The 72,089-nt window shown below is 45.5% G+C and overlaps 1 protein-coding gene across 1 annotated transcript; it reads left to right on the plus strand.

The window, feature by feature from the left end:
- Positions 1 to 7,084: 7,084 nt before the first annotated feature.
- LOC144125356 (uncharacterized) lies at positions 7,085 to 34,798 on the plus strand. The gene is made up of 4 exons (XM_077658669.1): positions 7,085 to 7,994; positions 8,309 to 9,306; positions 31,973 to 32,058; positions 34,774 to 34,798. Exons 1-4 carry the CDS (start codon positions 7,085 to 7,087, stop codon positions 34,796 to 34,798), a joined length of 2,019 nt encoding a protein of 672 aa, XP_077514795.1.
- Positions 34,799 to 72,089: the final 37,291 nt, after the last annotated feature.

Consider the following 72,089-nt stretch of genomic DNA (forward strand, 5'->3'; position numbering starts at 1 on the left):
CGTAATCGACATGCACTAAGCTGATCGGTCTGTAATTAAATATGTTTTCGACAGCCCATTTCACAAAGATTAAGACAATAGTGTTCTTCGGCCATAATATGCAGCAATGTAGTATCGCTCATTCCTTGCCAAACAGCACATGAGCACGGGCACGGCATGATGTATCCTGCACTTTCTTCATGACACCACAAACAACCATTACGACGATCCCTCACTGCTGGACTACAGAATATCGCACAAAATGAACTGTCAGATGCCAACTACATTGCTGCTTTACGTTAAACGGTTGAACACAAATGAGATGATGCTATAAACCCCAAGCAGAAACGAAATAGCAGTCCCTGAGAAAGAAAGCTGTTAAGAAAATACAATCTTGCCAATGACAGCATATATACATGAACACGACAGTCCTTGACATTTTGACTCAAAATACGTGCTTAATGATGCGCACATATACATCGAGCATGAATGCGTCGCCTGTTCTGCAGATAGCAACACTTTGTCAGGTGCAACAACTGACAGAAAACACAGCTTCAGTCAAGGAACAGACGCACCGATGCATCTATCCATATGTTTCCTGCCATTAAAACTGCAAAGGAAGTAACAACACATGAAGGAAAGAAATTTAGGTCCCTAGAAAAATTTTGTAACACTAGTTGCCCATAATAATCGCCATGTTATCAAGTAACTAATGTACAAGTTACTCATCATGATACAACATATGTGCCGCCTATATCTAGCACTTCTTTTCACAAAGGTTTTGCTTCTTGTCAGAAATGTGGACAATTGCAGCTAAGATTGCCCTATACTCCTTTTCAAACATCATGTGCAACACTATATAATGTACGAAAGTAGTCCGCGTGGAAAACAAACGGAGGTGTTTTACTCCGCGCTTATTAAGTGGCAGAGTGGTCTACGTTAGGAGAAAGCGGCAACGTGTTATCAATAAGAGAACGTTCAATGAAGCTCAGGGCAAATAGATCATGTAATTTGTAGCATTCCTTGTGTTCTGATCACCAGAATGAACGCATTACTTTTTGGTCACAGGTTAGGAACCGCAAACAGCGCTAGCCTTGGCTAGGTTGCGCCAGATGTATGAAACAAAGTACAGGCACGTACCACAAAGAATTAAAGCTAATCTCCAGAGCATCGGGCACATTTATAATTAGCAATTGAAGATTCACGAGAATGCAGCACATCCGCATCATTTCACTCATGTGGGGAATCAGGTCAATTGACACTATTGTTTTCACAATACTATACAACTTAACGCTTTGGATTTCTCTTTCAACATGAACACACATTTGTGCAATATGATGTCTCCTGAAGTTCTTCTAGGTGAACTGTACATTTCTCTTTGAGAAGGGAGGCAGAACCACAAGGCCACTTTGATTTTATGTCAGTGCCCTTGGGCCAGGAAATATTTTATCCGCCAATACATCTCCAGGCTCTATCCTATCCAGGAATCTTGAGTCTATGGTAATGTGAGTGTCTGAGGCACGACCTCCATAGGCTTTCGATAAAAATTCAACAGTTCCATTTGACAACATACTAATAAAAAAAATTTAAAGTATAGCCGCCTTTAAATTGAAAAAAAGGCTGTGGATGGCTCTTCTGTCTTGAGTTCAATACAATCAATTATGTACCAGCAGCGTGGGTAGTGAATCCTAAAACAAGCAGGCATTGTGGCCTGGACAATTTCAAGAGGTTGGCATGGTATCCACTCATGCATCACACTTAACGGGTTGCTTAAAATAAAAACAAATGTTCGGCTAACTGTACAACAATGAAGCCCAAAAAGGACTGCAGTGCTGGCAAAAGTGAGTCCAAGTTTCATTTTCATTAAAGATATTACAAGCCTTAGTGAAATTGGCTCATAAACCTCTCTCACAACCATGGGTAACAGCACATACATTAACGAAGCAAAAAGATTTGTGTTCACCCCGCACATTCCTCTAAAGGCATCCTGTCTTTTGACAAAGGAGTGGTACCCAAGAAATGTGTGTGTTCACTCCTCTGGTACAGTGGCAGCTGACTTTTTGCACATCTCAGCTTGTATGCCACAGTCGGCAGTGTTACTGTGGGAGACCTGTAGTGATGCCGAGCCCTGTGATGTCACAGAGGGAAATAATGTGCAGGGGCCTCTGAAGAATCTTCATCAGTACGTTTCATCTGGAAATATATGTAGAAGGCTACCGTTAGTGACACTGTGCATTCACATATGGGTTCTGACTAGTATCCACCAATGAAAAAAAAAAACAGGTGATAAAAACAAGACCTCTCTTGATAATGTAAAATACACAATTTTCTTGGGTCCTAACTGATAAGATGCAAAGTCACCTTAATAAAAGTTGTGCATGAAATTGAAAATAAATTGCCCAACCGCAGATGCTGAAAAGTCCACTTTTGCCGCAGGCTCATCTGCACAATTGGGCGGATACCTTCCTGGAGAAACTTGCAGTGCACTACCTTCTGCACCTTGGTCAGGTGTCGATGCAATCGACTGATTTCGCCGCTGAGCTCTTCAAATATTTTGATGGGAAAGTTGACTACACAGTTGCCAACACAACCAACGTAAACTTCAAGAGCCGCACATAACCAAAGCAAAATTAGCAGCATAAGCGCAAACAAAACGGATATTTGTGTCGCATGAGGTTAAACGGTTCACCACTAGCCCTTCTCTACTGCTCACCAGTCGAATCTTTCTAGAGTGACTGCAGTGATATCGCGTCAGATTAACGTTCTAAGTTTGTGAACTGCACAGGAGAACGAAAAGCAGGGAACACGAAAACAACAGCAACAGTTGAAAAAATAAATAATAAGAAAGGCGGATGAGAAGAGCCGACAGTGACAAGACTGGTGGAGGAAAAGAAAGGCTAAGGTTCTGCTTTACCGGCATTGGGATCTGCGCACGCGAGAAGTCATGGAAGCCTATTTTATTAAAAGAAAAAGGTATATCTGTTACCAAACCATCCATCATGTTGTATGACGAAGAGATGGCCTTTATAGATAATTTGTAACATTACTAGTGGCAGTGACCGCAAATCCCTACAATCTGACCTGAACGCGGTAAGCTTGCGATGCTCATCCTGGTTAATGACATTAAACGTTTCAAAAACAACACAGGTACCTTTAACTGGTCGTATAGCTAGCATTCCAAGCACTTGTATTCTTAACGACAATACTGTAGAACTAACAACAACATACAAGTACCTTAGCATGCACCTTCAGTTTGACCTGACATAGCATCACCATATCGACCTCACCCTAGCGATTGCTAACCGCTCACTTGGTTTTCTTAAACGTAACCTCCGACACGCCCCTATACACGTTAAAAAACTGGCTTGCATAACTGTAATTCGCCCTAAAATCGAATATGCTGTGGCCAATTGGGATACTGAAGAAGCCTACGTTATGAATAACATCGACTCCTTGTAGAACCGTGCTGTTCGGTTTATATTTTCAGAGTATTCACCCTTCAAAAGTTTTACAGCATTAAAAAAACGTGCCAAACTAGACGTGTCAAATCGCAGTAAACTTGCTCGTTTAACACTTCTTCAAAAGCTTTATCACCACCCATCCCTTCGAAGTGATTTGTTTCAGTCACCTCATAAAACTTTCCACGCCGTGAACATTTTTTTTCAAAAGTAAACGCGCAGTGTGCCATTCATCGTCTTACGCGAATTCATTCCTTCCCCGTACTATCATTGAATGGAATAATTTACTATCAGTCGTTGCCACAGAAACCGACATCAAAAAATTCCAAGAGTTTCTTTGCTGCGACGGAAATGTGTAAAATTTGCTGTTTTTCTTTGTGTTCAGTTTTCCTTGTTTTGTTATTCCCGTTATGTTTATTCTGAAATTTATTTCTCTTGTCCCCCTATCAGTGCTTTCGCATTGTTTTTTTCTTGTTTTCTTCTAATTTTTCTTTCCAATTTCCTTCTTGTTCTTCCTGTATTATCGTGTTATCATTTCCTCTCTCCGGATGGTGCAGTCTTTTACTGTCCCTTGCCTTTAATATTCTTCATTCTGCAAGCATATGAACATACAGGCATATTTTAGCTCAATATTTTTGTTTGATGTTTTCTTTGTTTTCTCAATGTTCATTGATTTATAATCGCTCAGGTCTCCTTTGGGTTTTCTTCTCAGCATCGCATTTACTTTTTCTCTTTCTGTTTCTCACGCCATGTCTTCTGCATCCTGCTATTCATGCTCTTTTCGTCTGAATTTTGGCGACGATATCTGCACTTCTACTTTTTCCTCCTTATTTTTATTTCTTTTACAAGATTGCAGTAGATAGGTTTGCTCTGCACCTAAGGATGGTTTATTTCTGAATTCTCTTCTTGGTTATTTATTTTTTTAGCATTGCGCTGAATTTATTTGTAATCCCCTTTAAGCGCGGCATTCGGTGCTGGCCTAGATTTTTTCATTTCTATTTTTTTTTGAGAGGGTTATAACTAGAGCGTCGCCCTGTTATTATGACACGGTGGTCAACCGTCTTTACCTGGTAGCGCGCAAAATTAAGTACTAATGACTCCCCTTTATTTAGCAATTTTGGAAGTGTTCACTGAAACACTGTATTTTACGCGGAAAAAAATATGGTTGTTCGTCTCCGGTTTCATCTTCAGTCAGTGCTCGTGGCAGTTCCTGGAAAAATTTCATCATGAAACTCCACGCAGTCTAGACATATTCGGCCCAGATGGCAATGCAATTGGGTATACCTTTAAGCACCGCAAGTTGCAGTAAAGTGCAGTATTATTCTAGTACAGTCGAACCTCGTTATAACGAAGTAGCATCGGGACCGTGAATTAGTTCGTTTTAGCAGATATGTCATCCAGGCCTCTTTGTTAGACAAGCACGCAACCTGCAAATTACGGAACCCTTTCTGGCACCTGGGACGTGCAGACTTGCCGATTACGGTGAGTCGTCTTTTTTTCTGAGCCATCCATGTTCACGGCAACAACAACCGTCACCTGGTCTTTGTTCTTTTTCCTTCATTACAGGTTTCGTTCTTTACTGCCAGTGACCGCTCTGGCCACAACTTGAAAAACACGCCGGTTTCGACAACGTTGTACACGTTGCGCTCGTCGTATTCCTGGAGCCGAGGCCGAAAGTTCTCTAGCCACTTTTCACATGTCTCCACGTCGACAGCAGCCCCTTCGCCAGGCAATGTGTGGCACGCGGTCTAGTGTACGTCTTTAAAACGTAGCAGCCAACCGCTGCTTGCAAGGAAATCGCCATGCCCTAGTGCACAGGCTAGGCTTTCGGCCTTCGTTTGAAGAAGTGCTCCCGATACTGGCAAGTTTCGTGCCCTCACGTCTTAAAACCATGAAAGCAAAGCCGCTTCCAAGTCCGGGTGATGGCAAGGCCTAACTCGCTTACGGTACAGTGTTCTAGAAGGTTGTAGTAGCAAGAGCGCGGTCGGCCGCTCGGGGCGCTGCCGTCGAATACTGGAGGAGAAAAACGAGCCACCTGCTTCGCCGCGTCGCTGTATTGAGCGGGTTTGAGCGTTGCCGTTGGAAAAAAGTGGCGATTTCGGCTGCTTGGAGTAGTTGGGGTAAGAACAGCAGATAAGAATATTCCTTGAGGGACGCAAAAATGTACAAAAAGACAACAAAACTCGGAGAGCGCCCCTCAGACATGTGGCCCCGCTCCATTAAAAGCCACCTGCGAACACGCACGCTGAACGAGACACCCTGAGGAAACATTGCTGGCCAAAGGAACAGAGAGTGAAAAAGCGTATGGGAAAGAGAAAGTGCAGTGCATAGTAAGCTCGGCGGCCAACGAATGCAAAAGTTGACAAACAAAAGTAAGGGGTAGCAGAGGGGCGAAGGGGAAGATGGGTGGAATGAAGCGGGGGAGGGGTTGCGAAATCACATAGGAACAGCGAAAAAGCGGCGGTAGAACAAGAAAGAAACGGCGTGAAGAAGAGGAAAAAGAATGAACTGAGAAGTGGAAAAGGGACAAGAGAATGAGGCGTGAATAGGAATGCAGCAGGGAGATATCCCCTACTTCAGTGCTTTTGCCCCTCGAATTTTTTATCAGCTTTCAAATTGTTCTGAGTTCGTCTTGTTTGTACAATCTTTTTTTTTCTAGCCTTCCCCGTTCCTCTTGCTTGACTACTTGGAAATAAATGCTCAGTTGAAAAACCAGCATTCGTCAGTGTGTCCGTGTTGTGTCTCTCCCGTGCTGTCTTCTCATTGCTGGAACAAGGCGTGTTTTGCATCGCGTGTTCTGTGGAATAGTGGGCTTCTCCTTGTTCTTTATTCGGCCACGCTAGTGCTTTGTAATAACTCAGGCACATTTTCAACCAAAAACTAATTTTAAAACCCAACGTTGCGGAGCCAGCTGGGCTCCTTCTTCAGGGGTGAATGGGGGCAGTAGTTAGCGTCTTTAAGTATGCATGGATGGGAGCATCAGGAGGCCGAAAAAAGAAAAGCGGTGATGCGAAAGAAGCGGGCAGGGTGGGGGTTATGGCTGCGATTCACATTACGGTGTGTAGAACAATGGTACGTTGTCGGAGTGACGCGGTCAAATACTGTCAATGGCGACTTGTCTCCTTTGAGCTGCAGAGCGAATTAAACTCCCTGCGCATATACTGCGGGCAGGTTTCCTTTTGTGCGCTCGATGTCCCAGGAATGTGCCAGGATTCTGGGAATAGCCGTTTGTGAGATTTTTTTTTTGGTTTAGAAGATGGCACGCACGTGCGAGGTTTCGTCGAAGTTGATTCTGTGGTTTGAGTCTTCGGAATGTACGGGTACACAGGACTGCGCTCTCTTGCGAAGTTGCGGACGTCGCTTTTATGTTGCCGAATTCTTTCTTTCAGTTTTTTTTTCAACGATGTAGCTTATGTCGCAGTCGCCGCAAGGCTCTTTCCCTCGTGACCGGTCTTTGGGAACATGTAGGCAAAGCGCAACAGTGTTTGTGGGCATGTGCGTAACCTGGAGACCCCTTTTCTCAGGATTCGGGCGGTTGTTTCGCTGGCATCTCGGTCATAAGGCAGAGTGACGTACTTTGGTGGTAGCGTTGGTTGCTGTTCGTGCACGTGCATCGGTGGTAGTGCTTCGGTTTTGCGTTTTCTGCGATGGAAAAAAGGAAAAAAGCAGATACTCACTGTTTTTCACCGGGTTGCAAAACTGGATATCCCGGGCATCGAGTGGAAAACGGACGGAAGCTTTCTGTATTTGCAGCACCCAAAGATGCGGAACGTCGAAAGGTTTGGGAGCGAAATTTGAAGCGCGACGACAAGCCTCTTGCTGAAACGTCTGCGATCTGCGAGAGACACTTTGAAGAGCATTTCATCCTTCGGGATTACATACATGTGATTGACGGCAAAGAAATCCGGCTTCCTCGAGGCAAGCCTGCCCTAGCTCCAGATGCGGTGCCGACACTGGTACCCGGTCTGCCTAAATACCTCTCGAAGCCTTCTTCTAAACCGAGGGCAGAAAGAACGCGCCGCGAGGTCGCTGCAGCAGGACCCAGAAAGAAATCTCGGCTGTCTCGTTGTGATGAGCACGAAAACGAAAACTCGGACCGGAGCTCCAACTCGATCGGTGACTTCAAACAAGCTCAGAAAGTCGTGCAAACAGGCGATCTTCATTTCATCGCTGAGAATGTAACAGTACCGAAGTTGTGGACGAGGCTGAACACACCGGATCTTGATACTCTGCTATATGCAACAACACACGCCACCAAGACACCGTTTACTGTATTCCATGAAAAAGTGGTGTGGTTCAGCTCGGATGGGGCAAGTGGAATTGTGGCCAAATGCTATATCAATGGAAAAGAAAAAGAATGCAGAGAGAACAACTACCTTCATGAGGCAGGAGATATTCTAAAAGAAGCTGACTGTGCACGGATTTGCGCAGGTGCTATGAGTGCAGAGACGTATCACGAACTGAATGAGATGCTGACCTTCAAGATGAAAAACACGCTGAATCTTCTCAACAGCAAAGACTTTAGCAAGTTCTGCCTTGGTGCAGTCACAGCTGAAGGTAAGTGCTTCTTGTATCATAAAGCGCGCGTTTCAGTTATTTTTTTTAGCAGATCGAAGACGTGCTATGTCGTCGTATTATTTAATGACTTTCATTCCATTTTTCAATTTCCCGCCCTTCGCCACTGGCTGAAGCGATGCCCCGCATCCGCATTTCGTTATTGGCTCAATAACGCCGCTTCAAGCAATGATGAGGAGCGGAAAATTCAAAACTGGAATGAAATCTGGAAAGACTCGTTATATATACCGACCCTGTTTTCATATTTAGTACAAGAATCAGCAACCAACTTTGTGTATTTTGCTTTTGTTTTGCAGGCGGGTTCTGTGTTAGCTGCAGATACCTAAGAAAAGCACTTGTCACCAGAAAATCAAAGTTAAATACCAAGACCGTGAAAACGAATTTGTCCCAGCGACTGAGAATTACCAGTCAGAAAACAAAACGGCTCAGTCTACGTTTGAGGAACCTTGCAAGTAAGATAACTACAATGAAAGAAGAGAACTCCAAAACAAGCGAAGCGACATTCCAGCGTAGAATTGAATCGCTAACCACAAAGCAGCAAGAAGCAGCTTTGCACATGTTTAAAGCATCGAAAAGAAAAAGCAGGAGAGGGATGATGTACTCCAAAGTGTGGATCCTTGAATGCATTATTATGCGAATGAAAGGTCCGCGGCTCTATGAGCACATGCGCAGGCAAAACATCCTCACTTTGCCAAGCAAAGTGACATTGCGGAGGTATCTCAAGTCATACAGGATAGGATTTGGCTTTAACGAAAATGTCCTGAACATTCTGAAGCAAAAGACTTCCACCATGGATATCTGCAAGAGACATGGTGGACTCATTGTGGAGGAAATGAAATTATCAGAAAATCTTTGCGTCTCCTCTTCAGGACATATTCAAGGCTTTGTGGACATGTTAATATTTACCCCAAGAAGTGAAATGCACAATGTGGCTGACCACGGGATGGTTATAATGTTTGTGCCATTTGCTGGCAAGTGGACACAGATACTTGCATGTTTTGCTACTAGGGGAAACATGAAAGGAGATTTTTTGACAAAAGTCATGCTGGAAGCAGTAACACTGGCAGAAAATGCTGGCCTGTTTGTTGACTTCATTACCTCTCATGGAGCAACTTGGAATCGCAAGATGTGGACAGTAATGGGCATTCAGGCAACTGCATCGAGCACAAAATGCAAAGCACAACATCCCGTTGATGGAAAGGGGTTTCTTCATTTCGACTCTAACTTTCCGCATGTGGTAAAATGCGTAAGAAATGGACTTCTGCACTCAGGCTTCAATACACCAGCCGGACATGTAAGTGCTCAAGCATATTCAATCATTCCACTAAGAAAATATTTATTGCTTAGAGAAAATTGGATACTTTCGTTGTCGGTGAAAGAACGTGCGTGCTATTTAACTGTTTAAAATGCTGCACGTTGTCTGTTGCAATGCCACATCGGATTCTTGCTCGCTTTGTTTATCTCAATACAGTATAGCGAGCAGAATTTTGTTGTTATCTTATTTTTTTCCGGTGTCTATCTATCCAGTTCGAGAAGCCTTAAAACTAGATGGCTCCAACGTGACGCTCCAGGCCATGCCAGGCATCACTGCACGCCACACACAGCCGAACAACTTCGAAAAATTGAGAGTAACATATGCGTTTCAGCTCTTTGGTGACAGCATTCTTAATGGCCTCCAGCTGTACAAGAGCGAGATTGAGCACCACTGTGGAAGCATTCAGCCTGTCCTGACTTTTTTTGGGTAAGAAAAAAGTACGACTGCGGGTACTATTCTCCCTAAGTATGTTCCGCGTCATTTTCTAATATTATGCTTTGCCTCTTCCAGAATGATGAGGGACCTTATTGAAATTATGACGTATCGATATCCCGCTGAAGCTCTGCGTCCGGATTCCCCGTCTGAGGACAAGTTGCTCTCATTTTTGGCTTACATTTGCGAGTGGGAAGTTCACGCCCGCGAGCGTGGTGGTTTCTTGTCCAACTGTACAGCAGTTCGACTTAGGGTCACTATCGGCAGCACACTGTCCTTGATGGACTACCTGTCAAGTAGCGTTGGGTATAAATTCATTATGACGTCAAGACTCAGCCAGGATCCAGTGGAGAACTGGTTTGGCATCACCAGGCAGTCGTCAGGTTGCAACACGCACCCAACCCCAGAGCAGTTTTTAATAACTGTGTCGTGCCTAAGCTTTTATAACCTTGCCAAGTCAGTTTCTCATGGCAACGCAGAGCCAGGTGTTTTGGATTCTTTACTTAGTGCTGATGCTGTTCTAGGGGCAAAAAACACCAAGCAATCACTCATTGATAAATTGATTGCTGATGGTGATCTGTGCAGTGCTGAGCTTGCTGTAAAAGAACTGAAAGATCCAGCTTCCGACCACATAGCATGTGTATCCGCAAGGAGTAATCAGCGTCTTATTTTTTATATTGCTGGATATGTAGCACGAAAGTTCTTGGCTAAATCACCATGTGATGCATGCAGAAAGCTCCTGCTTGCTGACGAAACTGACATACGAAACCTTCGCGCATCACATTTTACACGCCTAAAGGACAAAGGAGGCCTTTTATATCCATCCGGTTTTCTTTTTATGTTTCTGAAAAAGCTGGAGAATCTTTTCACCAGCTGTTTCAGCACGCATGAGCTTCACCACGAACGTGTGATGGATATTATCGCACTTTTTCGTTGCAAGCACAAAGAGAATATTGGCTGTCCTGATCACTCTGAATTACTGAGTGCTGAGATGATGGCATTTTATGTGACAACAAGGTTGCACTTTTTTGTGAAGTCGCTGAACCCTGCCAGGGTGCAGAAGCGCGAAGGCGCGAAATATCTTAAACTTAGTCGCACCACGTAAGTCGCACTTTCCACATTTTTATTTCGTTTCCTATATATTTTTCATATGAACGTCATTATTTTCAAAGTGTGTTTACTTCTATGTTGTCAAGTATGTAACTATTTAACAGGTATAGGACTGTATATATAATACATCTGTTCGTGCTTTTGTAATACGATTTCTCATGCGTGCTTTTGCATTGTATTTAAGATTCGATTATTTAATGTTGCTGTAAATATACATGTCTGTGTAATCTTTTATTGCGGAAAGGTATGCTGTTTTCATGATTTATTTTCTCGTGCTTGTTCAAGTTTTGTAGTGAGCACATTGCTTTCACGTCTGAATATATGTAGGCATTCCTTTGCGTTTGGAGTGCAGTTCTGATGCACAGAAAGCAGCAACTGCATAGATTTGCAAAATCGTCGTGTCTGATCGAGAAGCGTTTAGTTGTACATTTTACATAAATTCATTTTCGTCTTTCTCAACTAGCTGCAATCAACTTGTTCAGTGCTGTGATGTCATGCAAATGTATTATATCCGGCTATTAATTGTTCTTGTTCCGCCACTGTAAAAAACCAGGCTCAGTACGCCTGTGAATTTATATTGCACAGAAACAAATAAAAGAAGAATACGGACAAATTAATGTTGCGATGTGTTGTTATCATAACGAGTGCCGTGAAGTGAAACCGTCGAGGTCATCTCCGGACCCATAGCAATTACTATCCCATTTCGTCGGGAACACATTCAGCCTGACCTTCCTGAAAATAAGAAAAAGGAAACCTTCAAAAAACAGAGGTACGCAGTTGGCCTTTTTTCCCGAAATTAAACGCGCTTGCAACTCCCTGATTTCCTTCTAAAAGCCTCAGTCATCTCTTTTGTGCCTTTACATCGGCAGCCAAGCTGTGAGGCATAAAAAAAGGGGATACTTACGCTATAATGCCACAACCATAGAGCTACTACTACCAACACTAGAGCGAAAGCGGCGGCAGCACTCCCATGTAAACCCTCTCCACTTTTTTTATAACCGTGGACGACAGCCATCTTGTTATTCAGATCATGGTTCCCTGTATAGTCCGGGCGACCTAGACCAAGTTTAACGATTTAACGGCAGTTTGCAGCGTACTAACCTGGCAACCTCACAACTTCCCCCAGCATGGCCGCGCGCTTCGTAGTGCGCGTCAAAAGTACGAGGAATGGTGCTGCGGCTTGCTTACTCACTGTGTTGAATTCCTTTCTAGCTCATGCGCAAAATGTTCGCGATGGTGCGCGCACGAAGATACTTCCAGGTGGTGGTGAACTTTGTGCCGCTCATTCTAGGTTGTCACAGTATGTAACTATCAACGAGGATGGTTGGCGAGGTTCAGCAAGGTTTGTTTTGATGTACGGGGTATTATAAAACATGCATGCCCCATGCCTTTTGGCGTAACCTGGAGTCCCTTTAGTAAAGTGTACACCATCGCCACCTCCTGTTTTCTCCGGCGGTCAGATCTCGGTGTCATATACAGAAGACGAGGCAGAAGGGAGACTACACTCGCGCAGAGTGCAGCGCATGCCTTCTGTACCGCTGCCTGTTAAGATGCGAATTCTGTTTGAATACACCGGAAGATCTGTAACAGACTCCGTTCCGAAAAGTTTATACTGCTTGCAACGATGCACCAAAGCGTACATACATGGAAGAACTTTTATGCAAGAGACATGTGGGATAAGTCGCACTCGGAGAGCATTAACAGAGTATTGTGCAAGGTGATGATAGTAAAGAGAAACGTTGGAATGCGGTTTGCTTGCGTACAGCTTTGGAAATATTAAAAATTCAGGCCATATTCTGTAAAACAAAAATTGACAATCAGTGTATCTTGCACAATTACAAGCATGTGAGATTATTATGCAACCTGCCACTGCAAAGTTACAGCTGGTTTCATAGTTGACAGTCATTTAACATCAACAGTTATGTTTGTGAATGCCTGCTTTTTTATTTCTGCAATAAATTCACTGATTTTACTGTTGTACACACTAGACAAATAAAAGTATCATAGCTTGTAAATAATGTCTCAGTCATACACAATGTAGCATTCAATATTTTGCACATGTTTTCACACACTCAAAGAATGCACATGAAAAAAAATAAAAACAGTACCAAGACCTCTGCTCTCATTTGTTGAACACCTAATAGGACAGCCTTGATGCAGTACTAAGGGAACTTGGAAAAAAACACATGTTCAACATAGTATCAATACAGTGATTTTGCATGAACAATGTTCGAATAAATGTTTGATGTCACTCTTCATCATACTTGTTATCTATAGCAGGACTGTGCATCTGTGCAGATCCCTTCAGAAATAGCATCCTCATAGCCTGTGCTACTCTGGGATGTTAAACCCTACAAAACCAAGAAAAATAGAACCTTCAGAAATGCACATGAGCGTCTGTGTAAAAGCTGAAATGTGCACTGCTTTGCATTTAGATTTCTTTAACGCAAATAAATGTTCGAGTACTTGCCGAACACTTCAGTGATCTTAGCTTAGGAAACATTTTCTGCACTGAACATTGTACTGGTGAAGAGTTTGTTGCATTACACATATAAGTGTGTGTTTAAGGAACTTCAACAAAAGGATTCTTATTTCTTCTACTACAATCAACATACCTATTTACTTGCGTGTCATGCATCATTGCCATTTATCTGACATAAGGCGCGACACGAGATCTTTGCAAGTTAATGGAACGCAGTCCTGAATTTTACACTGCGATACTACTTTATAAACATGCACATTGGCCAGGTCATTCCTACAATGCACTGTGAAGCTACCCCACTACTGTCACTGTATCAACAGTTGTTGAACGCCAACTTTTGATAATGTAAAATCAGGGTATTTAAGAGAATATGCAATGCGGCTAGTTGGAACAGCTGGTACTCTGTATTTTGCAATAAATTTTCGGCGTGTGTAAGGCCCCCAGGTATCAAAATTATTGAATAATCCTCTTCTACAGCGTGCTGCATAACCCAAGTGCAACTTTGGCTTGTAAAAATTTATTATTGTTAGCTTATTCCTGTTTCCTTCATTCCTTGCTTTGCACTAAATAATTGTCATTAATTTGCGGTGCAGACAAAGAGAGATAATCCAGGGGCTCATTATGACATATACACTGACTGTTCATTAACTTTGGATTCCTTCATGTATGTGTCGTTAAGTTGATTAGTGCAATTGGAAATGGTTGTTATTGATGCTTAGACAAGATTTGCTTTGTAAGCAGTGCTCTAACGTATGCCCTTCTTGCTTTCTCTGTTATCCTTCTAGCCTCCTCTCTCAGTCTGAGTGTCACATATTTCTTCAAAACGAACTTGATCACTCCAATTACATGTGCTGGGCTCTGTTTGTAATGTTCTACTTCCTTCAAGCTCTGCTCGTGTCGTTGGCAGAACTGCTGGAAGGACTGTATGGCCAAGCGGTCAATGTTTTTGTCCCTTTGCTTATCGCTGCAGCGGAAAATCTCTAAGAAAAGAACACGAGACAGTGCCGTTATGAATTTTTAAGAGAAGAACAGTACTCACACATGAAGCACGATGGTGGCATTCTGCTGAAACTCTGTGCACAAGCGAGACAAAGCGGTAGATCGCGACGCGCGGAGCCACAGCGCGCTGCGTGCTTACGGCATCTACTGAGAAACTGACAGGCGAGCGTGTATAAGCGGACGGTTCTTTTCTCTGTACTATCTCGTTTGTTATCTGTGTTCTTATGCTTTTGAGCGAAGGCGGACTTATTCGCCCGACTGACTGCTAAGGAAGCTTCGGGTGTCGCTCTGAACGCTGCCGACGGGTCCAGAGTCCAGATTCTTGTGTGCAATCAATCGACCGCTGTGCGCGCAAGAGATACGATCGGCCAGCGTGCGCACGGGAAACCACTTGCGTGTGCAGCGCTTTCCTGGCACCGAATAAGGCATCCAAAACCAAAACCAGCAGAGAAGGCGACGTTCGTGCGAAAGACAGCGAACCGAGCGGCGGGAGTGAATGAGTCCAAAGTGCGAAGAGTGGCTAGAACGCACGGTCGAAAAAGAGGGAGACCGCTCTCAGTGGACTGTGCAAGGGAGTGCCTTGAGCAGACACATGGGGTGGAGAGGTGTGTAATGCAGAGCGTATTGGGCGTATGAAACTGCCGTATCTTAATTCTGCCCTGCAGTTTACGCCATAAGTAGTAATAAACTAGCATACGTCGGTGACCTACTGCTGCTAGAGCAGACGAAACGAAAACGAAACTTTCCCAAGTTTTCTTGTACACTTTTACATATTTCAAATTTTTAAACAACAAAAAGAGTTTGGTGTAATGCTCAAACATCTTGGATGTTTAAAGCTTTAGAGGTCTATTTTTAATGTGTTCTGCGTAGCTATATTGAAAATATTCGCTTATTTTTCAGTAGCGCAAACAACTAAGTACCGGCAACTATGGGAGTAGCAAGATGGCGCTGCCCGAGCGTATGACAACCTCCTCACCGCGCTTTACCCCCCTGGCCACAACAAACACAAGCGTTTGCGGGTCGGTAGGCTGGAAACGCTGATTGGTCCGAAAAATTGACGTCAGGCCTGTAACGTCATGGTCACGTGACGTTTATTGACGTCATGTCCGGTTGGGGACAGACGCATTTTTCCTAGAGTTTTCTCGGAATTCCCCACATTTGTGACAGCGTGCGCGGGATAAAAAAGCGCATCTTTACCTCCACCTCACCCAGTTCGACCACTTTGCCGAGCGGGGTACAGTTGAAGAACCCTTGCCTAAATGCTCCCGCCATTCACTTTTACCCCCCCCCCCCTCCCCACGACACTTTCCCGAACTCGGATGTTTTGTCGCCTTTTTTATTTTTATTTTGTGTGTTTGTGTTTGCATGCACAGTGCACGTGTGTCTACTTAAGCTAACTGCGCCGCTGATTCCGCATTCGCATTGACTATTCCTGCCGAAAAGGCTCCAGGGAAGTGTCCTGCCATGTCTGCGCTTTATTCTGTTTTTTTTTTACTCGTTTTGGCCAGCGGCACGCGAGTACACGCATCTCCGCGAATCCGCCACCGTCTGTTTCTGTACTCGCCGCCGCACTGCCTTGAGGGGCGACCATTCTCCCTTCCGCTCCTCGTTTTCCTTTTTTTCTTTCTCTTTTTTTTCTGCACGCTCCCAGCGGCTTCTCGGTGGACACGGTGCGACAGCGCGTTTTTCTTTTTCTATTTATTACTCTTCCTCCCTTTTCTAGTATTTTTCTTTTGTGTCGATCTTCTTTCCAGCACCCGATTGCTTGTTGCTATTTTCATGTGGCGGACATGTGTGCCAATTACAACTCCTCAAGAACGGGAGGAAGATCGCTGTAACTTCAGTCTTGAGAATGGACAGGAACTGTTCGAAACGTCGACTCAAAATAAATCTGTCTAAATGAAGCGTCTCTCAACTTTGCATATATATATTTAGTTACTCTTCATGTAGTGTCTCTGTACACCAACATACCGCATGATGATGGCATCCGAGCTCTGGTCGCATCCTATGGAAAACACAAAAACGCTGATGCTCCTAGCCAAAGTACCATCGCTGCACTTACTGATCTGGTCCTCAAGCTCCACTTTTTTTAATTCAACTCCTTTTACCTACAAACGAGTGGTACCGCTATGGGAACGAAAATGGCGCCAAACTATGCCAACATATATATGCATAGCATTGAATCGGAGTTTATCCGCTCATACCCAACCAAAAAGGCTTTTTACAAACGCTTCCTAGACAACATATTCATGGTATGGACGAAAACTGAGGACCAATTCATCCAGTTTATTTCAGCATTTAACAACGTACATCCAAACATCTGTTTCACACACCCTTACTCTAAAAGTCAAATTAATTTCTTGGACGTCTCAATTCGAATGGAGAAGGGTACCTTAATCACCAGTGTCTATAGAAAGCCCACGGATAGGCAACAGTACCTTCATTACAAGAGTTGCCACCCACGCCACTGCAAAACTTCAATTCCATATTCCCAAACCATCAGATTCAAACGGATCTGCTCACGACCAGAAGACTTCGAAGAAAATTCTAGCCGTATGCGGGAAGTTCTGAGGAAACCAATGCTATCCGGCCTCTATTATTGATGATGCCGTTACGAAAGCGGAAGCAACAGATCATAATGAAATGTTTGGGGATCCCCCATCAACAACCGCAAATGAACACCGCTCTAATCTCGTCTTAACCTTCGCAAACAACCTTCATAATGTCAACAAAACTCTAAAAAAAACTTTTCAACATAATCGAACAAAACGATCGACTGTCAAAAATGTTTCCAACAGTTCTACGGGTTACCTACAGACTACCAAAAAACATGCAGAATTATGTAGCTCACTCTACTTTCAATAAGCGAAAGACATTGGTTTGCCTACCTTGCAAGAACAATCGCTGTCGAGTTTGCCAGCACATGCGTACAACAACACTAGCTCAAAGCACACACTCTAACTTCAAACAATTCACCATGAAAACTTGAACTATGACAGTAGTAACGTAGTATGCATGCTCCAGTGTGGCGATTGTCAGATGCAATACATTGGCCAAAGCGAGAACTCCTTCCGAATTAGATTCAACAAACACCGCGCGCACACCAGATCTCTTCATCTCCTCGCCCTGTCGAAACACCGTTCCCAGGAAGGTCACGAGTTTCACAAACTAAAAGTTACGCTGCTACAGAGCGGCTTCCAAAATACCCGTGAGCGTGAGCAACGAGAATCATACTTTATATATAAGTTTAATATTGTGCAGGCCGGTATGAATGAGAACACTGGTACTCTCTCCACACTTCTGAGGTCAGTGTCCCAGCCCAACTGAAATTCACAGCACCCCGACTGCATCGCCTGAGGTCATGCCAATTTGCGTGCTTGCTTCCACATGCCGCCCTTCTCCCCCTGCCATTCTTTCATGCTCATGACCAGAGAAAACAGTTGTGACAGCAAAGCATATTAACTATTCCCCCCTCAACTTTTCATATATTTTATTTATTTCTTTTTTCCTGCTTTGCAGATAATAGAGCGTGATGCTCCATATAGGGCAGTAACCCATTGCAATAACGCACACTTGGGCGATTTCGCGCCTTCGTTCCCCATTTTCTTTCTGTTACTCTCCCCTCTCTCTCAGTTTTTAGGAAGGAGCCCTCTTTCTGTCTCCGCGACGGAAGGCGGGCGGAGGCACCTTCGACGCATCTTCGCGTTTCGTAACTTCACTTAATTGAGGTCTCCTTCGTTTTAAAATTGCGCTCGTGGCGGGAGGCGTTCCGGAACGACGCTGACCTTCGACGCCGCGCGAATGCAGAAGCATATATAGCTTTGCGTCGGGATGCAGGAAACTCAGGCGCCAGACGCCTCTATGTAGGTAGAAAACAGTGCCTTCCACTGGTTCCATGGTATTGGTGGCTGGCCCGGGGTTTGCAGGAATGTGCGGGGGGCGTAAGATCCCGTAAAACTCATAGTAAAGGTTTACCTCGTCGGCACGATGTTGTATTGTAGATGCCAGATCGAACGACACACCGGAGCGAGCGATGTCATGCTGACGCCAAGTTTCCTCCGACCCCCCCCTCCCCCCCTCTACTTTTCCTGCGTCACGTATACGCGGTGTCAAGCAACATGCATGTGACAAACTCTGAAGAAGAGAAACTGAAAGTAAGAGAATTGAATTTGAAAATAAGAGAAGAGAAACTGAAACTGCCGCACAGTTCATTACCTGATGGACACAACAGTATCACGTATTACTTAACGTCTTCATAAAACCGCTGTTTGTTCGTCTATAACATTAGCAGCATTAGTATATGTTTGCTATTAATGACACCCAGGTAATGAACATGATTTACCAACTTAAGTAGTGTTGGTTCTGGAGTAACGCACGAATAATTTATAGGCATGCCTTTGTGTATACGTCAAAAATTAAATTGTGAAGCAAGCCTTGAAACTGCCTGTGCATTTCTCATAAAAAAAGGCAAAAAATTATCTTGCTTTCATAGCATGCGTGTCATCTATATCAGATGTGATTGTAATCTTGAGCTATAACTGGAAATGACCCATGCTGGCTGCCATGAAAAATCACTTTTTTAATTGTTCAACAAACCTCATGGGAGCAGCCTTCCCGGCGCCATGGCTAACGCAACTCTGCTCTACGTTCCGCAGGTTATAATGGCCCTGGCAACGTCCTGCATGCTGGCCTCGCCGTGCTTCGTGACTTACCCCGGTTTTTCACGGTCACTGGAAATGAAAAAACCATCACCTGCGTGCGCATCATTGGAAGGACTACCTATCACCGGCACTTCTATCGCCTCGCCACACGTGTCGATCGGATCTGGGACGGAAGCCTGCGTGGCAGACTACTTAAGCAGGCCACATCTCGACTGCAGTTTCAGTGGACATGGGAGCAGCCTTCCCGGCACCATGGCTAACGCAACTCTGCTCTATGTTCCGCAGGTTTGTACAAGCTATTCGCTTTATGCCAAAAGATCGGACAACCGATTTCTCTTTCTGCTTCCATGTCCACATGTGCTGCTCGCAACCTTCAGTGAATGTGTTGATGTATCGCTTGTACTACTTGGCTCTGGAGACATTGGGACCAACCCCGGCCCACCCAAGCCGCGCCCAGTCATTTCAAAGTCAGAATCAAATGACGATCCTGAAGCGTCTATATTAGCGATGCTTACAAGCATCAACGACAGACCTTAGAATTAGCTAAAGGTCAAACCCAGATCTGCGCAGACGTTAAGATCATTAAAGACAATCAAGCATCACTGGAAAGCAAAATATTAGATGTATTCAATCGCCTTGAAGTTCTTGAATCAAACACTAACATTCTTAATACTATCCAGCCTGAGTTAGTTTCAATTCAGGACACTACTAGTCGTCTGACATCGCAACAGGCGGTACTGCAGTCTCGTCTAGATAGCGTGGAAGACCAGTCGAGAAGGAATAATCTGATCCTGCATGGCATTCCTGATGAAAGCGAATCATGGAATGAGACTGAAAAGAAAACGCTTGCTGCGTTGTCGGAAGTACTTGACGACGATTCCAAACAGCTAAGCGTTGAACGTGCGCATCGTCTCGGCACTTTTTCACCCTCAAAAAATCGCCCTATTATCATGAAATTTTCCTCTTTCAAAGACAGAATGAAAGTGTTAGACCTCCGTACTAAACTAAGTGGCAAACAACTTTCCGTGTCTGAAGAGTTTTCCCCCGCCACTCGTTTTGCCCGCAAAAAACTAACAGAATTCGTGAAAAAACTACCGCGATCTCCCAAGTACCGCCTGCGATATAACAAGTTGGTTGTTAATCGCAAGTGCTACATTTTTAACGCTGATACCGATACCATTGAGGAGCTGCAAGTCCAATCTTTTGTCGAAAGCGTGCAGAGCCGTCCTGCTCCCCTTGAGGTAAGCAATATTTAGGGAAGCGAAGAAGATAACTCATAGCATGGAACGAGGGGAAGTGGTCTGGCTTTATCACCTCCTCGCACATCCGTTCTACTGGCCAACGCTAGAAGCATTCTTAATAAACGCGAATCGTTTCACTCCGCTGTCGACACGTGCGAGGCTGATATCATCGCAATAACAGAAACCTGGCTTCACCCTAACGTACACGATAGTGAGATGTTTGACGATTCATCCCGCTTTTCAGTTTACAGACGCGATCGCACTCAGCGACCAGGCGGTGGTGTCTTGCTATATCGAAAACAATACAGTCCTATCACATTCCTGTACAAACTAATCTAGAATCCATTTGGGCCTGCGTAGAACTAAACCATCACAAATACGTTTTTGGTGTATGTTATCGACCTCCCAATTATCCTTCCCCGTTCACATCAGAATTGCATGATGTGCTTGACCTTGTTGTTACGCGGCACCCTGCAGCACCCATTACTTTGTTAGGCGATTTTAACTTTCCTGATCTGATATGCTCTTCGGAAATAACTCCTAAATCATCCCCATCGTCGCAAGGCAATGAGTTCTTGAACCTTTGTTCACTCTTTTCCCTCTCTCAGCTAGTATCCCAACCAACCCGTTTATCAGACACCACTGCTAACATATTAGACTTAGTGTTGACATCCCATTCTGATCTCGTTTCAGACTTGACCTGCATGCCCGGCATAAGTGACCACTTCCTAGTCTCGTTTAATTTCTGCATTCCTTCCAATAACGCTGACAAGAAAGTCAAGCGTATCCGTGATTATATCAGAGCTGACTTTCAGGCTGTCAACGAAGAACTATTTTCATTTCTCGATGCATTTTTAACAGAGTTTGATAGCCGGGAGGCGCAGGTGAACTGGAACATTTTCGTTGCTAAGGTTAACGAACTAACGGAAAGATATATCCCCCTACGCACCATTACAACTCATAGAAATGCGCTGTGGTACAACGCTCACATAAGAAGGCTTTGTAACAGGAAAAAACGCTTTTACCGAAACGCAAAAAAATGTAACTCCGTCTCTAAATGGGAAGCTTATCATGCGGCAAATAGCGTGTATGTATCGGCAATGAAAAACGCCAAAGATCATTTTCTACAGCACGCACTGCCCAACATGCTCACAAATGATCCCAAAAAATTTTGGCGTGCCATTAATCCCAATAGAAATCATTCAATTAAATTGTTATATGAAAACGGTTCAACTATCGCTGATACTGATTATCCTAAAATTCTAAATGAAACATTTTGTCGCAATTTTGTTCTTTCTTCCAACGTCCCGTTTCCTACAGTGGAGGACTGCCAATTCTCAATCATAGATGCAATATCCATTGAGCCCCTAGGAATAGAAAAATTAATAGAAAATCTTAAGACCTATACAAGCCCTGGAACAGATTTAATTAACGCGAAGTTCTTGAAGAGTACTAAACTTTATTCCTCAATCATCTTTTCCAAAATTTTCCAGCAGTCACTTGAGACGTCAGTGCTTCCAGCGGACTGGACGATCGGGAAGGTGGTTTCGTTGCACAAGTCAGGTAGTACTAATTCCCCTCTTAATTACCGCCCAATATCACTAACCAGCATACCATGCAAAATTTTTGAGCACATCCTATACACTAACTTAGTTACCTTTCTCGAATCTGACTCCTTCTTAACTGACGCTCAACACGGCTTTCGCAAATCATTCTCGTGCGAGACGCAGTTACTTACCTTCACGCATAAACTTCACGCTATTCTGGATCGTCGTTCATGCGCGGTCTGTATCTTTCTAGACTTCTCCAAGGCTTTCGAGAAGGTTAGTAACAAACTACTTCTTTTTAAACTTAGCAAGCTAAATCTTCTGCCAAATGTTTTAGCATGGTCAGAATATTTCCTTTGTAATAGAACACAGTTTGTAATGGCTAATAACATTTGTTCTCCATTCACTTCCGTGCATTCTGGGGTCCCACAGGTGTCTGTCCTTGGGCCCCTTTTGTTCCTGATATATATTAATGACCTTCCTATTTCCGTTACCTCCCACACTCATTTATTTGCAGATGACTGTGTAATATTTCGTGAAATTAACGACCCTAATGACTCTCTTCTTTTGCAAAAAGACATTAATGGAATTCTTGAGTGGTGTAATACGTGGTCAATGGAACTAAACAAAACCAAATGTAAAGTACTACGTGTGTCACGCATTTCTATACACCCCACCTCTTATAATCTAGATAACATCGAACTAGAACAAGTGTCTTCATACCGCTATTTAGGCGTTCACATAGCAAGTCATCTACCTTGGTCTTTTCACATCAATTCAATGATTAACAACGCCAACCGTGCCCTCGGCTACCTTCGCCGTAACTTTCTCTCTGCCCCCACTTCCTTGAAACTTCTCCTCTGTAAATCTGTCGTTCGTAGTAAGTTGGAATATGCTGCGTCCATTTGGGATCCCTTCACGGAAAACTTGATCAGTTCCCTCGAATTAATTCAGAATAACTCGGCACGTTTCATCCTGCAGAACTATAACCGTACCGCTAGCGTAACCTCTATGAAGAATACATTACAGTTACCATCTCTTGCTAGCCGTCGAAAGCACGCTCGCCTTTGCCTAATGCATAAAATAATGTATCATAACCCCAGACTGCACCGCGATCTTATACTTCCTCCATCATATGTTTCATCACGAGTTGATCATGCGCTTAAATCGGCATTCCTTTCTTTAAAACAAAACGCGCGGCTGAGTCTTTCCTTCCCACGAACAGCAAAGGGACTGGAACCACCTTCCCGGAAGTACAGCCTCCATCATCGACCATCAGCGTTTTTGTTCCGCCTTAGCTATCATTGTATAATTAGAAATCAAACGCCTTGTACTAAACCCTGTATACAACCACTCCCCTCTTCAATGCCCTCGGGCCTTGAGGGGTAGAATAAATGAAATGAAATGAAACTCATTTATGTCACGAAAGGAATGAAATGCTCACTTATGTCTCATTTCTTGGTACAGTCATGGTTCATTTGGCAATGTAAAATCTGATTTAGGAATATTTTTGTTACTTGTTGCACGGTTTGTTCCTGAAAATGAGCACATCCGCCAGTGTTACGTCCCCCAGTGGTTTTCTTTTTATTAATTGAGTACAGATGAATAGCCACCGGATTCTTGGCCGATCGCCCAGTGTGGGTATGTGCCATCTTTTGATAGGCTAACAATATCAACAACATTCGTCATTCACTTTCAATCATATATGTGCTGCACTATACTTTTCTTCTACTTTGTATTGATTCCATCCATAATGATGTCAGAGTTTAAAGACAAATCCTCAATGCTTGCAGATATTTGCTATGTGCCCAATTTTTGTTATTGCGACAATGATGGCACAATATGTAATGAAGAAGTTAATATATATTTCACCACTTCAGTTCGCAAAAAGACTATGAGAGAGAAAGGGCAAATCACTCACAGCCAAAGTACCTTTCACATACTTCTAAGCTGTGCAGATAAAACGGCTGAGAAGGTAATTTTCCTTTAACTCATTCCACACTACGGCCGGCTTTCAGGCTAATTGTGAGAAATGTCTGTGTAAGCATAGAGGAAGGGTTGAGCCGGAATGCTGTCATGATTCATGGAAGAAAAAGACAGTAGGCATGGGAGGCACTGGGGAGGAGGAGGAGGAGGAGGAGGAGGAGGAGGAGGAGGAGAAGAAGAAGAAGAAGAAGAAGAAGAAGAAGAAGAAGAAGAAGAAGAAGAAGAAGAAGAAGAAGAAGAAGAAGAAGAAGAAGAAGAAGAAGAAGAAGAAGAAGAAGAAGAAGAAGAAGAAGAAGAAGAAGAAGAAGAAGAAGAAGAAGAAGAAGAAGAAGAAGAAGAAGAAGAAGAAGAAGAAGAAGAAGAAGAAGAAGAAGAAGAAGAAGAAGAAGAAGGAGGAGGAGGAGGAGGCACTGGCCACGCTATCAGCTTCCGCAAGTTAGGTTCACGCAAGCTCCGCTGCAGGTTGATCTGATCTCCTTGCCACTAGTTGCTGATACGCAGGCTAACCCCGTCTTCTATTACGACCATATTTGCCCGTCCCATGCGAAACATATGCCCGCAAATATTCTAAACGGTGTTCTTTCTGAACACCTACAGAATTTTCTTCATCATACTGTTCTCTCCACTGATGCCTCCGGCAGCTGTGAGAAGGCGGCGATTGGGATATATTCGCAAGATCTGGCTTGGAGCTATTCCATTCGTATCCCTGGTTATACTCCTATATTCTTCGTAGGGCATTTGGCTATTGGTTTGGCCTTTCTCAAACTTCCCAGGCATGTAGCACGGGTTCTTATTCTTGCAGACTGCCTTTCAGTTCTAGTCTCTCTCCAAAATTCTGAAAAATCTTTGAATCTTTGAATGATTGAATCGATCGCTTAGGTTTTTTGTTCCGTGCACAGTACGTGAGATCCGCTTTGTCCGGGTACCAGCAGGCATTCGGGTGTCTATTTTAACGAGGTGGCTGATTTATTGGCAAGGTTAGCTGTAAGCGCTCCTGTAATCTATCCCGTCCCTCACCTCATTCTGTTCGAAACTTCACGTTTCCAGCTTTTCCAAAATATTTCAGCCAGCTTGAGTGATCCGTTGCTCAATACCGTGGATTTCCACCACTTAAAGTACCCATGGAATGTCCGGTGGTGTAAATCAAGGCGTTGTGAAGTGTCCATGACACTTCTGCGATACAAAATTCCTCACTTAAATTCGTACTTACGCAAATACGGGTTCGCTGCAACAAACCTTTGTGTCTCATGTGGGCAAGTTGAAACATTAGATCATTTTCTCCTCTCTTGCCGGCGGTTCGCAGTTCAGAGAAATCAGTATTTGGAGGTCCCTCTTTCGAGGTTAGGACTCCCTCTGTCTCTTCCAGTTCATCTCTCGTTCGGTGCGAGCGCCAAGGAATTCCCGTTAAGTAGTGTTTGTGGCTACCTTCATGATTACATAAGTGTAACTGATCGGTTACCTTGTTAGCTGTATACAAAATTCTGTCTCATGTCCAAAATGCTTGATTCTATTCCTGGTAATTCATATTTTTTTAAATTTAATTGAATTTTCCTATCTTGATCTTGATTCAGTCTTCTAGGCCGCCACCACACGTCTTTTTTTTCCCTCGTTCAAATACTTCATTGGCAATCTCCACTGTACCTTGGCCAATCCCCCCGCGTGGGTATGTGCCACATTTACTGAGGTGAAGAAGAGTGCGGAATACAAACACTATCTGTACTTGTGCTCTGTGTTTTTTTTTGTCTGTTTGCATTGTAAGCCATTAATAGGTAGAAAGGCATGCACGTAATGGGATAGATACCCTGTGCACATGAATGCGGAAAGCTGGTCATGGCTGTCAAAGCATTGCCAACAAAGCAACGGGACCTTCAAAAAACAGGATATGATTGTGACCCCTCACATGCAATGATTTTCACACAATTTGAAAATGTGGCAATTTACAGCAGTCCCGTGGTTATATTGCTGCAAACCAAGCTAGCTCAATTATACGGAAACATTTTTAGAGGCTGCCAAAAAGGAACATTTCAAAAAGTTACACATAGCATTCTGTTTCATTGATGATGTTTATGTATGTGGTAAATGATATGAACAAGCATCTCTTTGTTGGTTAACTGCTCTGCAATCCACGCAGTGTCATGCAGTATATACTGTGGGGACCTGCCCTGGAGCCCCGTGAGTTTGCTTTCCCGCCAGGCACCGTGCAGCAGCAGTCTCACCCCGAGGATGAACGCGTTCCCTTGTGAGTTACATTAACTGGCAAGAGAGGGCGCCAGCGTCGCTGCGCGGGAGACTGCTGAAGCCCGCCCGCGGGAGATGGGCTCTCTTCGGCTGGGATAATCGCCGCGAGCGGACGCGTCGCTCGCGGCTCCGCTCTTCGCCGGCGGGGCGAAGAAGCGACGGGGAGCAGGGGGGCGTATTAAAAACCGAGCTGAACCCGCGAGGCTCCGCCATCTTTCCCCGCGGCTGCTGAAGAATACCTAGGTTCGGCTCGGTTGGGGATATCCCTAGCCGTCCCTGTTTTTTTGTGCCTGTTGTGTTTTGCTTAATAATAAGCTTCCACAAACGTGCCTAATTATAAATTTGTAAACCTTATTTCAACCTTATTTCAACATTTAGTTATTTTAAGACTATAGTTCAATTACATTTGCCGTCGGCGCGGTGGTAAATGCGTTTACCACGTGACCATGCTCAATTGCCTTGTCAAGGCCTTGGCTCATCGCCATTGATCCTAGCTGGTCACCGAACGATCTCCGTGAGCAGATTTTCTCTTACCCGGCTGCTGTTTCCATCGCCAAGATGGAAAACCAAAGTTCAAGCAGCGCGGAATGCCTTGCTGCGGGCTCCGCTGAACAAGATAAGTATCTATGTCCGGTGTGCAATGCTGCGTTCACATTTGAAAGTGCACGGAGGCGGCACGTGCGAAAACAGCACCCTGATGTCGCCGACTCGTTGGTTCCCAATTGTAGTGCTTTGTTTGAATGTGATGTTTGCTGTAATGTTGCGTTTCCCACGAACAGGTCCACGGGTTTGTGCCGAGGCGCATCAGGCTTGAGTTCTCTTCCTTAACAGGTGAAGTATAAACGAGATCTCCATATTGTGCAGGCACCGTTTTCTGTCATGGGGTTGCAGTATAGGAGGTATTCACTAAGGCCGCACTACCAGACGGCGCGTGCGCAGCCGCGGCAAATGCGCCATGCTTGTGGTCGTTTCACGCCAGCTCACCAATTCAGGCCGTGAGGTATCCGGCCTGAATTGTTAGTGATCCGTAACATCTTTGCACGTTGTTAAATGCGTCAACGTCCACTTTTCTTTGCAGAACGCTTATTATGCATAAAGTTTGCAGCAGTATTCTGTACCGTGATTTTACCGAGCTGCCTGTCGCGACTCGACAGCAAAAGTGGCCGGCTGCATCGCACGCAATAACGTACACGACTTGCAGCTTTTAATATCAGTTCATAACAGTCAGCTACTCGTGCACGACACATCGTGGATAACACAGCACATGATTAATCACCCATATTCCAAAACAGATGCTGCAGAAACTCATATTGCCAGCGGCTGTAGTCCACGAACTGCCGAAGCCTCATTGTTTCAGCAGAAAGGCAAATTGCGTCATTGCTGATTTATTTACGCGACAAAATGGTCGAGCAAATTCTTTCATGCACTCGCAGCACGAATGGCAGACATAGCGAGAATGTTTTGCAGGTTTGATTGTAGAAACGTAGCATTGCTACCAGTGCACAAGACCTGGAATCTATAGGACGGTTCGCAGCAGCGCGATGTGCAGCAATTCCGCTACATTCAGTAGTGACATGTCACTTTCAGCAGACAGAGATGACAAGTTAGGCTAGCTAAACGAACAAACACGTTTAACTACTCACCTCTCCAAAAACGGCACTTCGGCCGTCGGCACCCTCAGCACGGATCTTCGGCGCGCCCACTTGTCAAGCAATTTCACTGCCTCATAGATTTGCATGCTTTAATTCCTTGGCATGTCGGCAGACTTACGCCGTGCACAAGGCGGGCCTCATTATTGGTGAATTTAACGCATGACAGCAGTCCTCTAGTACGTAACACACCACGCCGGCGCCTGCACATTCCTACGGGTCGACGTTTTCATGGAGTGTAATATTTTCAGTGTGCCCGCTCTTTTCTGCTTCGCACAGTTCACTGCGTATTCACTAGGTCACCCAGTGTTACGGGGCGGATAGAGATGATCTGCGGCGAGACGCTAATTACACTCACATTTCACACATCACAAGCGAGGTAAATGCTGCGGCTGCTGCGCGTGCGACCACCAACATGGCAAATGCCGCGCCGGCCGCTAGTGCCCCTTGCGGATGACGTCATGTGAATACCTCCTTTAGGGAAGCCACACAAGTTGAAATAACGCATTTCGGAAACTTTCTCTGCATTTGGATGTTTTGTGATGCTATACGCTAGTACATATGGGCAGAACTATTGTTCCGCCTGGGTGGAGCTAGGCATTTTGAAAAGAATTAGCTGCTCTTGGAGTTATGTCCAGGAAGAAAAACTGCCACTTGAGTTCTGGAACCTAACGTAAACTAATTAAAACAAGCCTAACTGCTTTACGTGCAAAGTGCTTAAAACAAACCATTCACCAATATACTGTTGTACTGTTGAGGACAAAATTTTCCAGGACGCGCGACTGATGATTTCGGCTTTTAAAGCAGACAGCTGGGATAGTTGGTGATCTTTAGATTAAATGCAGGTGTGAAGTGTGCTATTGTTTGCCTTATTTCACTAATACACATTATACATTCCAAGGCCTAGTTTCATCTCCACAAGCGTGATTTCCAACCGCTGGCTGATAACAAAGCTATATGCTTTCGATAACAATCGCGTGTCCTGGGCAATTTTGCCCCCGACAGTACGTGCTGCGATAGTATATGTACAGCCTACTGCGATTTGAAGGTGATCTGTTTAGGCTTTATCAGCTTAGATTAACCGACCAAACACGATATTTTTATTCGAAAGAAGGTTGCAACCATGATATGAACGTAGCTAGCCAAAGCTTTTAATGCAACAGTGCTAAGGCTCCCGTTCAGCAGAAAATCTCGCGTCTGTGGCGGGTAAATTATTTATTGTGAGAAGTTAGAAGGGCAACCCCCACCGTTGCAGAAAGCCCGCCACCTCACCTGTGACAGCAGCTGCTATCGCAGGTCAGTGGCACATCGCTTAACTGCTGCACCACTGTGCCAGGTGTGGTATGAAGTCCACGGATGAATGTGAAGTCAAGAATGATGAATTCCGCACATATGGTACACATTACAGCTATTGCATCACACTATTAGGGCGGAGCCTAAGTGTGCACTGCAATTTTTCTATATCCTGTAATCACTTTTGTTGTGCACCAAGTGCCCATCATGACAGGAAAAAATTATTGGTTTGTGTTAGGTGGAACAGGTGCGATAACCTTCAAATTTCACTAGTTTCTACAGGTGTTATTGCGATTAAAACATGATGGAAAAATTTGATGCCAGGGGTAGCTCCAGAATGGAATGCAGGGTCTGTTAAGGATGGAACTGCAATGCTGAAGTGCTGTGTTTTAACAGAACTGTAGCAGCAGTCATGTCATTCCGTGTTCCGTAACTTCAGGCACCTTATTTCGTTTTTTGATGCCAGTGTATGCAAGCCTTCTCTCTGCAATGAACCAGAATCGAAACATTACCGTAATGAAATAGCCGGCTTGAAAGTTTAGTTTAGTTTATGGGGTTTAACGTCCCAAAGCGACTCAGGCTATCAGATACGCCATAGTGAAAGGCTCTGGAAATTTCGACCACCAGGGATTCTTTCATGTGCACTGACATTACACAGCACACGAGCCTCTAGAATTTCGCCTCTATCGAATTAATGTTGGTTCGTGGCACAACAGCCTTTTGAAGCACTTCACCCTTTTTGTGTAGCAGTTTGGGCCAGATTACGCGCACTTTCTGTTTTACGCTGTGGCATGTTATAAGGTGTGCATACACATGGCTTATATCGTTAAACAGTTCCGAAATGAACCGAGATAGGTATGGGAGCACATTCAGGTGGATGGAAATAAATATGGCAACAACAAAAACCCGTCTGCATTATTTGGGATATGTGTCAGCTGAGAATAAGCCTTCCAGAATAAGGAATGTATGTATATGCAAAAAAATGAAGCATCATTCAGTGCCAGGAGGTAACAATGCTGCAATCAATTTGCAGTAATTTACTTGCAGTTCTGGGGATTGCTTGCTGTAGCTTAACTCATATTGATGCCTGTTCCTTTTTTGCAGATTTTGAAAGCTGGAAGGACCATGAGGAAAAGACTGAGCTTGTCCACTTTGTTCTGTCACGGGGTACAAAACATCTGGCATCTGGAGGGACAAAGAAGTATCTGGTTTGTCATTGCTCAGGGTTATATGTGAAGACAGGAACAGGTAAGCGCCAATCAAAGGTTCATGGTAGTGTGAAATGTGAGAGGAACTGCTTGGCGACAATGGATGTCATTGAAAAAAATGGAAATGTGGTAGCAGACTATCAGGCTGAACACTACGGCCATGAGAAAGAGCTACGGTGCCAGCCCTTGTCAATTGCTGACCAGAAAGACATTGCATGCAAGCTGAAGCTGCAGGTCCCTCGTAGGGTTATTCTTTCAGATGCACGTTCGCCTGCCGGAGCTCCACTGGACAGTCTTCACCTTTTGACCTCATCAAAGCTTCAAAACATAAAGATGAAGTGTAATATTGGCACTGAAGTGGAGAAAGATCGTGATGACTGTGTCAGTACACAGAAGTGGATCGTCGAGCTACAGGATCATGGTGCTTTGTTGTATGCAGAGGCAGACAAACTGACAGAAGAAGGCATTGGTGAGTTTGTGATGGCAATGATGAACACTACCCAGGGTGACATGCTGCTAAAGCATAGTCAAAGAGCAGTGTGTGTTGATTCAACTCATGGCACAAATCGCTATAAGCAGCAACTTACAACTGTGATGGTGATAGGAAATGATGGGTCAGGCATTCCATGTGCCTTCCTCCTCTCTTGTAGTGTGTCTGAGGATGTCATGGTAAGATTTTTTGCTGCTATCAGGGACAGGCTTGCAAACGAGTTAGCTGTGGTGCATTCATGTCAGATGATGCACCAGCATATGCAAATGCATGGGCGAGGGTCATGGGGAACCCTGTGAAACGCCTGTTGTGTGTGTGGCACGTCAGACGGAACTGGAAGTGCAACATGACCAAGGTAACTGGCAGCCAAAGCCGAGAAGTTGTGCAGGAGAAGTTGAATGCATTGTGGACCAGAAGAAGCGAAGAGAACTTTCACAAGGAGCTGTCAGAGTTCCGTACTTTAAAGAAGTTTGTTGAGTGCGTTAAGTTTGTTGAGTACTTTGAGAGAGTATATGCTAAGCGCACAGAACAGTGGGCTCTTTTCTACAGGCAGGACACCGGATTGACTACTAACAACCATCTTGAGTCAATGCATAACGAGCTCAAGAAACGTTATTTGGGAGGGTTTCAGAACTGGCGGTTCGACATGCTGCTGGTGTCTTTGATGAAATTGTCCACTGAACGGGTAATGAAACAGCTGATCTGTCAAGTGAAGCGCAGGGCAGACCATCGCACAGCAGACTGCTTCAAGAAGCATGCTGCAGGAGTGGAAGTCTCCAAGTCTGGCGTGACCAGACTTTCTGATGGAAAGTGGTCAGTGCAGTCGCGATCCGAAGAACGTCCTGACAACACTGTTGTCAGACAGGACACACAGTGCCAAGGGTGCATGCTTAGCTGTCCTGAATGTAACACTTGTTTCCACAGGTTCCAGTGCAGCTGTAGGTATTTTTATCTGTGCATAAAAATGTGCCACGATATCCATGCAGTTGTGCAGTTGGAGTTGCAGAGAAGGGATGCAACGTTCATGATCCGATCATTGAGGATCCATCTTCAGTTTTGGCATCTGCAGATGATCATTCATTCTCACTGAATGAACATGCTGTTCACGAGTCAGTCAGTATGGACACATCTGCAAATGATTCATTCCTAGTGGATGATCCTGCAGCACTATTTGAGAGCACAAGACTCAAATGTGCTTGCAGGTGTTGACATTGAGCTTGCTGCTCTTACACGCAAATTCAGTAAAAAAACATCAACTGACCCAAAAGTGGGAGCATTGGAGCGTGAATACATTGCCAAACTTGCGCAGGTTGTCAGGCGGTGTGCCGACAAAGAGGAGGAACCACCTCAGCCTAGGCCACCTCCTGCCAATAAGCGACAAGAAAAGCAGTCAAGGTATTCGCCCAAACGCAGCAATGCCATCGCTTCTACATCAGCTGGAACATGTTCTCAAGGGGAGCATGTGAGACAACAGCTTGAATGTCAACAGGGTCCACCTATCCGCATCGCGAATTATGATACATGTATCCACATTCTGAGAGAGCACGACTACGCAAAGCTCTCCTGAATACAATTACAATGAGCAACCGCAGCAGCTTCGCTAACTATTCAACCTTTCTATTATGTGCACACCCCTAAATTTTAGACTATTTGTTTTCGTGTTACAAGTATGCAAATGCATAGAAATCTAAAAGAAGGGTACAGCAGCTACGGGGGATCACCAGTGGCCTTCACGCTGTGGGCATGATAAGGAAAGCGTTATTGGAGTGAGGACACTATAAAATGCACACTTGTGGAGTGTGGCATTTGTTTCGTTGCTCATCTTTTGGTTGCCAGCACTGATATATGAAAGGAAAAAATACAGTAAACAAAGCTGTCATTTAAACTTAGGCTGGGAATGTTTGACAGCTGTCAAGTCAGGCAGCAGTTGAAAATTAAATTTGCTTTGTGTAATTGGAGGTATGGAATAGCTTTTTCATTAATATGAGCCTGCTGATATGTTGAGAAAACGGCAGATAATTTGACACAGTTAAGAGTTCAGTATGCTTTCTGGAATTTGAAAACTCAGTACAGGTTTACATTTCAACTCTCAGTTCATGTAACTGCCACATATTGAAAATGCTTCTGTTCATTATGTGTGCAGACCTGGACTGGGGCCTATTAAAAAGTTACGCGTGTAACTGTCCTTATATTATGCACACCTCATCGTCATGGAAGGCAGCTCAGTCACGCTCTCACTCACATCCACTCAATCGCACTCACGCTCATGACCACACGTACTGACAGCGACTCGCTCACACACGCGACCACCCACTCACAGTCACGTTATCACACTTGTGTCACATGCATGCGATACGAGTGCACTCGTGAGTGAGTGGGCAGACCTGTGATATTATGTAGGCAGTGGCACTAACTGCCCTGGGTGGTACACCAGTGAGAGGTGCCCCCAGTGCTGGCGCCACTTGTGCTCAAGCTGCTTTTGTGTGCCATGAATGCTGCAGTGTGAATGGGCGACAGCCATTTAGAGTGTTTAGTTTGAAAAGTCTGCCCTGTCCCAGCAGTGTCTGTCTGTGCCTTGTGAAAAAGCATTAGTGGGCTCTACAGTGTAAAAGTTGCTTACAGTGGTGGTCCTGCTTTCCAGTGGTGTGCTCAGTGTGTACAGTTGTGGTCTGCAGCCAAGTGGCACTAACTCGCCTGGGTGGTACGTGAGTGAGGGGTGCCCCCAGTGCTGGCGCCACTTGTGCTCAAGTTGCTCTTGTGTGGCATGAATGCCATGATGTGATGCGAGAGGTGCTGCTATTGCTTGTGCCACTTGCATGGTGTGAACAGTTGTAATATGCTGTGACGACGAAGACATTTCTCATGTCTGCGGGTGGGTATCCACATTATCCAGGCGAATATTTGATGACATCCGGTCTGTCGATAATAAAACCAGCCAAGGAATCTCTTTCCGGTCATCCTCAGATGCTTCACCCCCTTGCACATTTGCAGTGCAGAAAAGCGCTTTGGCAGCTGACAGCTCAAATGTCGACTGGCGTTTCTTAGCATAAGCTTTCAATGGCTTCACGAGCTCGCAGAAATCAGTCCACATGTGCATTGTTTCAAGTGCGGAACGAAATTCGCTAGGCATTCGGTCTGTCAGTAGTAACAGCAGCCAAAATCTCTTCCTGGTGACCTTCAAAAGCTACGCCCTCCTTGCACTTGTGCAGTGCAAGGAAGCGATGTGGCAGCTGACTGTCTTAGTGAGTGCCTTGCTTTTCATGCTGCCTTCTCCGCACTTCGGCCGCTCGTATGTAAGCGCATCGTAGTAGTAATTGAATCAAAGCAGTTTAATGTCGTGAACTGACACATGGGTTGCGAGGGACGCCGTATTGGAGGGCTTCGGATTAGTTTAGACCGCCCGGGGTTTTTATACCATGTGCCAACATCGCACACACCACACCGCAGTAAGTGACTGCTGCTGCATCCTAGTTTTTCATGTTGCGTGCTGCCATGTTTGGCCCGTGTAAATGTTTGCGCACCTACGGTTAGTCATTAAACATTATACGAACCAGAATTCGTCAGAATTGTAACTTTGGCAGCTGGGGAACGTGTCGCATGGTGTCGTATTTGTAATTCTAGGAGGAGACATTTCTGCTGTTCGCGATTTTGAGAGCTATCAACTGGCAACATATCAAAAAGGTCTTAATGTATTCATAGTCTAGGGAAGTGGCACAAACAGGCCAGGATGTGATGCGAGAGAGGTGTTGCTAGTGCTGTTGCCACTTGCATGGTGTGAACAGGTGTAATATGATGTGACGACGCAGACATTTCTCATGTCTGCGGGTGGTGGTGGGTCCGTCACAGCTAACACTAAAACAAACCGTGCTTTCCCTTTTTGCCTGAGTGGAAGTCGGACTGAGGGAATTTCTCGCTACCTTAGGCGGTGTCCAGTAATAGTGCGCTCGCACAGTGTACTACAGTGTAACCCAGTGATGCACTTCAGAAATGTGCACACAAAAACATTATCAAGGCGAATATTTGATGACATCCGGTCTGTTGATAGTAAAACCAGCCAAGGAATCTCTTTCCGGTAATCCTCAAATGCTTCACCCCCTTGCACATTTGCAGTGCAGAAAAGCGCTTTGGCAGCTGACAGCTCAAATGTCGACTGGCGTTTCTTAGCATAAGCTTTCAATGGCTTCACGAGCTCGCAGAAATCAGTCCACATGTGCATTGTTTCAAGTGCGGAACGAAATTCGCTAGGCATTCGGTCGGTCAGTAGTAAAAGCAGCCAAAATCTCTTCCTGGTGACCTTCAAATGCTTCGCCCTCCTTGCACTTTTGCAGTGCAAGGAAGCGATGTGGCAGCTGACTGTCTTAGTGAGTGCCTTGCTTTTCATGCTGCCTTCTCCGCACTTCGGCCGCTCGTATGTAAGCGCATCGTAGTAGTAATTAAATCAAAGCAATTTAAAGTCGTGAATTGACACATGGGTTGCTAGGGACGCCGTATTGGAGGGCTTCGGATTAGTTTAGACCGCCCGGGGTTTTTATAGCATGTGCCAACATCGCACACACCACACCGCAGTAAGTGACTGCTGCTGCATCCTAGTTTTTCATGTTGCGTGCTGCCATGTTTGGCCCGTTTAAATGTTTGCGCACCTACGGTTAGTCATTAAACATTATACGAACCAGAATTCGTCAGAATTGTAGCTTTGGCAGCTGGGGAACGTGTCGCATGGTGTTGTATTTGTAATTCTAGGAGGAGACATTTCTGCTGTTCGCGATTTTGAGAGCTATCAACTGGCAACATATCAGAAAGGACTTAATGTATTCATAGTCTAGGGAAGTGGCACAAACAGGCCAGGATGTGATGCGAGAGAGGCGTTGCTAGTGCTGTTGCCACTTGCATGGTGTGAACAGGTGTAATATGATGTGACGACGCAGACAATTCTAATGTCTGCGGGTGGTGGTGGGTCCGTCACACCTAACACTAAAACAAACCGTGCTTTTCCTTTTTGCCTCAGTGGAAGTCGGACTGAGGGAATTTCTCACTACTTTTGCAAATGCCCTAAATGTATGCATCGTTTCTTTTGCTTCATCTAAGTGCAGAACACTTTTGGATAATTCTGTAGCTTGCGGTAACTGCGTAATAACCAGATGTGTGATGCCTGGCATCACATATTGCTTTTTCTCCATCTCCAAGCTTCTTTTCCCTTAGAGTTGTTCTTTTTTGTAAGCACATTTTTCTTCCATTTGCATATTCAGGGGTACCCTGTAGGCAACCAAGGTATGGCTCTGGCACGAACAAATGCCTCAGTCAAACCAGTTCGTGTTTTTTAAATGACTTGTTACCGATTAAAACTTTTTACAGCCTTGTGTTTTCTTGGCATGTTGGTTTCCGTCTTGTTTCAGAGGATTCCAAAACACCTTCCTGCTGTTTTATCGTGTTTTACCTTTCTATTCTTTTCTCCTTTTGGCTATGGTAATTTTGTGGCTGTATACTTGGTCTTGCATGGTGTTTTGTAGCCGCTATGTGATATTACTGCTTCATGTTTTTCCTTTCTGTGGATATATTATACATTTCTGCATACACTGTTTTATTTTAACCCAACTGTGGTTTCATTGTGCTATCTGTGCCGAATACATGATAGTCGCTTCTTTGCAGAGTGCTTACAACATGATTGCCTTGCCAGGACCTCCCTGTCAGGAACCTGTTTTTGGTAGTATCAAACAAAGGAAGACATGACCACGTATTTTTGTTGTATTATTTATTTGCAGAAATCCAGGTTTGGATATCCACAATAGGACACAGAAGACAGGAGCACAATTCTGTTTCCTTAGCAGCACAGTACCCCAATTTCCAGTTCGGCTGCGCTTTTCACTGATTTCGGCTGAGAAGTGTTAGTGTAAATTTAATGAAAACACAAGCCCAGGGAGAATTGCGAGCCGGTAATTCATGTAGACAGCAAACCTGCCGTCCCGCAGGACCAACAACATCAAGTATTCTGTCGCCTGTTTTCATAAAGTTGCTCCCGTTACAACTCGGTGGGATTATTGTGAGAACAGAATCGTGCTTCGCAACCACATGATCACTTCACAAGAATACTTCTGCACACTGCAACCCTGCATTACAGGTGTGAATGGAGCACATATGCACAGGCGTTTTTCTTGCAGATATACTATTGTGCTGTCATTTTGATGACCAGCAAGCAGTTCTGCAGTTATTCTTTTGGCTTTATTTGAACTCTCTTTGTTGCAACACACAGAAGAGAAACTGCCATGTTTTAGTGAGTTAGTGGCCACCTTTTTTATATTGAGGCCTAAATGGCGACAGAAGTGTTCGATGAAACAGGAACACCTCATCGTGCAAACGGATGAAATGACTGCACCAGGTATTTTTGTAGAAACTTTTTCTACACACATGTGCTTATATATGCATACACACAACATGGTGTTTCAAATTATTGAAAACGGATTTTTATTTGAGAAGCTACGAAAGGCACGTACATCTATGCAGGCTGATTATAGAGCAAGGCGGATATTACGTACATATTAAAACAACGAAATGATTAACGGATATAAACTGATCTTTTTAACTTTTTGTTTTCAGAGCACAAGATTATACTGACAAATTGAAGGCCTTCAACATAGCAGGCAAATTCAGTTTAAAACACTTCTAAAACAGTGTCGTAATTTGTGATATAGACCATAGAAAACATCCATTTGGCAACTCGTAAAAATTGCCTTTCCCGCACTACATGTTCATAAAAGGCATTGCACGTGGCATTGTTACAGGAATTGCGCCTACACCACTTATGTTCTAAAGCCGCCCATTTTCAATATGCGATGTGGGAAAAGCCAATTGAGTTCTCAGAACCTATTCTCATGTTCAATATCTCGAGGCCTGACGCAGGTTCTGAAATTTAAAAGCTGTGCTTGCGTCTGATTTTGACGCCCGTCGATTTTGCAATATAGCCCTGTACCATGCCATTACACTCTGAACAATGGTCCCATAGAATCAGTAACCACCATCAAGTATTTAGGGGTTCACATAACATCGGACCTTTCTTGGAACAGTCAAATAGACGCGGTTATTAAAAGGGTCGTGACATGTTCTACCAACAAATGATTTGACGTTAGAGCCACTAGCCGCGAAATTATTGCCTATACGTAAAAAAAGGCGTAGGGTCCTACGCGCACATTTCAGCTAGAAATGGCAATTAGAAGTGATCGGCTTAAACGCCTCCCCTCTAGCAGTGACGGCCATATTGATGCAGCCTGAGTGTTGTCATAAGTCGATAGCACTATCAACTCCAAAACTGCCGCGCACGGTCGGTGTGGAGCACAACACGCACCTACTCAAGTCCTGCCGTGGCGCACTGTGGTGAAGTCTCCAAGATCCGGCAGAAGCTAGGCACAAAACAGAAGGACGCAGGCCTTTGTCCCCCTGTTGTGGGGTGTGGGCTCCTCATTGTGACGTTCCTTGTGTGTGCTACGAGGGTCCGCGTTCGACGGCGCGGCGTAGACGGAGCCCCCAGTGGCGGCAAAAGCACTCAAGGGAAAGCAATTCAGCTGGAAGAGAGGAGATCGGCGACAGCCGGTCTCGTTTTGGAAGCAGCCAGCACACATGTTTCTACTGTATATGGCTGCAAGCAACTTGACTGGGATTGCTTTCGGGCCTGCCGCCATGGACCGCACGGAGAAGACCCAGGTGACAGCTGCGTCCAATTACCGAGCCATAGTCGTTGAGAGTGAACGACCAAAACGAAGGGGTTTAAGCACAACCAGACCCCCTTTCCATAGTGTCGGCACGTGTCGAACGCCGCCGCCGCGGGGAGACGGGCGTTATCTTCCCCAATTGCCGTGACCGTGCCGGGGCAAAGGGCCTCGTTTCGGCAGGCCTGGCCCCGTGACAAGACGGCGGGCATCATCACCAACACTTTCGAGCACATCCTAGGACAAGGGACCACTTTCCCGGCCTTTTAGTGACCTCGCGTTCCGGCCTTGAGTGGCGAGTGTCATTTGATGGAGAACGGAGGTCGGTGACCCGCGGGAAGCGTCAGCGGGCCAGAGACCGTCTACCACAGCCGACGCTACCTCGACGACAACCTTCTTTCCCTCGGACTCAACACGTGACGGGGGCGAGACCATAAGTGCGGTGGTGTGTTTGTGCGGCCAAGTGAAAGCCCTAGGCCCCTCCCACTCCGGCGTGGGCGTCCTCAACCTAGGGAATGTGGGGAATAAGAAGGATATAAAAATCGACAAGGAGTACGGAAGAAACTACGCTCAGGACGACATCGTTCGCCAAGGGGGCCTTCAGCGCCGAAGCCCGACGGCGTGCAGCTTCTGCCAGCAACCGTTCGAGCTCAACTCCGGAGCCCCTCCATTGTCCCCATGAAGTCGTCGGCACGTAAGCTCGGACACCCTAGCCTCTGATGTATAATAATAATCATGTATATTTATTGAATATATCTGTTTGCTTAAACTGAGCCATACGGTGTCTCTGCCTCTCCGTCCCGTGTGGACCTGCGCATTATGGGGGGTCGTCACACTGGTGTCAGAAGTGGGGTCTCAAAAGCAAATGTCCTCTGAATGCTGCGACATTCATGACTTCAAAATTGTAATCAAAAGGGAATCACGGGACTATTTGTGGGACTTTTACCCCCATTTGAGAGGCTTGAGGCACCGGAGGGCTTGGGCGAAAAAAAAAATGTCTGTATCTGAGGGAGCTCCCACTCCACAGCCGTCGCTCGGAGCAAGCATGCTGGCATTAGGAAGCGTCATTCCGGCGTTTACAGGAGATTAGACAGGGGTTCCAATCTGCGATTTCTTTTTCATATAGAAGAGATTGGGAAAATGGGGGGATGGTCCGATGCTCAAATGCTGGGAATGGCGAGGTGTAAGATGGCAGGAGCTGCTCATGATTTTGCATGGCGAGACGAAAAAGTAAAATCCACAAAATCATTTGCGGAATTTAAGAAGCTTGCGTTTGAGCATTTCGACACTGAACCACGTCACGTGCGGGTACAGAGGTTCCGTGACGCCGGACAGATGGTAGGGGAGGACGTGCGAACGTTTGCGTCGCGGCTTCAGCGCCTAGCACGCGCTACGTTAAGCAGGGAGGAGGAAGGAGACCAGCTAAAGAAGAAATACACGGAGGATCTACTTAAAGAGGAAATGACCGCTTTGTTCGTGGCTGGTCTGCAAGACCCCGTGCGCCGGTTCGTGCTCTCGCGCAAGCCGAGCAATTTCGACCAAGCCGTGGCGGCCGCATTGGATGAGGAACGAAATGAGGCGTTAACAACAACCGCAGCGAGAGTACGCGTCATAGAGAGAGCGGTGCTCAACCCTGAGGTTGCTCTCTTGACAGAGCGGTTAGATCGCTTAGAACAGCTGCTATCTCAGCAGGTGGAATGCCAGGTTGAAGCGCGCGCTCAACAGCGCCCATTCGCTGGAAACCGGAGACCGCCACAAAGCTACAGGCGCGGTATGCGAGATTTTGAAGAAATCGTATGCTTCGCTTGCCAGGGTCGCGGACACATCGCCAGGTTATGCCAAAACGTGCGCCGTGGGGAGCCACAAAGAGAAGCAGGCGAGACATGCCCTAAGCAAGCCTACAGCGGGGCTCCAGATACCGAGATAAAAAACTTGATAGTCCTCCCCATCCTGAGGAGCGTGGGGAGGGAGCAGTGGATGATGAGGAGGTGGTGGTTTGTGTGGCCGACGAGGCATGCCCTGTTGTGCGTTGCAAGTTAAATGGTTGTTGCATGGAATTGTTGATAGATACGGGGTCAAAGGTGACATTGCTTAAGGAGAGCAGTTTTAAGCTTCGAAGGAAGGGGGACCGCGAGGTGTTGGAAGCGTCTGGTGGTATGGCAACCAAATTTGTAGGCATAACGGGGGATCCTCTTGGCATAAGTGGACTCTACCGGTTACACTTCTCTCTCGGCGGAATTGCATTGGAGCGCCCCTGCTACGTGTGCCCGGACACGGTGTCTGCCAAACGAAGTGTCAGGTATATTAGGGCAGGATTTTTTGAGAAAAGGGAAGGTAGTTTTATTTATTTTATTTATTTAAGCATACTGTAAGCCTTGTTAGGCTCTTACAGGAGTGGGCAAAATAATGGGACAATTATACAAACAATAGCGTATCCAGTATGACATACAAGAGATACAAAACATGCGCCTGCAGTAGAAAAGACCATAGCAAGTCGGCTGAGACCATCAACGGTCAAAGGACATGCGCATTGCTGTACACGTTCATTTTGATGCATTTAAAACACTGGAAAGGAAAAGACGAAACCACGAAGCGATACAATCAGGTCAACACGATGCTCTTTTTCTCTTTTTATTGTAAATTCTGTTTTTCAAAAACGACTCTACGTTTTTCAAAAAGACGTCAAGAGAGACGTCGTCCATGAATTCGTGAGGCAGATTATTCCATTCTTCAATAGCTAACGGAAAAAATGAGAATTTATATGTGTTACATCGCGTTGGGATGGGTCTGATGCACTTTCATGGTTTAATCGTCTCGAACGATGATAAGGTGCCTTGATGTACTGATTTCTATCAAGTCTTATGCGATCATTGTAAAGAATAAAAAGAAACTTCATCGAAGCAACGCGTCGCCGACAAGCAAGGGTAGGGATACGCGCTTTAGCTCGCAGGGAAGATACGCTGTCATGACGTGAGTAGCAAGAATAAATAAACCGGATGGCCTTATTTTGAATTTTTTCGAGTTCATCGCTGAGGTAAGACTGATGGGGCCTCCAAATGATGGTGCCGTATTCAAGGATGGGCCTTATGAGGGTAATATAGGCTGTTAGCTTTACATGAGGAGGAGCTGCTGACAGTTTTATACGGAGGAACCCGAACTGTTTGAATGCTTTTGCGCACGTGTTGGATATATGCGTGTTCCAGCTTAGTTTATGGGTAAATGTAACGCCTAAATATTTAACCGTATCCACCCTCATTATGTTAGATCCTGATAAATTGTAAGAATATGCAAGAGGCACTTTTTACGGGTAAATGAGATGCAAGACGTTTTGTTGATATTAATTTCCATTCACCATGTTTCGCACCACCTGGCAATGTTATTTACAGAAGAATTTAATTTTAACTGGTCGTCCGGTCTACGTACCGTAGTGTACAGAACGGAGTCGTCAGCGAAAAGCCTTATTGTTATTCTAGGTTCAGCGCAGGCATGAATATCGTTGATATATATTAGGAAAAGGATCGGTCCCAAGACGGATCCTTGTGGGACCCCGGAGAAAACGTTCAGTCGTTCGGATTGTGCATTATTCATTTCAACATATTGCGTGTGACCTGTGAGGTAAGATTTTATCCAGGTTATTACTTTTGAGTTAATGCCAATAGTACGGAGCTTGTCGATTAATTTAGAATGTAGAACACGATCAAATGCCTTCCTAAAGTCGATGAGAATGGCACCTGCTTGAAGCTGGGAATCGATCACTTGTGCAAAATCATTTGTTATTTCTAATAGCTGAGTGATTGTTGACAGTCCTTTTCTGAAGCCGTGTTGTCTGCTGTAAATTAAGTTATTTTCTTCCAAAAACGTTGTTATGGATTTGTTGATTATATGCTCTAATAGCTTGCAGCTGCAGCTAGTTAATGAAATTGGTCTATACATATCTACAGATAGTCTGCTGCCGCTTTTATGAATTGGAGTAGTCTCATTCTCTGAGGAAGAGGTTAATGCGGGCGGCTCAAAAGTTCTGTTTTTGAACAGGAGAGGGGCTGAGATTAGCATTACCGATATTGACACCCGTCAAACAGTGGGATCATTGGAGAAGGTATATTCACGGGTTGCCGTGAGGCTGGTCGATGAGGCGGTCGTCCTTCCTTGGTCGGAGCACATTTTGTACGCGTGTGTGCCTTCAGATGTAGAGAGCGGCGCCCTGGGAGTGCTTGAGCCGGTCGACTCTCTCAGCAATGGCCTGAAGGCAGCCGCGTGCCTCGTGACAGTTCATGACGCCCACAGAGTGCCCCTACGGGTGGTTAACTGTAGCCAGCAGCCACTGAGCCTTCCCAAGAACAAAACATTGGCTTTCTTCACCTCTGCGATAGAGAAACGTGAGCCCACCGATACGGTACTCGCAACTGTAGAGCATGCTAGTCCTTCGGCTGCTCCAAAGGCGTCGTTCGATCTTTCTCACGTAAAATCCAGGAAGAGGAAGGCTCTGGCTGGTTTGCTGAACGACTGCTCGGAGGTATTCGCCGCATCCAACCTGGATTTGGGCTGCTGTGGCGTTATAAAGCACAGGATAGAAACCGGCACTTCATCGCCCGTTTACCAGCGTGCGTACAGGATTCCTTACTCCCAACGTGAGGAGATGGAGCGGCAGGTGCAGGACCTGATTGATCGCGGCATTGTCGAACACTCAAAGTCACCCTGGGGAGCACCAGCACTATTGGTGGAAAGCCAGATGGCTCGTATCGATTGGTAGTGGACTACCGCAAACTAAATGCCGTAACTCGCATCGATCCATACCCCATCCCCAATATACAGGAGACGCTTTCTCAGCTGGGCTCTGCCAGGTACTTCACGGTAGTGGACATGGCGGCGGGATTCTGGCAGATAGCAATGGATCCGGCAGATGCCGAGAAAACGGCATTCAACACGCCCTCAGGGCACTATGAATGGAAAAGAATGCCGATGGGTCTGGCCAACAGCCCTGCTGTCTGGCAGAGAACCGCTGATGTTATCCTGGCAGGTCTTCTGGGGAGGCTGTGCTTCGTGTATATGGATGACATAATCATATAAAGTGACAGTTTTGAGAACCATTTGCGCGATATTGAGCAGGTTTTGGTGCGACTAAGAGGAGCGGGTCTCAAGCTGAAGCCCTCTAAGTGCCAATTCCTCAAAAACGAGGTGAAATACCTCGGGCACGTTGTTTCAGCTGACGGCGTGCGACCGGACCCTGAGAAACTAAGGTGTGTCTCGGATTTTCTATCCCCGACTAGCGTCCGCCAGGTCCGGCAGTTTCTCGGCCTCATCGGTTACTACCGAAGGCACATAGAGGAGTTCGCCAAGCTCGCTAAGCCGCTCACCGCCTTAACGGCCAAAAATGTCGCCTTTCGCTGGGACGAAAACGCGGAGGATGCTTTTGGGGCCCTGAAAAGGAAGCTAATGAGTGCACCGCTGTTGCGCCACCCGGATTTTAATTTGCCCTTCGTTATGGCCACAGATGCGTCAAAGTTCGCAGTTGGTGCCGTGCTATCTCAGGTTATCGAGGGCAAAGAACATCCCGTTGCTTTTGCTAGCCGACAGCTGAGCCCCACAGATCAAAAGTACGGAGCTACGGAAAGGGAGTGCCTCGCCGTTGTCTGGGCAGTAAAGCACTTCAGATGCTACCTTTACGGCCGCAAATTGAAGCTAGTCACAGACTGCCATCCTCTGAAATGGGTGATGAGTGTCAGGGACCCTAGCTCGCGACTCGCTAGATAGAATCTACACCTGCAGGAATACTGCTTTGAAGTGGAGCACAAGTCAGGAAAGACATCAGAATGCTGATGCACTCAGCCGCACAGCTGCCGTGGCAGCTATAGATGAGTTTGTCCCCGTAGTCGACCCCGCCGAGTTACGCACAGAGCAGTGCAAAGATCCTGACCTGAAGCGAATAATCGAAAGCTTAGAGGGCGCACCGTCTCACCCCGAACAGCTAGTTTATTTCATTGGCAAAGACGGCACCCTGTGTCGGCGCACGAGGCCAACCAGGAAAGGGAGACCAGAGAAAACCGCTTGGGAGAGAGTCGACATACCTCGGTCGTGGACAGAAAGGGTTCTTCGCGCGATCACGATGCGCCATGCGCCGGTCATTTTGGCGTAGCGAAGACACGCAGGCGTGTGGAGCGTTTGTACTTTTGGAGTGGCATGCGACAGGATGTTAGAGACTACTGCGCGAAGTGTCATTCCTGTCTCGAAAGAAAAACACCCAAGGGACGAAGACCAGCTCCAATTCAGCCATTCCCTGAGGTTTCGGCTCCCTTCGAGCGGACAGGTATGGACATAATGGGCCCATTGCCCACGACCACTTCCGGAAACAGGTACATTTTAGTATTTGTCGATCACCTTTCAAAATAGGCGGAAGCGGTAGCACTCCCAGATCAGAAGGCAGACACGGTTGCAAGAGCATTTGTCGAACAGATCGTGCTCCGACATGGACCCCCGAGGCAACTCTTGACAGATTGGGGAACGAACTTCGTGTCGCAGCTAATGAGGAGAGTTTCCGAGCTGCTTAAGATCGCAAGAAGCAGACAACACCGTACCATCCGGCTTGCAACGGCGCGGTGGAGCGACTGAACCAAACCGTGGCCGGGTTACTGTCGCATTTTGTTTCGCGCGACCAGCGGGACTGGGACTTGTGGCTCCAGTATGCAATGTTTGCCAACAATTCTGCAGCACACGAGAGCACGGGCGAATCGCCATTCTTTCTTCTCTATGGCCGAGACCCGGACCAGCCTAGTGAAGTGCCAGAGGGCCCCCGTCGTGTCCCATACGCTTCACTGGACGACTATAAGGTTGAGCTAGAATCGCGCTTGCAAGTGGCGAGGGACATCGCAAAGGAGGCCTTAAAGAAAGCGGCGAAGCGCAGGAAGGAGGTGCACGATCGCAGTGCTAGAGACGCGCCGTGTGATGTGGGGGACAGCGTGTACATTGAAAACTGCCAAAGGCAGATTGGGCTAGCTCGTAAGTTCCAGACGAAGTGGAGAGGACCGTGCGAGGTTGTCGAGAAGCTTTCTCCGGTAAACTTCAGAGTCCGAGACGTCAACCGGCGCTTGATAAGGATACACGCAAATCGCCTCAAGTCGGCACCGGTTCAGTATTCACGAAATGAGGAAAGGGAAAGCGCGGATTTTGATGGGGACAGAAGTGAAGCGGAGCGCGCAGATAGTTCGCAAGAAACGCCCTCTCCTGCATTTGTTCGGCAGGCGCCAGAGGTGACGGCAGGAATGCCACCGGATTTACTTCATGCATTGCTAGAAGAAGAAGAAGCACGCGAGGTTGCCGCGCAGATAACGCAAGGAGAGGCTCCTGCCACGAGCCCTCGCGAGTCTCAAATCAGACAAAGGGTCACAGACTTTCTTGGTATGACTCATGAAGGCCGATATCCGCTGCGAAATCGGAAAGCTAAGTCGGACTAATGGCGTAAACAGAGCGGAGTTGTGAACTGGTTAGAATTGTGTAATGCCGCAGCTCATAACATTGCTATGTGCTTATGTGTTAAGATATAGGAGTTGGTACTTAAACCTTTCTGTCATTAAGTAACACCTTCACAGGAGAGCATGCGGAGCGCATGCAGACCCTGCCCTACTTCCTTTCGTTGTCTATATTTTTGTCTGTGCCGTGATCGTGCTAGAAGTGGGAGCTCCTTTGTAACTGTGGTAAATTTATTTCGTCCAGTTTGGACTAGAAAGGAGAGGCTTGGGTGCTGAGTTTCATGTTTATCTGTAAAAGAAGATCAGTGCTGCCCCTGGAGACGCCAGTTATGACAGCTGAGGCATATGGTGTTGTGCAGTGGTGTTTAGTGCAGCGAAAAGTGTTTTGTCTGACGCACTGTGCGAGGCGATTCAGAAAGAGAAGTGGAGCTGCATGGACTCAAATGTTCGGAGAACATTCTTCTGACTGGAGGGTGAGCGAGTGTGACGTTCCTTGTGTGTGCTACGAGGGTCCGCGTTCGACGGCGCGGCGTAGACGGAGCCCCCAGTGGCGGCAAAAGCACTCAAGGGAAATCAATTCAGCTGGAAGAGAGGAGATCGGCGACAGCCGGTCTCGTTTTGGAAGCAGCCAGCACACATGTTTCTACTGTATATGGCTGCAAGCAACTTGAGTGGGATTGCTTTCGGGCCTGCCGCCATGGACCGCACGGAGAAGACCCAGGTGACAGCTGCGTCCAATTACCGAGCCATACTCGTTGAGAGTGAACGACCAAAACGAAGGGGTTTAAGCACAACCGGACCCCCTTTCCATAGTGTCGGCACGTGTCGAACGCCGCCGCCGCCACGGGGAGACGGGCGTTATCTTCCCCAATTGCCGTGACCGTGCCGGGGACAAAGGGCCTCGTTTCGGCGGGCCTGGCCCCGTGACAAGACGGCGGGCATCATCACCAACACTCCCGAGCACATCCTAGGACAAGGGACCACTTTCCCGGCCTTTTAGTGACCTCGCGTTCCGGCCTTGAGTGGCGAGTGTCATTTGATGGAGAACGGAGGTCGGTGACCCGTGAAAACTGTCAGCGGGCCAGAGACCGTCTACTACAACCGACGCTACCTCGACGACAACCTTCTTTTCCTCGGACTCAACATGTGACGGGGGCGAGACCATAAGTGCGGTGGTGTGTTTGTGCGCCCAAGTGAAAGCCCTAGGCCCCTCCCACTCCGGCGTGGGCATCCTCAACCTAGGGATGTGGGGAATAAGAAGGATATAAAAATCGACATGGAGTACGGAAGAAACTACGCTCAGGACGACATCGTTCGCCAAGGGGGCCTTCAGCGTCGAAGCCCGACGGCGTGCAGCTTCTGCCAGCAACCGTTCAAGCTCAACTCCGGAGCCCCTCCATCGTCCCCATGAAGTCGTCGGAACGTAAACTCGGACACCCCAGCCTCTAATGTATAATCATAATCATGTATAATTATTGAATATATCTGTTCGTTTAAACTGAGCCATACGGTGTCTCTTTGCCTCTCCGTTCCGTGTGGACCTGCGCATTATGGGGGGTCGTCACATCATTCTCTCGCCAGCATCGCCCCTCCACACCCCTAGCCTGAAAAGTATGCAACCCACTGCCCTACCCTCACTATGCGCAGTTCAGGTGACCATTGGTTTATGTCATCACAGATCGAGGGTAGGACAGTGTTACCCGACTATTGCATGATTCAGGGTAACTTTAAAAAATAAATAACAAATTACTTGCTGCACCAAATCAGCTCATATATTGCCTACTTCTTCAGAGATGCTTAGCAAACAACATGCAATAAACAATTTGAGTCTGAAAAATGGTACCATGACCCCTTTAACAAGCCATCGAAAGTATCTGGATTCCTTACATGCAACCTTTGTTTAGCAAACCCAGACACAATGCTTTTAACATACAATTCATTAGTGTGCTCGAAGTGGAATATAACTGCTTGATTTGGAACAGACATCACGGATACTTAGTAACAAAACTGGAGCCTGCAGAATGAGCCTGCCCAATTTATATCTAAGAATTACTGAGTGTAAAAGAAATGAAACAAATATCTGAACTTGCCTCTGCTCGAAAGACGGCTAATATTTTGCATTCTGTCCTTTTTCCACAAATAATAGCATAGTCATTCTTCCTTTGCTAGGTGCCATATCACGCTGACCTGTCATGTTTTTACCTGCATTGATCAACTGAAAGAGGAATGTACCTTTGCTCAATCTAATTGCTTTTTTCATTCACCTCTCTTCCACCCCATTCGTCAATGGAATCAGCTGCCTGGTACCATTACATGTGCCATTGATCATGATAAATTTGAAGCCAGTCTGAAATGTTACCTCCAGCTATAGTCTTGACCCTTTCATTTTTCTGTACCTTTTGTGCAAACAATGCACTCAAATGAACATGACTGTCTACTGCTATCTACCTTTGTATTAAAGTGATAGCGTTATGGCCCCCTTCTCCAGAACATCTGGTGTCAGCATTGTGAGCAAAAAAAAACAGGCATGGCTCTAGCAGGTGGTCCCTACATAGCAACCTAGGAGGTAGGTGGGCCACGTGACCATGCAATGTCATTACAACCTACCCATTGGATAGTGAGCACACTGCCCACCGTGGCAGGTGGCAGTTAAATGAATGATTGGTCGCTCGGGAAGAGCAAGTGGGGCCGCAGAAGGCCCATCACTGGGGGAACCTGCCATCGCAGGGCAGTGGCGCATCGCTGCACCACTGTGCCAGGAGCGGTATGACGACTCCCAGGGATCTATGAATGTAGAGAATGACCTTCTGTATATATGAGAATTAACTCGTTACGCTGTTTGAGGCTAAAGCTGAACATAAAATCTTATACGCAATTTGTTTCTCTACTTCCGGTATTCAGTGTGTTCCAGTTTATACCAGCAAGGTTCAGGTCACCAGCCATGATAATTTTACTTCCAAATGAGTTTGAGCATATATTAGAGCCAAGATATGTTCCTCCAAAATTCTAAATTGTGTAGATGGTAACCACACGTAAGAGACATTCTTGCAGATGCAGCTTGCACCACACAGCTTCAACACCAGGAACATCTGCCATTACAGAGGAAGATAAGCTTTGTTTAAAAGATGCAACGGCCCCTTCCCTTGACTCTACTTCTCTGCACACAATCACATACCTGAGTGGAACTGCTGCAGTCTTGCTTGCATGGAAAAACGGCATCCTACTTTGTCATGCATCGTACTAACCTTCCCCTAGCTGAACCACATTGTGCATCCCGTCGTCTTTATAAAGACCGCGGCTTTAGGCACTTACTCGGTCGAACCACAGCTGTTAATTTGACTGACCTCCTGCAAGCCATAAGTTGCTGGAATGATATTTCTGATCACACCGATTCATGACCCTGCAGTCTTATATTGCTGCTATGCTTTTCTTGGTTTATTATGCGCTGTTTTGTACTTTGTTGGTCATGTTTTAAATGTTCCTATAAACAGCAGAAATATGTCTTGTGTACTATTCTCCAAAGCCTTATATTGTACTACATATGGTTTTCTGTGCCATGTGCAGTTCTTTAACTTCTTTCCCTACACACTTGCGTATTGTGTACTCCATGTATGGTGAAGCTTCAGAAGTTTGAAAAAAAATATGGACATATGATTGCAATAGTGGGTAATGTGAAATTTTAGTGCAGCTCTTCAAACGCCACTTGCCACTGCTGGCAGGCGACGTGTTATGCTGCTAGCCACCTTCCGGTTGCCCATTCCTCCACTCTCTCCCTCGCAGGTGGCGTTTCGCTCTGCTACTACCTGCCATGCCAAGGGTGGAGGATTGGGCAATCAGTTATGCAGACTGTGCCAAAGACGCTGAATGCAGGAACATGCACTCAAGAGCTTCTCTCTAAAAAAGTGATGTCCTACATGCATGCTGCTTTTTCTGTCCTTCGCCTTCTGTATATGCCCTCCTCACGAAATACTCCTATTTGAAACATGTGAGTGTTTTGACTAAATGAATCTCCTGTTGAGAATTTATCAGGGAAGGGCAATGGTTTGGTTTATGGGGGTTTAATGTCCCAAAGCGACTCAGGCTATGAGAGACGTCGTAGTGAAGGGCTCCGGAAATTTCGACCACCTGGGGTTCTTTAACGTGCACAGACATCGCACAGCACATGGGCCTCCACAATTTCGCCTCCATCGAAATTCGACCGCCGGGGTCGAACCCGCGTCTTTCGGGCCAGCAGCTGAGCGCCATAACCACTCAGCCACTTCGGCGGCCGGGGAAGGGCAACGATTGCTTTGGCTAGGTGCACAGCAATTTATAGCACAGTTGCAGCATAGAAGTTCAATGCATGAGGAATGAAATGGCGAGGCAGTACAAGCAACATCAGCCCCGATCCTTTTGCGGTGTAACCAATAAAACAGTCCCAGATTACGCGTTGGAAGGTGGTGGAAACACCCGTGGTTGTATTAGCACAGTTGTAATTGCTGTGCATTTTTCAAATGACAACGTATGTGATCCCCACGCATAGCAATGCGTGAAAGAGTGAAAACTTCGCTGTGCAGTCGATATGACAGTAGAACTTATTGGTACACTTAAATATTGGCACCTCATAAACAGTAGCCCAAAACTGCCCATTAATATCTTTGCAAAACCATGTTGACTGAGCCCATGATGTCATCTAGGAATGTCTGAGACAGAAGGGTGCTGCGGTAAGTGTATACAGACATCATAAGCGCAAGGTGATACCTAGCTGTGTACTTTGGTTCGTAGCGCTTTTCACTTTTATTTGCCAGCGAGAATTACATGGGTAGTGGGGTGTCGTTAGGGTAATTAAGGCTTGCTGCCTTTGACTTGGCCGTCGAAGACCATGCTCTGTGCAGTATTGAAAACAAAAAATGTCTTATATTTAAACCTAAAAACTAGCAGGCCTACCAATATCCCAAACTCTCCGCGATATCCTGGCGTAATCGTTCACGCTGCGTACTGGTGAACCATCCTACAGTTTCGCTGTGGCACTATTATATATTGAAGCGGAACTGAACGCCGGGAATTCACATCCACATAATTTCCAGTGCAAAGTAGCAGGCACCCGTGACAGGCAAGGCGAAAGACTCACTGCACAGTTTTTTAACTGACAACCCTTTCAGTGCAAAGTAGCATGCAGATGCGGCAGGCAAGACGAAAGGCTCACAGCAGTTCAATTCACACACAGAACTGAAACATCCAATGCTTGGTGTAACTCACCGGACCTGACGTTTGAAATTAATGAGCACCAGTTCCGTCAAAGGCTTGTATTTCCTGTGCTGCTCATCTTCCACCATTTCAAAAACAGCCTGCTGGTACTTAATGCAAGTAAAAGCAAAGCTTTCCTCCGCTCTTGCGCTCGTTGCTCACGCACTTGCTTATCACGGAAGGCCAGCTACGAAACTTCTGTGCCACATTTAAAACAATAGCACGCATTGATTCACTTAGTATAACTGAAACGTTCACTTGCCTTTCGTATGCTGGCGTCTTGCGAACTATTCGCGATGTTTTGAAATGTAACGCAAGCACAATGGAGGCGGCCATCTTGTCTACCGCTTTTGGTCCCCTAGCGGCCGACGCAAGCACTGCCATAGCAAGCTTATTTGAAAACAAAACAAAAAAATCAAGTCAAAATGCATGCCAGCACTATTACATCCTCACATTTTAGTTTTGGCAACACTTAATAACGTACACATCCAAGTAGCCAAGATTTCATAACTATATAAATGGTTTTCGCGTTTGTAAGTTCGTAAACAAATTTGGCTGCTGATGAAGATACTAGCCAAACAGCGCTTTTGGCATAAATGGTGCGCCGTTTGAAAACGTTTGCGCCGTGTTTGGGTCAGTGCAGACGACGGGTGCCGCGCAGCATTTGAAAAAGTGCTAACACAGATAATTCATGTCGCAGTGGTTTTTATAAGGCAGCGCGGCAAGCGAAACGCGCAGTGTTCGACACGGCGCCTTTGAGGCGCCATGTTTCGATGCTTCTCCTATCCCCATGCTCGCGAAAGGCGCCCTTCCAAATTATTCAAAAGGAAGTGCTCTGGGGCTAAATGGGGGTGTCGACAGAGCGAAAAATGCTCGACAAAACCATGTATACATTACCAAAAGCCGGCCTAAGGTGCACAAATTGTCATCAAAGCAGTACAGACATATTTCGGCTGTACGTTCTGTGTAAGCACGAGAGAAGTGAATATAAACTGCCATGTAGAAAATGATTACGTCTAGTAAATAATTGCAATGAATTTCTTATTCTCGTTCCGCTGACTAGCATCCGAATAGCAAAATGGACTAGTGCAATTATGTACACATAACGTAAGCTTACAAAACCAATTAGAATTACAAGATTTTTAGTAGGCATGGACGAAAGTGGTATTCCATATCTACTTGTGTGCTAATTAAGCACCGTTACAAACAAGAGAACACTCAACTGAAGGTTTAATGTCCATGCTCCTTCAGAACTTTGTTTTCGTAGCAAATGGTTCAATGTTTGCTGCCAGATCGCCAAGGTAGTCCTTCGATGTGGTGTAATGTATGCTGAACGAAATCTAGGTCCATAGTTTGAAACCCTGGCAATAAATGTAACGTTTAAAATGGCTCCAGCCATACGTGTGGCATACCTGTGTCGTGCTCAATTTTATGCATATGGACAGTTTACTTCACTTTGCGTGAGTGATATATGTGCATAAAAACAAATGAAAAGCCTCCATTATATTTATACCCAGTGGTGTTGTCATCAATATTGGCAGCTTCTCGGCACTACAGCTATGTTACACAGTGAAGTTATTTCGTTGTATTGTGCAGGCCCCGATTTAAGCATGCAGTCCTGATTGACCTCCATCTAAATAACTCGTTCTGACCTCCTCAGGCATTTAATAGTGCATAGCACTTTGCCTTGAAATTCTTCCTCCTTCTCATTACCTTTTCCTATTCCTGGTTTCTCTTCCAACCTGGCTGTGGAGGATGCACGCATATCTTCACGGTCATCCCCGTTAAACCTTTCCCTTCACCTGTTGTTTTTGAAAACATCTACACTCCCATTCCTGTATATTAACCTGACATTCACTGCCAAATTTCACGACGCACAATAAATGAGTGTAAGTATGCATTTACGCAACATTTAGTAGGCCGTTTCATTTTTCTGCAACTAGCGCCACACTGCACTGCACTCTGCACACTGGCGCAGAGAAAAGCAGGCACTTCAAAACCTTTAGCCTGATAAATCGAGGTGCCTTTCCTTATCAGAGCCACCTCATGAATGGCTAGACAGAGCCACCCTGGAAGTGATGAGTGAAAAATGTAGTCCTGAAGACATTGCATGGCTAAGCACATTAAAAATTATTTATGAAACAACAATTTTCTTTCATTTGCACCATTTTTGTGTTGCGCCCCGTTAGATTTCATTTATTGCACCTGGCAGGTGCTGCATTACGAATTGTACAAATGAAAAGCAATGTAGCAGGAATGAATACAACATATGGTTTCTGAATTAAACACTTAGAACTGTTACAAAAGCACACATACAACCAAGAACTGGGGGCACAGCTACACACTCCAAACATGTGGCAGTACAGACAAAATATAAATAAACACATCATCCACATATCAATATGAGCTGCCAAATGGTCGCAAACAGCTTCGCTGAACATGGAGAAGTGTGAAAGCCTTTACAATGAGAGCCGCAAGCGATTGCATAAAAGGATCATTTGAAATTTGTTCAGCGCATAAAGCTGCACTGAACATAATTTCAAGTTGACATGTATAACGGTGCTCCCAGGGGTAGTAGTGGTGGGCTCGAAGAGTTATGCTAATGAAGCAAGCTAAAGTGTTTACAAAAATTTAAAATGGCTCTACAGGAATTCCATGTGTAATTCTGTTGTGCTGGGTACCCATTGTGCACAGTGCTTAAAGTGGGCAGTCTTGTATTGCATTCATTCAGTGAAATATCTCAGGCATTCTTGAATTCTTGAGGGAGTAACTGTAGTGATGAGGCCAATATCATGGGTGGGTAGAAAAGTTAACATGGGTGATTCGCGTAAGTTTTGCGTATAGTGCAATGCTCTTGACACCGTTTCACAGACGTTTATATTATGTGGAGTAATGTATACCACCTGCACAACAACGTTATGTGCAGTTGTGCGTTGTGGCCTGTTTTACAGCCTGCAACTAGCAACACAAAAGGCAGCCCACACCTCAACTTGCTTCAGTATTGCCATTATCATAAGCACCAGTTCAAAGCAATGTCATGGAGCAATCATGGCTGTGATCTGAGCCAATATAAACAAGGACAGATGCATGAGAAACACATCTAAATAGTTATAAGGATCCTTGTCTTGCTACTCTGGTATTACAAAAGTGTATGGGAAATCAACTTCGAGCACTCATGGAAAAAGAAAAGTGATTTCCAATTAGATGTGTAACGAGCCATTTGCCAAGCATCCCACCACATAAATGCGGCATTTCAGTCAATTTAAAGGTTGACACGGTCATCAAGGATAGCCACAAAAAAGGAGCATGCAGAATACAATGTTAGCATGTAGATCATAACATATATTGCCAAAAGCAAAAGTCTATGAATGCTGTTTATGCACTGTCTGTCTTCGATACTTGAGAAAAGCTATCGGCTCAACCACAAGAATATTAACTTCTATTCTCTTTCCGCACAAAGACAGTTATATTTGGGTACTAAACATTGAGGTTTGTATTTAAACATCAGTAAACTTTTTCCGGAGCTAATTTCAGAACCTTTTTTTTTTGTTGAGAATGCTACTTCTGACAGAACTGTCAGTTTTTTTTGGTGATCTATACGTGCAGTCACAACTGACGTGCAGTTCATCTTGGCTTCTTTGTTAGTGCCAGTGGTTGATTTACATGTAATTAATGCACATTTCACAGTATTAATTTATACAGCAGTGCTTACAAAATGAAATGCTTCATCATAGGGTATGCAGCAGTGCAAGAGTCAAGCGATCAGGCCTTGATGTGAAACGATAAATCCAACTTAGTTTCTAAAATCTTCGGGGTGGAAAAAACAATGAGTCAAAGCAACAGGAAAACTATGCACATGTACAGTTGCCACACATGTGCAAGTGCAACGTTTTTCTTTGTCTTGTCGCCTCCCCTTCCTGATCAGTTTTTGTGGTTGTTATCAGTTCATAACTACTTCTTGCTTCCCGCTCACTGCTGAATTGTTCACTCATGGAACGAAATGTGAAAGTAAAAAATGCTTCACAAAAGTAAACTTTTGTGTTGAAAAAAAGACATCCACTACAAGGAGAAATGCAGTGACGAGTGAACCGCCATGGAAGTCAAGTTGCAACACTTCTTTGTGACATTTGTGCATGGTTTACAATGACAGTGGTTTGTTACGATTGCAAGTGTTGTCAGTGTCCTTACATGCAGTGCAACAACAACCTCGACAAAGTAATTGCTCTAATGAGGTAGATAGCAGATTAATATCTGAAAGCGGCCAACAGCATTACTTAGGCCGCCAATCACACTACCGCACACGCTCCTGGTTCTCATACTGTTTTCTTTTTGGACTGGACTCATACTTCATAGCCAGCAAGCAGTGCAGACATCTTAAGGATAGACTTCTCTTGGTGGAAACCAAATTTTGAACAATTAACTGGGCATACTGTTACTGGTCTTTTTCTGTTTGAACTCAAAGGTGCAGTGTCTAGACATACCAGTGGTTGGACTCTCTACACATGCTGGTTCTATAACTTCGACAACAGACAACTCAGTCAGGCTTGCATAACTTGAACAGCACTGATGCCGATGTCTAACGATCTTGGCTGTGCAAGTATTGAAAACTAATGGGTTCTACATTTGTGTTGTCTCCTATGAGTGCAGAAAAATAAAATGTGTAGGAGCATTACGTTTTGTTTTATGCTTTTGCAATCCGAGAAGTTGCTGATCGGAGGGAGAAATTTCTTTTCTTTGAATAAGAAGTCACATAGGAAAGTACTAATCTTTCCAAGTATCTGCTCCAACCATAACTTTTGCGGAAAGAACCAGTGCAGAAGTAGTGCGATATAGTCAACCCATGAGTACCAAGACTGCTATCATGCATGGCGATTAACTGCAGCACAATGGCTTTTCATTTCTTAGCGTACTGCAGTCGACTAAAAGAACATGTGATTTTGTGGAACAAACCAGGACCACATGTGGCCAACTATTACCACAGGTGCACATGAACACCAAGTGTAATGGAAACATTTTTTTCGGGCACAGAAACATATTCTGTGCAAAACTGCAGAACTGGCCTAGCTACATAGGAATCACCCAAGAAAGCTTGACATATACATTTCCTATGACGTCGGGCCGTCAACACATTGGCTGCGCTGACATCATAGCATCTGCCATGCTTGAGACCAGAACCACGGCAGAAACCTCCACGTTCTAATCTAGTGATCGCCACTTTCAATGCGGAAGCTATGCCCCGGACTCCATCTGGTGCTTGTGACAAAACGTGAAATACTTCATTCACACAGTCCTACAGTCCCGAAAAATAATTGCTTATGACTGTTTCACACTGCACACATCATTGCACAGCAGTGCAGTGACATCGCACTCAATTTTACACAATAGCGTGTACAGCTCGTTCGGTCAAAAAGCCATTGCTGTGACCTAGGATTGACAGCAAGGGCTCACAAACTTGGCGAAAATGTTCCCAGAAGTTTCAAACGAAAAGAAATTCGCTGCCATTGGGGTTCTAACCTAGGTCCTTTGTGTGCCAGGCAGGCACTTAATATGCCACAAAGGGTTGTTGGTTCAAGCGTGTCAGAGGGGCACCAAGTGAACACGTGGTGTATGGCAGTGAGGCGTCTTAGGGATATGCAGTGTTATAGTAATTAAAAAAAATAAAAAGAAGGCTAATTCGTTATCGCATCTTATCTTAAAGGGACTCTGAAATGATTTCCATGAGCATCTTCTACTGCAACTAATCTGTAGAGGTGGGCTTTGCGGGTATTCAAGTCAAATTTGAAAGCTCCGAGTGCACCGCTGTAGCTCGCAACTGATTAGAGCGACACACCTCACACATCACACGTCAGTGAGCAAAAGCGCCAGCCTTCAAGCTCGCCCAGTCTGCCCACATGTCATCGGGATAGGGAATGTGCAGTGAGGTGCATTACCCTAATCGGTTGCGAGCTACTGTGAGCAGCAGTTTTTAACAATTACTTCTAAATTATACGGTTCATGCAGAGGTTTCAAATTTGACTTGAATACACACAAAGGCCACCTCTACACAATTGTTGCTCTAGAATACACCCATCGAAATCATTTCAGGGTCACTTTAAGGAAAAGCTTAAATGTGCTCCTAATTTTTAACTTTACTTCTTTCAGTCACAATGACCTCAGGAACCGTTGTGTACTCATTAACATGATTTAGAGAGCAGAGGCCGTATCACGTAACTGTCATAAATTCTGTCAAAAGTTAATGACAGTGACGTAAAATTGCTGAAACGATGAGACGTCACCGCTTGATGCAACGAGGAATCAGCCAATTACACCAGGGCGCCACCCCGAGAGCATTTATTTGCACGGCGAGAGATCGTCTGCTATTTTTTTTGTAAAAAGCATTCATAAATACACAGTGATCAAAATAATTAATATTTTATTTTGCCAAAAAATTGTGTTTAAAGTTAGAACATATTAAGCAACACAAAAAGCATAGAAGTTGTGTTATTCAATTTTCTGGAGGGTGACTATTGGTGCCGAGGAGATGCACTCACAGCGGTAAAATGTCAACAAGCCGCTTTGTACGAAACATGGAGTCCTTCCTCCATGGCACGAAAGCAGCCGAAGCAGCCAATTCCACCCAATGTTATTGTTTTTTACGCGGAATCTAAAAATCAAGCTACTGTGCGGTTGACCTAAGTGCACAGAAAAATTTGAACGAAGGCAATGAAGGCTACGTGCCTGCCGAGCAAACTTGCAAAGAGCGATTGGTAAGAAATCAATCAAAAAAACTTGTCTTGTTCGGTGCTTATGTTTGAAAATGCCAAAGGGTAAAGTGTTGCAGTATGTGATGTGTGGCCGTCTGTTTCTTTTCCCTTGAGGAAATAGAAGACGACCACAAAGTGCGATTTGCTGGGAAAAATGAAGTGCTTTGCCAGCATAAGCCTGTGTTGCTTATGAGTAGCTATTGCACTTAGGTGACCACGAAAACCCACCCCTTCTGCGTGCTAAGTTAGCAGATTGGCATTCGCTTACCATCGGTTGTGCGATGCCGATGTGTGCCTTGTTACCAACGGCAGCTTGAAAGCTGCCCGTGGCAATTAACCGCAGTGCACATAGCACCTGCCGCCGAACCGATAACGCGCTCTCACACGCACCTAACAGTTCATCGGAGACTTCGTCGTACAGCCATGCCACAATCTGCTTCTAAGTCGAAAAAATGCGTTAAAACAGCTCGTCCGGCAGGTCAAACGCGTCTTCATGCGCCCTCCTTCGCCGTTGCTCGCACCGGCGCAACCACCTCAGTTGTATCGCCACGTTCACCGCCGCCATTTTCTGTCCCAAACGCAACAGTCAAATTGACCGCCTCAAGGCGATCACAAAAAAAAATCAATTTGCACTTGCGTAATTAGGTGTGCAACGCCATCACTTCTGCCACATCCGTGACGTAATCTGCAGCCACCCATGATGCAAAAAAGCAATATGGCCGCCAGCCACGACCGACCAATAGGATTGAGGCTAACTGACTGTTTTCGACAAGTTTTGGCAACTTTGCTATTTGACAGTTCTGTAATACGTCCCCAGGACTCTTGCAAACACTATCTGCAGAAAGCATGGGCAGTGCCCAGACCGTTCTGTGCTTGCATCGACAGGCACCATGTGATTTGGGAAGGACTACAATGAGAACATGCCACAATGTGGGCAGGTAAAAACAAGCACAGTCATTGCCATAGCATCATTACAATGATAATTGGAGCATGACTGCAAGGGCACTGGAAACGTCAGGCACTTAAAAGGGAATTCATTTCAGAGCTGAAATGAGCCTGTGCTAATATGCAAATATATTAAATTATGAGAATGACAAGGAGACTACACCATGCTCTCATCTGTTATGCTTCATGCTAATTATAGTCACATTTCTCACAAGTTATCTTAAAGAGGATAAAAAGCAGCACAACAAAAGTCAACAAAAAAAAAACCTTACTGGACTTTTGAATTGCTAATCAAGTTTTGAAATCCACAGATGTAAGGGTGTGTCACGAGCAAAAAAGAAAAGAGGGATGAGTAAACACTGGACGTAAGGAAAGGCATGTTAATTGGCACATGGCACTTTGCAAGAAAGAGAAGAGGGAAGAGAGTGCAGTCGTATTTTTTGGAAGAGATGGAGAAGACGACGACGAAACTGAAAACAAGGTGGAAGTAAAGGAAAATGAATTCAACTACACCTTGGCCAATCTCCCCGCGTGGGTATGTGCCATATACCTGGGGTGAAGAAGAAGAAGAAGGACCTATAAAAGGAGGGATATGTGCCATATTACTTGAGAAGAAGACGAAGAAGAAGAAGAAGAAGAAGAAAGAAGAAGAAGAAAGAAGAAGAAGAAGAAGAAGAAGAAGAAGAAGAAGAAGAAGAAGAAGAAGAAGAAGAAGAAGAAGAAGAAGAAGAAGAAGAAGAAAGGAGAGATGGCGATGTAGACAGGAGGAACGTTCTAGGTGCGGACGTTGGCGCATGGCCATCAGCTGCAGCAGGAGGTGTTAGATCGCGAGGCCTACTTACCTGGCGTGGTCCCCACCGGCTGATGCTCCGGACCTATGGATCACGACGCTGACCCCGTCTTCGGAATGCGGGCCCTGTGTCAACGCCTCCGGATTGACGCTTAGCCTGCGGCTGTTGCTATCTGCCAGACCTCGTCATCAGTACGAAGATGCTCCAACGCCGACATCCAGCTAAGGCGACGTGGCAGCACCGACTCTCGTTGTTGCGCCAATCAGTATGAGGCCGGCACGATAAAGGAAATGATTGATTTACTGGCTGAAGTGTTAGAACGTATGATGGCGTGCAGCCGAACGATGTGTGACGCCGGCACGCGGAGGGAGCTCAATTCGGCTGCACTTCGGCGTCATCATCGTCAGCAGTTGGTGCTGTTCCGGCTGCGTAAGGCCGCCGCTGCTGCTACACTTTCACCTGATCCTCCTCAACACTCTTCTCATAGAACAGCGGCGTCTCTTAAAACAAGCTACCACCTGGGTTTATGTCCGTACTCCGCGTCCGAGAGAGCGTACAAACCACCCGCATTTGGTAGCAAGACTGTATGAGTGCGACTTTGTGGTTTATGCGTGAGGACCATTAGTGTGATAGCATTGCGGTGTTTTCTGTTGTGTTATCTTGGTGTATGTGTAATGTGCGGTTTTTTGTTTGTTGTTCACTCAGGCATAAAGTGCGTCTTGAGTTTCCCCTTTGAAGCCTTCTCTCTGCTTTATAGGCTTGCACACACACAGAGCGCTTACCATTCCACATCATAAGCACACTTTTGTGTGACCGGGTGCAAGGCTTTTAGGAACACCTCTCTGAGCCTCTCTGAGCTACGTGGTCAGTGTAAACTCTAATGCACAGCAAATGGCTGCATGACATTCTAATACAGATCGCACTCAAAAACGCCTGAGAAGAAGCAGTGGGAATGTTACAGGGCTGACTAATAGGCAAAGTATGGTTGTATGTGAGAAAATCCTTCCTCAGCACCAGTTTGCGACACCACTCTCCAAGAAGCCAGAGCAGCTCAGAAACTGCAGTCGCAGAAATACACTCAACATGTAGAATAAACACTGAGTGTCATATTTTTCGATGGAAAAACATTGCCATGTACACAGAACAGGTAGGACCATTCAACCAACGCTACCCATATTGACATGTCATAAGCATTACTTGTACCGTGGTATTCTACTCTTCTGCACTACAAAAAAAAACATGAGGGGAGGAACTGGGCCAAGAAATGTGTAGAGCTAAAATTTTTGTATAAAAGGTAACACCTGCACACTATTACACTTGTACTCTTGAAGCAGTTTCTACAGTTGCAATACACACACAACAGTTGGAAACATGCAGTCATTCACAAAGTTCACTCAGTACACATCACATCGCAACATGTCACAATGATTGATGTGACCCCTCCTTCCCTTCTTATAAAAACAGAAGTGCAATACCAGCCTCCTTCTCCACCCAGGCAGGGACATGCAAGGCACAACAGCAGAATGAACACGGGGGCAATGCTTGTGAACTTGATTCATTTCAACCTCGAGAAATTCTTGTATCCTGGGCTCACCAATTAAAAGGTGGTCCTAGTTTTGCAGACATAGATTCTTATGAATCTCAGGACAACGGGGTTACCAAGATAAGAAAAGACATGTTCTTGGAGGTGGGTCCAGTACCAACTGTTCTGTAGCTTTAAACGTTGAGAGAGAAAATTGTACAACACAGCTGCGAGCCCTGATGATGTTCTGAAAGGCTATGCAGTGCAAGGAGCCAAAGAGTAAGGAAGTGGTGCTGTTGCACCTGACTGTCGGAGGCACTTATGCTTTTTCATTAGGCATCTAAATAGGAGGTAACGCTATCCACCGCACTTCATTCAAACAGTGTCAGTCAATGACAGGCCTGGATGAAAGACATGTGCACCACAGCATTGCAAAAGGGTGCCGTACCAGGCTTATTTTGCAGCAGGAGGCAGACCCCACTTGCAAAGATGATGTGGTGGGCTAGAGAGCTACAGCGGAGGCAGCAGTTTATGTCTACTATTTCGTTGAACGAACAGCTTCACGCTTGATCAGCCTGAACAAGGGAGCCTGGAAAGGGCATTCACACGGCTGTGACTGCAACGGTTCAATTGATCACAAGGCCTGGGTTGGCCAAGTCTGTACATAATGCAGAGCCAGGTCAGGGTCTGTGCAGACTGCAAGAAAGGTGATGACTGATGATCACCACTGTGTGGCTATACTCATATTGTCCAAAACGTGTGTTGGACATCGGTCAGTAATTCCCAGCTTGGTGAAAGCATAATTGCAGACCAACAGACAATTGGGTTGTACCTTGTAATGAGCTGGTATTGCCATTGTATTTGTCGTTGATGAATGCCTTCATGATTGCTCAGCTCCATGGGTCCCAAGACAGGTGCCTGCTACCTCGTCTGATACCGGTTGTTGGCTGTTTCTCGAAGTTTACTGCTGGCAATGCAAACCACAAAGCAAACTGCAGCATACATTAAATGTCTTCGATTCAGAGCTGAACAGTTTGCTTGTGACAGTTTGTGAACAGTGGCAAGCTCTATGATACATGGTTGCTTGCATTTGTGGGAAATATGGAACCAGGTACTGCAGGCGACGACATTGGTGAAGGGGCACTGCAAAGTTCTGCAAGTGCTTTGGCTGCATGAAAAGTATTCGACTAGTGGCAACGTGCAGCACTACATAGTTGTGGGGTGCCGTTATTCCAAAGCAACGAAGACGTAGCTGCACCACAAGTTTATAAAACAGCTTGCCATTCTCAGGGACATAGCTTGCGGGGAAGTAGAATTCCACACTTTCCCAATTGTTCTTCCCATCAAAGATTTCCAGCTTGCCAAGCAGGCCAGCACAATATTAGTGGATGTGAATAATCCTTGTCATGCGGGGTTGAATGTCATACAGACTATGAGGGACGCAACAGGCGCTTCTTTCCTGTTGTCTCCTTTTTCCTGTGAACGTCTTTTTTAGCGCACAGCCTCCAGAAATGAATATGTACCAACTAGCCTGTCAGAAAGTCTTACTAAATAACAGTGGAGAGCTCCAGATTAATTTCAACCGCAGCGGTGGCAAGTGATGAAGATTAAATGCAAGAAAGCCTTCAAGCTGCGCGGTGTCAGTGCATGTCAAAAAACCCCAGATAATGTCAACAGATTCCAAGTAGCAGATGTAGCTCAAAAGCACATCAGAAATACGTCTCACTTTCACTACAGTACCCACTGCTATGAGCACTGCAGATAGTAGTGCAGGTCCTACGGCCTGCAGAACTCGTAGCAGTCCCCATTCACATGGCCCTTTGTACCGCAGTGATGGCAAGCATTAATGATGTGCCTGGTTGGCACCCTTGAGAAAGGAGCAAGGATGCCTGGTCCGTACACCTTTTCCAGGCTCCTGACGAGGATCTCCGCCAGCTCCTCCACTCCTTCACCAGCCGACAGATGGTATCCATCGGCGCCAAAAAGGTGCCTCTTTGGAAATTTACGTGCATCCAAGAAGCGATGCTGAAAATAAAATAGAATTTGTTCAGAAATAGGGCAAATTGAGGCAATATGTCAAACATGGTATGGTATCTAGGGTTAATGTCCAAAACTGACTTGAGGTATGAGGGCTGCTACAGTGGAGGGTTCCAAATTAACCTCGACCATTTGCAATCTCACATAGCAGCACATTGGCGCCATTTTATTACCGGCTCGGTGAGCGTGAGCAACCAGCGCGGGGAAACATTTAAGACATCACAACAGTATAGAGCTACAGTAAAATTTTACCTTTCTGGTATATTTTTGAAGTAAACAACTCATGAATAGGCAAAAACAAAGCAGACCACATAAACATAGCACTTGCTTAAAACAGAATTAACTCAAACACGTGAAATTTCTGGCATATAAAACACATCAGATCAAAACCTCAGTACGCCAGTCCCATCTGGAACCCACCTCAGATACACCTAACAAATGTGCTCGAATCAATTCAAAGCTATGCCGTCCATTTTGTGCATCATGCCCTGTACCCTTATTTCATCAGCGTTTTATCTCTGAAGGACAGCCTTGGAAGCCTCTTTGACGCCGCATTACCAGCCTTTCTTTGGAGCAGAAAATTCCTTGCAGTTCACTCAGTCAAGCACTTTACGTTGTGCATCGCACCCACATATCTCACCACGCTGTGCATCTGTTTCAGATAACTCGGCCTGTTGCTCACTCATTTTCAGAATCTTTTTTCCCCCGAGCATTTGTGGACTGAAATGCCCTTCCCCATGAAGTCGCTGGCATCACATGCCCATTTTCATTTCTTGAAGCCTTGACAATGCATTTTCAAACGCAATGCCTGTACTCATATCTTTTCTTAAATATCTGTAACCCCAACCCTCATATAATACCTCCATAGGTGGTACTTGATGAAAACAAAGTGAAGATAAAATGTCTGAACATATATTGACGGCAGGTCACCAAGAATGCATGCTGGGATAAATACTTTAATGCCTGCATGTGCCCCTTAGCTAGGTGAGCTCTGCATCATGACAGTGAGCATATACTGATGCAGTCACCACCTCTTGGTACAGCCTTCTGATTTTCTATAGTTTTCTGCTCCTATTTACCTTCATGTTTTTCAGAATGAATCTGCAAACCGACATATATGCACCCACTGGTACTGCAATGTGCAGCCATGCATCCTTCATGGGCAGTTTTAACCTTGCTGGCAGGCCTACTGAGAATTTTATAATGACATCAGCTACTCTATCGAACGTACTACTTGCCGTGAGTGAGAGACAAGACCCTGCACTCCTCTGAACACTCACTCAGTTAACAGATATCATGTTTTTATGTATGTTGCCCAGCATTTTAGGTGCTGAAAAATCAAACTTAACAACGGCAAACCTCTTGAGATTGTGTGGCAGAGTGTGAAGGTAAAAAATTACAGCATCAGTGTGTTCTGCCTTTTTTTAAAGCTGTGAGCAAACTGCATTCACAAAACTTGATGGCTCCAGCACATTTTCTTCAATGCAAATGAGAATATAAGTTGGGCAACTGGCACATGTCACCTTCATGCATAGCTACTGAAACCTTTTGTCTATTTCGTCAGGGCAAGACCTCTTCAAAGAAATCTAAACAATACATAATCAATGTTCTTTTCATAATTTTGTAATGTGTGCAACTGAATAGTGCAGGTAGTCGTGTCACTATGTGTTATCAAGAGTTGTTACTAAGAGTTCGATTAGTGAGCACACAACATGTAGTATACTGCATGCAATCATTTCTCATTCAGGAAGCAGTTAGTATGCTTGCAAGCAGTTGAGAGAGTACGCCAACAAGGTGGAAACTGCCCATGATGGATGACTGCGTTGTAGTACCTGTGGGCGCACGCCTCAATTCTCAACCGTTTTGCTCTAAAAAATATAAAGTGCAACTGATACAGCAAAATATGGAAGCTGAGATGACAGCAGCAGGGGGCGAAGACTATGTCAATGAATGCTCACTTTCTCTGTTATCAGAAGAGGCCGGCAGTTACAAACAACTTTTCCTAAACTGTTTGTTTTTTTGTTTCGCCACTAACAAACGGAGATTTCCTGTACTAAGAATAAATGTTGTTGCACACCAGCTCTACGTTCATCTGGTATTCTACTCGCGTTTTTGTGCACTGTTCACCCCAAAGGCGTACAACATGACAAGCATGTCGGTACTCACGTCCGGGTTCAGGATGAACACAGACGGCATCCGCTTAAGCGTAGCCGTCAGCTTGCGGTTGAGCAGGTGACGGCGGTTCAACCAGCTACGGCTCACCTCGGCGTCCGCCGTAATAAGTCAGCGTGGCAGCACCTTCACCACGAGGACCACAGGGGCCACGTCACGTAGCAGCTGCAAGACGAGGGCCTAGGATGCGAAATGATAGTTCAGAACTCATTACTGAAATCGGCGGAAGTTCGACGCGTTGCACCACCACGTAATACATACCTTGATGTTGTCGCAAATCTCCTGCGGACTTGTGTTTGGCCTAGAGATGTCGTTGCCTCCCACGAACACAACACAGAAGTCTGCGCGCAGCAGGTTAATGCGCCGCACAGCGCTTGCAAGGCGCACGGCATCGTAGCCGCTGAAGCTGAATGTGCAGGTCTCGACCGACGGACGAAACCGCAGACGAGACCTGCACAAACGCTTCAGCTGACTATCGGCAACGAGCACGCCTCGTAACGCCATGATGGATCGTCACTGGCGACAACTGAAGTTCGCGCGCGTAGAAAACGTGGAAAAAAGCGCACCTCGCAGTCACATACAATGGTTGGGGACATCTAAGACTACAGGGAACAGACAGCTTCAAGTTTGGTTCAGCTAGGGACAGCATAGAGACGGTTTGGAGTTGGGTTCAGCTCGGTATTTATTCGGACGCGGAAACGGGCTCCCGTACTCGTCCCGTCCGGCCTGCGGAGTTTATATCCCTTGCCCTAGCGCGGGCGAACATTCGCTCGGAACCTTGCTGGTGAGTCGGACGACCTCGATTCATTAGCGTGCCTTGTTGCTAGCTGGCGTTTTTGTTGCTGTAGCAATAAATGCCTGTTTGTGTCAGCCAGTGTGTCGTTCCTTTGTTCCCTCAGAGCAGGGCCCGCCGTGGTCGGCGAGCGCTCGGTAGCGTACGCGATCACGGGGTGGGGTTCGGGCGGCTTTGAACCGTGTCAGCCGCGATTGAGTGGGGAGAACGTACTTATCTCCCCAATTCAAAACCCCACAATACACAATCACAGTTCAGTGACTGCAGAGCGGTCTGCAACCAGTAACTTGAAACTATACTATGCAGCAAGCTTCTTTGCACGGTATTTGTTACATTTATCGAACGATGACATGGAATTGGTATGGCTATTTCTACACAGTGCATTTCCTAAAGAGTCCTTTCTGCCATACTGTACTTTTTACCCAAAAAGCTTCCTACAGAGTCATTTAAATCGCTACGCATAAATATGTTTGTAGCAGGTGTGTGAGCACGAACAAAAAATGTTTTTATTTCCTTAATTCTCACGACATGGGCATTTATATGTTTGTACAACTTTTTTCAGGCATCCCAACTGATGCACCGATGTGTTTGGTACACATTCATCTTCAGACATTTCATGCCTGTTGGGTAAAAAAACGAAATAATAGTCGACTGCATTAGTTTTTACTGAGATAACTAGCATCACACAGCATTCTCTTGAAATTCCTCTAGCTGTCTGTAATCGGCTTCTTTGTATAGCTTCATACTTGTTTCATTTAAACTCTGCACACTGCTCTTTTCACCGCACATGGCGACATAGCACGCGGAGCCCCGTGGGAATGGGCGAGGAGGATTCAGAGGTCGGCTGCTACTTCCCTGGAATCCAAACACAGCTATAGGCACCTGCAAGTCACGGTTAATTTTGGAAAGGCAGCTTTGCCCGCTTCCTTTCGTCGTCTTGTCCGTCGTGCGTCGTGCCGCGGCGAACCCGACAAAGGGGAGGCGATCAACACCCACCTCCTCCCCTCTCCACCTGAAGCGCTGGAAAGATTTGCAAATAGTTTCCTAGAGACGTCCTTTTTTTTTCGGTGGGGTCAACGACGGGTCAAACGACAAGCCCAAGCGGTGCGAGGCAACGTTCTCTTTTCATTTGAGAGACGCAATCTTACACTGCAAAATGAAACCTTGTCTTTCTCTTCCAAATGCAATTTCATTTCATTTCGTTTCACTTTATTTTTGCAGAATGCAAGTTACATCCTAGAGAGATGCAAGGGCTAAAAGCTGCTAAAAAGCAGCTTGACTGGGCCCAAGCAGCTCTGAAATGGCAGTACACGACAAACGCACTTCAAGCAAGAAAAAAAAATGTTTACAATTATATAAAGATTATAACAAACACAAAAAAACAACGAAGCAAGTGATATATAGATTCAATGCAATGAAAACAATGAGCATGTATGTTCACTAACAAAAGTTTACAGACGCATGAAAACAAAGAGGGGACCCGAGAAAAATAGGGAGGAAAAAAAATACTTAATAGGCATACATGGCACCGGCAGACAACAGAGGAACATAAAATGCATTAACAAAATGCATTTTTAACTCGCTTGCTTTAACACTAGCCAAAACTTTGTACTTATTAAGAGTGGTCGGTAAATTGTGTTCAAATTTTTTGTAGTTTATAATTATTTCGAAAATATTGAATATACCAGCGATCGGTGTTTCGGGTGTAGAGTCGATTCGAAGCGGTCCTTAAATGTGCAGTACTTATTAAGAAATATCTATAAGCAGAAGAAGAATAGTAAAATAACTTCAAAATCCGAAAAACATACTTATGTTCGAAACGAATTATGTTATAATTTGTAAAAGCAGTTTGCGTTGGAGAGAGATAAGGAAGGTTTGCAATGTAGCGGATCATTTTCTTCTGCAGAACTTGTATTTTTATCCCATTTGTTTTTGTGGTGGTTGCCCAAACAGAGTTACAATAATTCAAAACGGAATCGAAAAGAGCATGATAAATTTGAATTTTCAGGTGAGTGGGAAGGAGCCATAGACATCGTGTTAGAACACCTGCTACTGAAGAGAGCTTTTTGCAAATCTTTTCCACATGCCGATCCCAGCTGAGATGCGACGAGAAAGTAACTCCAAGGATTTTGTGGCTGTCAACAATTTGAATTTCTTGATCTGCATATTTAGGAGCGCGTTGTAGTTCGACTGCATTGTTCCTTACACGGAAAATTATTACCTTAGTCTTTGTAGGGTTTATTTGGAGGCAATTAGAAGAGGACCACTTCTCTAGTTTCGTAAGGGTTGCGTTGTACTCTTCAATTATGTCGTGACCAGAGATAAGTATACTGCTATCATCGGCGTATATAATTAATTTCGCTTTGTCATAAATATGCACAATGTCATTTATATAGATGTTAAAAAGCATCGGGCCCAGAAAGCTGCCTTGAGGCATACCATTTCGTACCGCAAGAAAAGAACACTGATGGTTGTGGATATAGACAGATTGTTTTCGATTTTGCAGGTATGATTTCATGAGGTCTAAAGGTGTTCCACGAACTCCGTCTTGAGAAAGTTTTTTGAGTTAAATTTGATGGTTTAGGGAATCGAAAGCCTTACTAAAATCAATGAAGATTCCGACAGTGAGAATGCCTGCTTGAATGTTTTGCAGGATACATTCCTTAAGTGATAACAAAGCTGTTTCCGTCGACTTGCCCCTTCGGAAGCCAAATTGAGCCTCAGACAGGATTTGTTTTGCATTAAATAAGTTCAATAGAAGGAAAAAGCTTACTTTTCCCAAGCCCTTTGAAAAGACTGGAATCACAGATATTGGTCTATAATTGGACACTACATCTTTATCTCCCCCTTTAAACACAACTGTCACTCTTGCTTTCTTCATTTCTTCCGGGTAAACTCCCGTTTCAATTAACAAATTGAAGATGTATGCAAGCACAGGTGCAATATATGATCGTACATATTTGATTGGTTTTATCTGAATATTGTCAACATCTAAGGCTTTGCTATTCAAATTCATAAAGGTTGTACATACTTCGGTCTCATTGGTGGGCTCAAGGAAAAGGCTTTCGAAAGGGCTAAAAGATGAACTTCAGGTAGATGCATCATAGGTAAATGGGTAGTTAAAAAATTGCTGTTTAAATGGCCAGCAAGAGCCTGACCGGATAATTCAGAGCCCTTATAGATTATTCGTTGAGCTGGCGCATTTTTCGTATTGCGACGTAACAAGTTATTTACAACTTTCCATACAGCGTCTGAATTTTTCATTCTAACACCAGAAAACAGTTTTTTAAGATACACAGTCTTAGCACGCCTAGGCTAAGCATTTAGTTAATTTATTGTTTTTTTAATAAGATTAGAGATTCTAGAGATGGATTATTCAAAAAGGCATGGTACAACTTGTTTTTGCGCTTTATCATTCTTTTGATCTCTAGCGTGATCCATGGTTTTCTTCTTCGTTTAGACTGCTTAATGTTCTTGAAGGGAAAGTGCTTAGAGTATATTTCTACAAAAACATTGATACACTCTCAATATGCATTATTTGAGTCTTTTATATCCAATAACTAGGAGTCCCGTCCAAAACCATTTAAGATTGTTATTTGGGTACCCCCAACCTTTATTATTTGCGTGTAACTCCAGCCATTCTTCATCTTTGTTATTGTAGCCGCTATTGTTTCTCAAGTACCATCTTGATATTAGCAGTTTCTAATTCAAGCCTTCTGCAAGGTTTGAAGGACCTATTTAATTTGAAATGAGGAGAACACGTGCACAGGGTGGAGAGCGTGTGATCTTCCAGGAAACACTGAGGCGGCCCCGAGAAGGGCCTTTATTAAGGTTGACAGCCGTTTTGTGCCTCTTCACTTGGCAGCTACGACACAGCGTGTGCGGTCCCCATGGTTTTGCCCCAGCTGTCGAAGCAATCCTCGGGCACGACCTTCGACATCTGATGTTTTTATTTAAAAAAACACATGGACCAAAGTCGTGCTGTATGCAGTGCGATCACCATGTGGTTCCACTGACGGCGAACAATCATCCACCTAGCCCGGCTCTTTGGACAGCTTCAGGAAACGACTGAAAAGAACAAAGGTAACGAGCAAACAAGTTAGAACGCAAAGAAACGAAGGCGTGCTGCGCTAATGCTTTAGCGAGGTCTAATATGTAAATTTTCACGGCTGGCGTCGATTTCTACAAAGCAAGGGTAGTCGCTACGGAAAAAAACAAAGGCGCACTGGAGCTGGGTAAGTCTGCAGCTACAAGCACGAGTTTTTTGTCTCTACCGCCGATTTCCACACCGCGCGATCGTCATAACTTTTCTTGGACTTGCTGTTGAAGCTGACAGCGATCATAAAAATTAGGGGCACCGAGTGTAGTGGCAGAGGCTTGCCAAAGAAAGGAACAAAGCCGTGCACTTTGTCAACCAGGCAACGAGGCCTAGCGCGAGTTTTAGAGCCGACTTGGACAAAGCGCGAGACGGCGCGCGCTTCTAACGCTTGCCGACGCAAAGAAACAAAGGCGCGCTGCGCTGGGATAATGCCGTAGCGAGGTCTAATATGTAAATTTTCACGGCTGCCGTCGATTTCGACAAAGCGCGAGAAGTCTCTAAGGAATTAAACAAAGCTGCACTGCACTGGTTGAATGCTGGACACTTAGGCCAGGCGCGATTTCCACAATGCGCGAGTCGGAACTTCTGGACTTACCGTTGCCGCTGATAGCGATCCTAAAGGGCAGATTGTAGTGGCAGAATTATCGTGGCCACTTTTACCCTGGACTTGCCACTGCAAAGGAACAAAGGCGCACTGGGGTCGATGCCCTGGCGTCTCGCCACGTGGTATCGGTTCGCGGCAAATAAGGACAGCATTGGCTCGCCAGAAGCATCCCGGAAACGATGCTGCAAAAAAAGTTACGTTACAAGCGCCGCAATTTGGCGAGTTCTGCACGAGAAAACTTGCGAAAACGTTGTTCAACCTTTACCTCGGGATTGAGAACGTGCACGCCCGACAAGCGCTTCATCGTGGCTGTCAGACGGCGGTTCAGATGGCGACGCCGGCGGTCCTCAAACCGCACCTTATGTGGGTCCCCGTAATGGAGTTGCAAAATTTTGAACACCAGTACGACACTAGCCACGTGCTCCTGCAGCCGGACAACGAGGTCCTGGAATGCGCAATGCATGTAGGTAAGCGGTACAGCACTTCATGAAGCGAAATTTGAGATAAAATGCGTACCTTTATGTCCCTGGCGATTTCTCGCGGGTCAGGGCCTTTTGGGGGTCGTCGCAATGTCGTGGAAGCAAGAACTGTACAGAAATTTCAGCTGGCTGTCGCCGACGCCGAACCACGCAAAAAAGCCATACCTGGACAGCTCCCGAAACGCACCCATCGCCGCCTACGCGCACGAAGAGAATGCCCGCGGACCACGCACGCTCGGCGGCCGGCCTTCCGGCTCTAGCGATTCCCTAGGCCCTCTAGGGACAGGCCGAGAGAGGCACGGCGACCCCACATCCGGTTGAGAACGAGAGTGAAGCCAAAAAAACGTAACGCAGACACGCATCCCATCGACCAATCGGCGTTTCCAGCCTACCGACCCACAAACGCTTCTCAACAAACAGCGCGACTCTCCGATCGGCCCCCCTTAGCCACGCACCGCGCGCAGCGGCAGCGCGCTCGCTTCTGCTCCAGGAGTCTACGCCAACGCCACACCGCGGCAACCGCTTCTAAAGCCTCACGGGGAGCGCGCCGCTTTTGCCACTACACCTTCTAGAACAGAAGCGTTTGCGGGTCGGTAGGCTGGAAATGCCGATTGGTCGGTGGGATGCGTGTCTGCGTGAGGTTTTTTCGCTTCGCCTTCGTTCTCAACCGGATGTGGGGTCGCCGCGCCTCTGTCGGCCTGTCCCTAGAGTGCCTAAGGAAGGGACCCGTTTTTTTCACGGAGTTAGCCGATGGGCGGAGCTTGACGTCACCTCAAAAAGTCACGTGGGCGCTCCGCGATAAAAAAAAAAGAAGGAAAAGAAAACGAATAGTGCGCGCGCGCGCGCGGTGTGCGC

Source organism: Amblyomma americanum, chromosome 1 (genome assembly GCF_052857255.1).
Source record: "Amblyomma americanum isolate KBUSLIRL-KWMA chromosome 1, ASM5285725v1, whole genome shotgun sequence".
NCBI lineage: Eukaryota > Metazoa > Arthropoda > Arachnida > Ixodida > Ixodidae > Amblyomma > Amblyomma americanum.

Coding starts and splice junctions, on each gene's coding strand:
- LOC144125356 (XM_077658669.1), top strand. CDS start 7,085: ATGGAAAAAAGGAAAAAAGCAGATACTCACTGTTTTTCACCGGGTTGC. Junction 7,995..8,308: donor TGGTGCAGTCACAGCTGAAG/GTAAGTGCTTCT, acceptor TTTGTTTTGCAG/GCGGGTTCTGTGTTAGCTGC. Junction 9,307..31,972: donor TCAATACACCAGCCGGACAT/GTAAGTGCTCAA, acceptor AAACTTGCGCAG/GTTGTCAGGCGGTGTGCCGA.